The sequence below is a fragment of the Thunnus thynnus genome, chromosome 7 (assembly GCF_963924715.1).
Source record: "Thunnus thynnus chromosome 7, fThuThy2.1, whole genome shotgun sequence".
NCBI classification, from domain to species: Eukaryota; Metazoa; Chordata; class Actinopteri; order Scombriformes; family Scombridae; genus Thunnus; species Thunnus thynnus.
In genome coordinates, this window is record NC_089523.1 from 15501428 (window position 1) to 15562375 (window position 60948).

Here is a 60948-nt window from a genome sequence, read left to right on the forward strand (position 1 = left end):
TAATAGAGAGAGGAAATTAATTAAAATTAAAAGCTATTAGGCTACCCTGCTGAGCTTCAAAGGCATATGCACGAGGGGAGTGAATTTTTAAGTACACATAAAGATCGCTGGCAGGCACGGATGTATCATGCACCACGCATGCTTATGCACACACATGCGCAAATGCAAGCACACACAGATGTATCAATTATTGTCTTTTACCACATTGACATTGTAACCTGCCGAAATTGTTATAATAAGGACGTGAGAATTTCTGCACCTCAGCATGGAACAACCGTGTGCTCGTCATTGCAAACAGCAAATACTGTACTAATTCCAACTGTAAGGATGTTCAGTAATGCTTAAATATAGTGTCAGAGAATGGTAATTCAGTAAATTACAATATATGAGAATACAATCAGTTGCCATTTACTCAGAGCGCGCTGCAGTGTCAGTTGCAGATATACTCAATCTTTCTCTTACTTTATTGTTTACTCCTTCTCTCTTTCTCTGTGTGTGTGTCCACAGCACATGTCTGCTTGAATGATTTGGCATTTGTCTTGTCTTCCCTGAAGCAACATCACAGTACATGGACATATTGTAGAATAACTTTAATGTCAAATGTGTGTTTGTGTGTATGGGGGTGGCAGGATTGCCTCAATGCAGATACATCAACCATTAAATTAAAATGTGATGGTTTAATCCCCATCACTGATAGACCTGTTGTAATTGCTTAAGTTTCCCTGAGCAAAGCTCTGAACAGTCAGTCTGGTGCAAGGACACCTCAGAAATCTGAATATTCCAAATATGATTTTATATGAAGTGATCAATATTGCTTAAGAAATGCTGCTTGTTACTTAAAAGCTGTGTAACACAATAGAAAAATAAGAGTGACATACCTAGTTATACAATTATAAAGCAATACAGATTACTTTTCCTGCGTCCATGTCTCTCATTGGTTATTTTAAACTTATTTTCACCTTGAGAGATGCAACAGAAAATACATCTGGGACACAACTGCATTTTATTTTTAATTTATTAGAATGTTACAACTTAATGAAAAAGCTGTGTTTCTTTGTTGAGTATCATTGCATAGGTCTTAAGAAAAATGTCTGGCTGTGTGAAGAATACTGTTTAAAACCACTTTGAACCATAACCAACTGTGCAACAGGTTAGGGATGTGCAGAGATCCCAGTATTTGTATCTGTATTTGTATTTGAATGAAAGTGGAAAGAGGCTTAAAAATCCTGTTTTTGTTTTTATTACATTTTTAATTTTAGAAAATTAAAGTGTTACAATAAGTCTTCATGAATAAACTACTTTACGAAGGAGGTCCCCACACCAGGTCTCAAACTGGAGTCTCCCAGATCATAGACGACTGCACTGACTACTTAGCTAAAACTTTACTCATCACCTCATTGCAGACAGACTATCTATTTATACACCCATAACACATAGACAGCATACTGTGCAACATGTAGAGAGGAACTTCAAAGGCAATTATTGCTTTGCACTTTTCATTTATTGCCTATTTTTTACAACCTAACTTTGTGGAAAGCAGAAGGGGAACAACAGGTTATGGAGAGTCCTTTGGGAGCACTTCGCATGTGTCAGAATACCCCCAACAAATAATTTTTAAAATATTTGTATGAAACAAATATTCATATAAAACTCACTATTTGTGCTTTGCCGAATAATGTATTTATATTCGGGCACACCCCTACAACAGGTGTATGAACCATTTGTATATGTAGTCATTCTAGATCCACCAGTACTGACTGGTGCCAGAACCGTTGTCTCGATAAAAACAGCATTATCAGTCATTTCAGCAAATCGCTTTTCCTTTTTCCGTTGCCTACCAACAATTATTGTTTACCACAATCATTCCCTAATCCTAATCACATGGTTATTATTGTAATCAATGACAATGAAGGTGCCCTAACCTCAGCAAAGTAGTAATTTAACTCAAATCAAGATGTTTTAAGCATTTCAACCCAAACCATGCACTTTACCTAACCTTAAACAAGTTGTTTTTGTGCCTAAACCTAACCAAACCTCAACCAAAAAGTTGTCACATAAAACATATTTAGTTTTCAAGAGTGATCTGTAAAAGTTTCATACAGCACAAACAAAGCTAACACTTTATCATAAGGTGCACAAATGTTTGAGTAGTTACCAGGGAACAAATGAGGAATGAATGAGGAACTAACTGCTACTAAACCTTTAGTTTACGGGCAGTTCTTGAGTAACTCCTAATCAAATTTTATAGAATAGCTAATGATTAGTTAGTGATTAGTTAATAAACCCCTTTACAGTTTGTAAATAATGATGACGTAAGCATGCAAATGCGGTTTGACAATGGAAGTATGGCGGAGTGCAACAGCTTGTCAAGCTATGCAAAGGCATTAACCACCAAAGATCGCAAATGCTACCTAAACAAATTGACTGTGACAAATGGTGACCAACCTCCAGATTCCTGTGCTATTAGTGAGTGGATAGAAGACATTAGCAAGTGGCCCAATATTCAGTGGCCAGATATATACACGTCTTTGGTGGAGAAACCTAGCGTGTATACCAGCAAGAAATTACAAACATACAAGTCACTTATCTGTGGTCATGTACAGAATGTCAAATACTATGACAAAGACTCAGAGTTTTGTGTCTTTAAATCAGAAATCCTCCCTAGCCAAAGACAAGAACACAAGACCACTATGTATGAAGCTTGGGTTATACTTAACAAACCAGAAAACTATGTCCTAACAGCAAATTGTAAGTTACCTGCATGGCAGGGTAAGTATTATTTTGTGTTGTTGGCTTACTAGCAAGCATAGTTCAGAACTCGATGATATACAGTAGTTTTTATGCAAACATGAATTCTGCTTCTGTTTTACTGTAATTTCAAATTTCACTTATTACTTTCCTCACTATATCAAAAATCATATGTGTCTTGCCCCTCTAACGTAGTCATAACCAGGGCATGAAACTAACTTTTTCATGAACTACACACAGCAGGAAGTGTGTTCAGAATTTCAGCAGCCAATATTATTTATTTGCAGTCAAAACCTGATTGAGCTTAGGTTGGATACATGATAAAATGTCTAGTAGAATTTACAGAGCCAGCTCCATTGAGGGAAATCAGCTTCCATAAACCAAAGGGGCTAGGCAGGCAGCTTCCAGCAGCTTCAAAAACTGCTAGGGAAAACAGTGTCACACCCAGAGGCATGTTATAGTTGATGGAGCCTAGATAAATTTCCTTTTGCCATAGTGCATTTAATTCATTTTCAAGATTTCTCTTTAGTCTTTTAACACCATAATGTAACCAGAAAAAGAAGGAGTTTCTTGGCAATGCAGAGATGAAAATCATAAAGGCCTAGAGATACAGTTTGAGTAATGTCAATATCATATGATGTTTTGTTAGTTTGGCCGTGTTTTTGCATTTGCCTTCAGATGACTGATTCTGGAAATTAGATGTCTGTTATCTATTGTGCAACTGCCTGATTTAAACTCTGCTTAATTATTTTAGTAAAAATTCTTAAAATGTAAATATTATGCAGCACAATAATGGTGTCATTTTGTTGCACTGTCATCAGAGTTGACAGATGATAACAGGAACTGAAGTGTTGTGGACCCAGGTGCTGCAGTGCTGACAAGTCTGGAGAATAGTGACATGGAAACTGCATCATCTGACACTGATACAGAGGAACAACAAGACTTACCTGAGCCCTTGACTGCTTTATTTAACACAACACTCAAGGAACTCTCAACACAGGAAATGCAGGTGAAAATTGAGGATACATTTCACAGACTAAAAACTGAACTACATCCTCATCAATGTGAGAAGCTGGAATTTTTAACATGGTAACAAGGTCAAGGTCAAAGGACTGACACACACCGACTGTATAGGGCTGGTCAGATCACAGTACCAAATTTCACCATGCAACCACAACTGACAAGTTCAGCAAAACATACCTAATGGATATAATGCAGTACAACAAAACACAGTTAAATGTCCCATCTGTGCTCTGGGGTGAAAACATGGAGGAAATGGCAAGACAAGCCTACACTGCATTCACAGTATGGCCCAAAGCCATCAAAATTTCAGGGTCAGCTCCTGTAGCTTAGTGGTGCAGCCTTCCAAGCCACACCCTGGACCATCGCCAGATGGCATAGCAAGATTTACCTGCTGTGGCAAAGGGGTGGTAGAGATATAAAGTGTCCCTACAAGTACAGTGATAGCCTTCAGGGAAGTACAGAAGACAAGCAGTTTTGTCTGGACAAGACATTCATATTGAAGCATTCACACCCATACTACTATCAAATTCAACTCCACATTTGTGTGTGATGTTAGCTACTGTGACTTTGTGTTGTGGACAAAGGAGGAGTTCATTGTGCATGTATCCTAAGAAATCAAGAGATTCTGCAGGAGGCTTTGCCAAAAGCACAAGATTTCTTTATCTCGAGTGTGCTGCCTGAACTACTGACAAGAAGATATGACCCTGCCTTGGAGACACAGAGGGCCTGCAAATACAGTGAAAGGCCAGATTTTGGCAAATTCATCAACTGTGTCAAATGCAACAACCACTTTCACTACATCTGTGTACAGATAAAAAGGAATCCAACAACGTTGTTATGTGGGGAATGTCAGAGCTGAGGCCTGAATGCCTTCATTGACAATGTTGGAAACCTAATGAATTCATTAGTAACCTTTTCCTTCCATTTATTGTTGTGTTTCTTGTTATTGACTTCTCTCTATATGTAGATGCACTTTAGTGCAACAAGACATTTAAAGTTTCATTCCATAAGCTTTATATGTGTCCATAAGGGATGCTATCTAAAATGATCAAGGAATATTTCTATGACGGATTACTTCTGGGGGTAATATACCTTAAAAAATTCTTGGCAGAGGCTTAACATACAGTAGCTTTAAAAAAAGTTATATATATAAAGTTATATCTATAATATGATTTAGCACTTAAATAGCACTATATATTTTTTGTACAATAGTCACATTTCTCCAATGGTACATATCTCATTTTGGAATGTAACTCTTCGTTAATAACATCCCTACGAACAAAAGTGATATTGCACTCTAAATTTTGTAGTTTAAGATAATCTTGGGGGGAAAAGGACCATTATACACATCAGGGACAGCTAATGTTGGGAGGTTTATTTTATTTATTTATTTTATTTATTTATCACCCATGAAGTCTTAAGTAAGTACATGTTTTAAAAATGTAATTCACTATATTATAATTCATACACGGATACAATGAAATATTCCTTGCTAAGCAGGAAAATGCATTAGCTCATTTGAATCATTTAGGGGAGAAACAGAAACAATGGTACATGTTTTGATAATTCACAATGCAATGTTGTTTATCAAATGAATCAATAAATAATTAAAATAGATAATTAAATAGAATTCACTCATTTGGGAACTTTGACTTTGGGAACAACACTCTTACAGAGGTTTGTGAGGGCACCACACATGGTCACAACATCATCTAGTACTGTATGTTAACGTGTGACACTGGAATAACTGTTTGCAAAATTTTCAAGTTCTTCCACCGACCAATGACTCATTCCGCATGGATCCTAACACAGGAAAATTGTCTAGACGAGTCCACCTCCTGTGCAGAGAGTTACTTTTTTCCTTTTGTGAAATGAGGGATACGAAGGTTGGCACCATAAGCTGATTAGAAATCCCCTATCTGCTAAAATCTTAGGCTCCAAAAGTTCTAAGAAAGTTTTTATGAGTTCATAGAGTGATTTGTGTACACATGTAGTAATTGTTTTAACAGGGCTGCCAAGTTTTGACTTCAGCTTGGCATGAGATTTTTTTCTTCCTGAAAACAAATAGTTTTTAAGATATTTGTACGAAATAAATATTTGTAAAAATCCGCTATTTGTGATTTTCCAAATACCGCATTTGGATTCAACTCCACCCCTAGAAGTGACGCTGTGCCGCTGTCCGAAAAGCCGCTGACTGAGATTACTCTGAGCAGCATGCATGGGAATAAATTACAATATAATAGATTTGTGTACTCACTTACCCCCACTGCTGTTACACTGTGCTGCTCTGTATTATCTGTAAGTGCACTGTCAGTGTCTTCTTTTTGCGCCGCAACATTACCAGTTATGAATTTGTTTTTCACTGTGTGAGAAAATTGACGGATGGCGTGGAAGCATGTAAAAAGTGTCACTTGTGTGATTCTCACAGTCATTGAGTGAGAGTTGGCAGCTCTGGTTTTAAATTTAATAGTGTGATGCTAACTCTGCTAGCTTAGACATTTTTCTATGAGATTTCCCATTGTATTGATATGTTGTTTGCAAGGATTTGTGTCCTGTCAGCCAGTCCACCTGGAAACCTATTTAAAAATAGTAGTGCATTTATTAAAGCTCTAAGCAGCAGACCAAACAAGTTTGAAGACAAATGTATTTTCTTTAATTTGTACATGTCGAACCACAGCACACAGGACGGTTTGTAGTTTTGTTTGTGAAATCTGTATTAATATTGTTTTGATATGTAACCTGGTAATGACTCTGTGGAGAGAAATATGAAGTTTTGGATGCAGGACCTATTATGCTTATTTCCAGCTCTATATTTTTATTCTGGGTCTCCACTAGAGTAGCTTTGCATGATTCACAGTTCAAAAAACTCCTTATTTATCTTATACTGGCCCTTTATGCAGTCCCACAGTTCAGCCTTTGTCATTCAACAGGTAGTCTTAGCTCCTGTCTCTTTCAGAACCCCTTCTGATGAGCCTACTCCGATCTGATTTCCCAGCTTTCTGGAAGCCTGCCGCGGGGCAGCTGTATCAGAGTCGTGTTAAGTTACTGCCGATGAAAACCCATATTAAAAGCTTCTAAATATCTAAATAATGGGAGATTCTTATTGTGAAGAATTTACAGGAAATGAAACGTGTTTCTCACCAAATTAGCGGAGCTTCATTAGCAGCGCTAAAAACCAGTTGACACATCAAGATATGGACATATATTTAGAGATCTTTGTTCAGCAGATCAGTTAGAAATAATGCAGGGAGAAACAGTATAAGCAGAAACAGCCACAGTGATGATGATGTATGACGAAGAGCTGCAGACGACCAGCACACCTCCAACAAGTAAACAACTTATTTTACTTTGCTGTGCTGTGTAATGGAAAAAAACACAGTGTGCCAGCTCGATTTGAGTCATGGCTTGGCATGACTGCTCCCAAAACAATGGAAAAATACCATAATGTTAGTGGAGTGGAGCAGTGAACTTGCACGTTGTGCCTGGAACAGGTGGCCACAGAACGAAATCTGTCACAAGTTGACATCAGCTCAGGTTGAAAGTATAAAAAACGTTGGAAACCAAGCGTTCAGAGTAGTCTGAAGCCGGTGCTTTTTCCTAACAGGGATTACATCTATATATGTTTACCTCATTATTTGACACTTTGGCCACGTTTAATATGAACATCTGACATTGTAACATTTTATATGTATATATATATATATATATATATATATATATATATGACTGAAAATAAGGAAAAGCATAATAGGTCCCCTTTAAGTGCAATTAAAACAAATACATGTGTATAAATAAAGACTGGCAGAAGCGAGAGAAGGAAACTCTCTACCTTTTGCCCGTCTCATTATTTCCCTGTTCTTTACAGGACAAAATATAATCTGACTGGTAAAGGGAGATTTGGAGGGACCTGGAAGAGGAGAAAATGGGTCTGGTGCTTGGCTTAAAAGGCAGAAGAAGAGGACCCATTCTAAGGCTTGTATAAAAAGCGATCACAGTGTCACCTAATCCACTTGTCAGGCATCACATTCACCAAGGGACCACCATCATCACAGACCAGTGGAGGGTGTACATGACGGTAAGGGTAATGCACCTCTTATGGGCAAACACAAACTTGGTAACTAATGGACAGGTACTCATGAAGTAATTATTCAGTACTCAGTAACCACCCAGTATGATGCACCACTTTACTTGAGGGGGCACAAAATGGGTAACTAATGGACAGGTAATCATGAAATAATGGTTAATTACTCAGTAACAACTCAGTATAATGGACCAGTCTAGCAGACACAAACTTGGTAAGTAATGAACAGGTAATGATTCAGTGTGTAAACATCGTATGGTACACCACTTGACTTGAGGAGACACAAAAATAGAAACTAATAGGTTGGTAATAATGAAGTAATGACATGTTATTGGTTAAGTGCTCCTTAGTGCATTATTCCTAGGTAATCAAGAACTATGCATTAAGTAAAGAACCATTATATGGATTAACAGATACCCATGAACAATTAATTACATATTAGATCATTAACATAACATCTAACAGTCGTTTCTCAATTAACTAATCATTAGATACTCTATAAAGTTTGATTAGGAGTTACTAAATAACTGCTGTTAACTAATGGTTTACTAGCAGTTAGTTCCTCATTCGTTCCTCATTTGTTCCCTGGTAACTTCTCAGTTTTGTGTACCATATTGTAAAGTGTTACCACAATTTATTTAATTTGGACGACTTATTGAAACTGGGTGATTGTCTTATAGAAGTCACTTGTGAGAAGGACTCAAAGCCTGACTGACCAGTTGTTTGTTTCTCTACTGAAGTGCAAATTGCTGTGGAGAAGACATGAACATGCTTAATTACCATGTGATCATGATGCTATAAATGCCTCAATTCTTGCAATGAGGAGGGCGTCAATTCATAAAAATAAAAATAGAAATAAAAAAGAGCTAATAAAAAAGCTGGACCATAGCCAGGATTTAAGAAATACTGAAGTCATGAGTCCTGGCCCTGCCAGGGAGGTCGGGGATGGGGCATTTTGAGAGTAACAATAATCACTTAAGAAAGAATGCCAGTGCCAACACATGACTGAAAATTGGACTAGAATCCAGCACAAGGTAAGTCACAAATATGGCCAATTTTGAAATTACTCTTTTTCAGTTTGGTTTTTTATTGCATAATCCATTAAGTATTTAATGCACAGAATCATGCCTTACTGTGAAGTGTTACCAAAGTATTCAGACAAACAAGGCTTACTTGAGAGACATCGGTGTTATCCACTTCATACACACGCGCACACACACACACTCATTCACACAAATGTTGTTATAATAGAGTTTCTGGTTTCGGTCCAACCGGGCTGGTTTCCCAGAATTGGTGTAGTCCTGATAATATATCCATGAGTGTGTGTGTGTGTGTGGTCTGATAAAAGCCATATTTATTAGATAAAGAATAGACCTCCTCATCATGTGGTGTTTTTGGGGCCAGCATCTGATCCATCATGATATGGAAACTTTGGCAAAAAAAGAGGAGATGGAAAGGAGAGTAAAAAGGGAAAAGGAGAGAGGAGGAAAGAAAGGGAAGGAGGATGAAAGAGGAGGAGAATGACAGAGGATTGGGGTTACATTTGGGAATGAAATATAGATACTGGAATCAAAATGAGGGCAAACTGTTCTTTTTGGAGAAAGAGAGGACAGAGAAAGGAAGAAAGGCAAGATTAAGTGTTAGCAAGGAGAGACAGATGGTGTAATCAGCCAGTCAGTTATTATTTGATTCTTTTTATGCCACATATGTATTCATTTTTCTATCTCAGAGTCCTTCTCTGTACTATAATTTATCAGACACACAGGAAAGTGTGTGTGTGTGTTCACTCACTATGTGGACATGCATTCAGGGTGGGGGTGGGGGGTGTTATCCATATACTGGTGCCAAGTATCAATACATTTTTTTAAACATAGGACCACTTAGGATTGATTCAGCTTCTTTGGTCAGATGAACAACAATTTGTAGGTGACAATGAAAAAGAAATGCAAGCAAAATAACTAGCCATGATCAGCTGCTGTCAGACTCTCCATGTATGCGCTGAAAACACAGAGAGTCGGCTGGAGCTTTGACAGTAAGCACATTCATGGCCCTTTGTAAAAGTTTCTGTGTGGTACCTGTGTTGTAGCTGAGCTAGCAGCTCTATTACAAGAAGCTCTCTGGTGTGTCTGTGGGGGAGGGTCAGTACATAGCTGTAACCCTGCTGTTTATCATGTTAATGTTACCGTTGTTAGCCCTGAATATCTCTTAAAGCTCTAAATATAGCATAGTTAGTTATCAGCGGGTTGTGTGTGTCACAGAAAAAGAATAAATCTTTGGGTTATTAGCATGATATCACCTCTCTGTTGTCTCTTATCAGACTTGTCAGACTACCAGCAGCTCTGTGTGAGAGGCACAAACTGATGCTACAGTTATCAACGTTCTGATATTTATACTTGGGTGCATTTCTTTTCTGTGAAACTAATGTCCTGTTAATAAACATTGTACATTATCTGACTATTTGAAATGTTTTTCCTTTCTTCTTCAATTACAGATGCTGTGATATACATTATTTCTTCATCTCCATATATCATGTATCGCAGAATTGTCTTTGTCGTGATATATCATTATCGTGGTAAGAATATCGTGATGGTATCGTATCATGAGTTCATCTGTGATTCATCTGTTTATTATGTCGATCTCCATTGACTGTCTTTAGACACAAATGTATGCCTGTGTGGGCTTTCTTGAGCATGTAAGCTTGCATAAATTCTTCAATGTTGGTTTTGTTTTGCTGAGAAATGAGTCATGCGTGCAGTGTGGGTGTAAAAAAGGCCTTTATATGTGACTGAAACTAGTAATTGAAAATCTTTTCAAATGCAATTATGTGGATAAAAATGTGCAAGTCAAAAATCAAATCGTGCTTTCAAAAAGGTAGAAATGCCTGGCTTGAAATGCCAAGGTCTCTGCAGACACCAGATATCAGATGTGCTCAGCCTAGACATCACAAGTCAAAGGTGAAAAGGCCAAAGAGCATTGTTCTCTTTTTTCTCCTCTTCTTTTGTTGTCCCTGTCTCATCCCCTGCTTACCTCTTCATCCTTCCATCCTTTGGCTTAATGTCAGATGAAGGGGGATTAGTTCTGGTAGAGGGAGACGTGACCAGTGTTTTAGTTGGATGTGTGTATGTGTGTTGGCATGTGTGTAATGTGGCATGCGTCTAGTGACCCAAAGCCTGGGAGCCATGACAAAGAAAACTGTAGTAATCTTTACTCTTTGACCTACACAAGTATAAAAAAGCAATCAATAACATGTTAAAATGAGTTCTAAAATCAACAGGCATATCCATGTGAAGTCAGACAGAAGCAGTGCATATACGTATGTATCCATACCAAGCTGAAACTGAGTGTTTGGAACATAGTGTGCATAGAGATCGACAGAAGAAATGGATGTTGCACAAGGGTTTTGAGACATTTCTGTGTCTTTTTTTTGCTAATTTTCTGCAGTGAATATGTGGTACAATTACAAACCTCTGTAAGTGACACTTATTCGGTCAGACCGCAGAAGGTATTCTCTTTGAAGGAAGGAAGTAACAACTTTTAAAAGCCACTTTCAAGCCAGCAGGGGGTAACTCTTTGATATGATAAATATAAAATAATGATACATTTTGGGTGATGTACAGCTTTAAACTCTCTGTTTTTGCTCTCCACACAGATATGAGTTAATTTTTCTGAATTTGCTGAATTTTCCTACTTACTTTTGTTCACCTGACCATTACGTAGATGTTTTTATTTTTTATTTTATGTGTGCTTTAGATACTTTGGTCGATGTTAATACCTAATAGATAAGAGTTGGTGTTGGAAAGGTCAAAATCGAGAAAGATTGAGACTAAATGCAGGATTAGCTCTAATTGATCCTATCATTTGTATATATATATATATATATAGACAGAGAGAGAGAGAGAAAGATATAGTTAAGGGTTGTCATAGTAAAGCGATATATTGCCTTATTCTATTGTTTTATTTCCTGTACGTCTTCAGTGTGTCTGTTCAGGTCAAAGTGCTAGATTCTTCCAAGTTCCCACAGTAGCCTGCCTTTCTTGGCTACCCTCTGGGAATCTGTTAATGAGCTCAACATCTGTGTGTGTGTGTGTGAACACGCATGTATGTGCCTACCCACGTATGTGTAATATGAGCGATCAGGCATGCAGCTCTTGTAAGGTTGGTTTCTTGTGCTGTGCTTGCATTGTGTGAGTGTGAGGAGGCAGGGGGGCATGTGGGTGCGTATGTTTAGGTAAGTGCGTGTATGACAGTGCATGAATGCATGCATGCGTGTGTGTGTGTGTGTGTGTGTGTAGTGACATGCTCCATTCAGTCATGTTCCACTCCCAGTTTTCAGTCATTTAAAGTTCTGTAACTATAGGCTACCATACAGGATGCCATAACTCATTATGGCATCCTGTAGTCAGAGGGAAGTGACCCTGTGACCATCTGTGTGTGTATTTGTAAATAAAAAATGCATCAGGAAGTTTAGGCTTTTCTTGCACTTTTAATACAAGGACCTAAAGGAAAGTACTTCACATAACATGATTTAAACAGAATATAGCTGAAAAGCAAGCAGCTGCTGCCTGGTGACGTTGGTGTTCTGTATTTTGAATGGGAGACAGCAGGGACTCCACTGCCATGGCTACCAGCTACCTCCGTTCTATACCAACAACCTGTTCTTTGTGCTACCGGCTGGTGCTTTCCACCTACTCTAATATCATTATCACAGTGAAAAATTTCAGTCAGAGACACTTATGTCAAGGAATTGACCATTAATAGCGAACGGTTAAACAGTTAGATTTGGCAGAAAAAGCTGTTTGAGAGAGCTCTCAAAGAATCCAAGCAGCAATGAGGATTCTGCTAAGAGAGCTAAACAAAACATAACAAATATACAGTGCATGAACATTAATCTCAACCAATCAATCTCAATCTAAAATCAACAATATGAAATACCATATAAGGAGCAGGTAAGGGTGTTGAAAGGAGCTGCAGCAGCAAACTGAGTGAACTGTGATAGTGACAGGTTAAAATGTTGGTGGTATACACCTGTGTGAATGTGATTGGATGTTACCAGGCACAGCTGTGGATGAGTCAGTGATTGCGAAACATACAGAGGCCAATAAGCTGACACAAGCCCGACTTCAGTGCCTGAACTAACACAGTTTGTTCCATGTAGTGAGTTTTAGTTTAAAATGAAGGGAATGGTTAGATTGATATAAAAAGTTTTTTTTCTAACTAATATCAAGGCTGTTTTTGTTAATTGATGGATAAGTCAAGGAATTCAGATACTTGTGGAAGTGGTTTCTGTGGTTTCAGTTGTCAAAAGTTGAGAAAAAACCATAATCAATTCGTATGGCAGCAGCAAATAGCCATGCTTGTTTGTAAGAGTGGTTGCTGCCTCCCTCTCCTTGCCACTGCTGCCAACCTCAGCAGCAAGCCGTCATGTTTACACTGGAAACAATGGTGGCAACCGCTCGCTGTCTGAAGGCACTTCAGATCCTATCATTCAAAAAAAGTTGAGGAATTTGAATGTGGAGGTCAGTCAAAATAGCCCTCTGATATTATTTAATGGTGTCAGAATTTACCAGTCTTGTGTGTATAATTGCATGATTTCTTATTTTAGCCTTTGTGGCTGCAGTTATGTATGAATCCTGTTTTGCTTCGTGTGTATGTGTGTGCATACTGTATGTGCTTTTTTTGTTTGTCTGATATGTCTGTGGCAGATTATCAGTGGGTAGGTGTATTAAGCTGGCTGAGTACACAAGGCAAAGGGAAGATTATTGTGACAAGCTTATCTGTCGTCTGATTCTCTACACTCCACTGACACAGTTCTCTTGCCTATAACTGTCAAACACATGTGTAGTATATTTAGCTGCCAGCAAACTCCAAATTTTTCCAGTTGCCGAATATCTTAGTGTTGTGATCACTTTCATTTCTGGCGTTATAGTGTTATTACGTTCAGTGGGAGATGTGAGCGTATCTCTAATGAGATTGACCACAAACATTATGCCTGTACAATCTAATCTGTAGTGTTTCATTAACTGTCATTCGGCATTTGGAGAATATTTTTCCTACCTGTTTGTCCTTCAACCATTTTCTCCTCTTCTTAAGAAACTCTTAAGCCTCTTAAAAGTCCCCCTCCCTACGCCTAACAGTTTCTCACCTTAGGAGCTCTCTTAAGGGCTGAGATGCTTTGTGCATAACTTCTATCTTTACCAGGGTCTAGTCTTGCTGTAAGGGAAATTTTTTAGAAAATCTCATAATTCTTAGAATTTTCTGAAAAATTTTCTTCCTGCAGTCAGGGCTCCTAGACTTTGGAATGACCTGCCTGAGGATATCAGGGCTGCCAACTCTGTCTCGTCTTTTAAATCACTGTTAAAAACCCACTTGTTTAAAATTGCTTTTCAGTGATCTTATTATATTTTATGGAATTTTATTTCATTTTACTTTATTTATGTTTTTATAATATATTTAGTTTTATGGGTTTCAGTTTGTTTTTGGATTTTAACTGTGTACTGTTTTTATCGTAAAGCATTTTGTAACTGTATTTTGAAAAGTGCTATATAAATTAAGTCATTATTATTGTTATTACACACACACACACACACACACACACACACACACACACACACACACTGAGTACTAACACCGGCTATGTCAACATGAATGTAGACATCAACAGTAGGGTACATTACAGGCCTTAGACATTAATGAGCATTATAGTATGCACTAAATATACCCACTCGATATATGACAGACACACATAATAAGCACTTACAGAAACACATACACAGATGTCATACATGAAACAAATAGAAGCACATACAACCTACAACACAGCAGTGCACACACATGTTCGCATTCTCTCTCTCTCTCTCTCACACACACACACACAATACATGAACAAACAAAATACAAAGCATACACAATGCTCCCCGACAGAGCTGATAAGACATAATTGCCTTAGCTCCTTATTGTCAAGCACACAGCAGAGTCATAAAATGTGAAATTAAATCCTTTACAGTCATTACAAGAATGTAAAACACTTTATTTAGTGCTTAGGCGTTAAATACCAGTATAAAACAAAGGCACAGTTTGCCCACCAGGATTTAGATATAATTTATGTTGCATTAAAGAGTAATAATTCCAGTTATTCTTTTTAAAATTAGTCTTGGTTTTATGAGCTCATATCTGTTGTACTATGAAAAGACAATTTGTCAGTCACTTTGCGACTAAAAAAAAAGACATAAAATCTGGGAATCTACATTGATCATGACTGTCTTCATGTCAATGTTCTTTACCCTGTGTCTAATAAATTTCATTGTAGTTGCATTTTATCATAAACTTTTGTGGCCTCATGTTGGAACACTCACAGTCAACATTTTGGGCCAAGCCATGATACTCATGAATGAATGAATGCGACAATCTGCTGTTTTTGTGAGTGACGCTGGTTTTACTCTCATAGCATACAAGACTTAGATTTTGAATGTGTTACAGCATTGTAATCATGATCTATGTTGTCAGTCAAACCCATAAAATGGTGAGCAAATATGGTAGCTTCGTCCATTGAAAAGGCTGCTAATGAGTGGTGCAGTGGTTTTAATAAAACATGCATGCACCCAGGGCTGTTTTTGCCTATTTGCATTATAAGCGACTGCAATGGGCCCCCTGACCACCATGGGGGCCCCCGTTGGGTGGTGTTTGTTTTGTGTTTTTTTCACAGACAAGGGGCCCCCTTAAATGGCTATATTTCATATAGCACATTTATCCAAAGCGCTCTACAAGGTTTTTGCTGCTCATTCACGCACACACTCACACACTGATGGCAGCAAGCTACCGTACAGACACTTCAACATGTGGACAAGGTGGGGACCATGGACTGTAAAAAATAATGGACATATCCACTGTGATGTCACCCATTGGTTTGTAGACTCCTGTTTTGAAGCCTCGAGTTTGCATTTTGACTGTCGCCATCCTGGATTTTTGTAGCCAGAAGTGACCATATTTGGACGAGAGGGTGGAGCTAATCCTAACACTAGCTGCTAGCTTGGTTAGCATGGCGCATTTACAGCATGAATGTATTATAAGAGCTGGATACCGGACTTAAAATGGTGCCCATTCAGTCCTATAGGAATTGCTTGGCTGGTGCATACGCCAAAAAAAGTTTCTATCTTCCGGGTTTCCTTCCATGTTGTGCGGTCCACTGAATATGTGCAGTAGTGTTTCCCCTGCTGGCCCCACCCGCAAGTTCTTTCTTGGCCCATAGATTTAACATTGTGATGATCCATGATTTACAGTCTGTGATTAACAATGATAATGCTAATACTAACATTGGTGAATGGTAATGACATTCAGAGATTGAATTGTTTGTCATGTGGATGGCATTAGAATGGATTGAACAAGTTAGTTGCAGCAAAATACTGATATGCAGTGATTCCATGTCAGTCCTTGCAAGCATTAAGACAGGTACAGCCAGAAGTCATCAGGATCTGCTTTATGAAATCTTGTTTACCAACTCAAAAATAGTTAGACAAGGGAAAAATGTCACATTCATGTGGGTTGCAGCACATGCAGGAGCAGAGAAATTGGAAAAAGAAGCAACCTCAACAGTACAATTTTCATCATAGGAAAACATTCAACGGGTCTTTACAATCAATGCCATGAGGCTGAGACAGTTGAGCATATCCTTCTAACATGCAGAAAATTTACGCATGAAAGACAAGAAATGATAGCACAATTAAGAAAAATAGGACAAGGTTAAAAGTATATTAGAATGTTGAGACAGTGTTGAAGGGAGGAAATGATTATTTACTTTTTTGAGGATGACTAGACTGGAAAGATGGTTTTAAAATGAATGGACACTGAGGGAGATTAAAACCTGAAGGTGGCAGCAATGCAACATTGTGGACACCAACTGACGTAAAACCTCACAGACGAAGCATAAGACATATAGAGTCACTAACCTAACTGGAAGATGAAGCGCTCATATCACTCTGGAGCAGAAAAACAGAAAAAAGAAAGAGAAAAATGGGCCAAAAATACAGGTAAGAAATTATCTATCTACAACGATTTAGCCTTTTTTCCTTACAAGAGCTGTTGACATGCTGTTAGTTGAAATGAAAAAGATTTGTTATCAGCTAGCTAATGTTAGGAAGGCTAGCTACCATACATTACAATGCTGCTACATTGCTACCTAATGTTAATGTTAGCTCATGCAGTATTGGACTAAAACATTTAGACACATAATAAATGTGTAATGACAACTCAATTTTTGTATTACTACGGTTGGGTTAGACTGTAAGGCTGTTATCTATGAAGACTTTCAGTGTTGACAACTAGGGGACATTTAAGTAGTATTCATGCTTAATGTTATAGGCTAACGTAGACTGACAGTATTTCAGACATCACGGTGTTCCAGACACTTGACCTTTTGACATAAATTATTCAAATAAATACTTCCAGGTAACAAATCAAATATATATTTGTGTCATCATTTTTCACTCCTTTTTATCTTCTGACTGTCCAAGAAGCATCTACTCCAGATGCTTCTACCATCTATTCCCACTCTAGAAGCAGTTACACGAACAAGGTGAACGGGTATGATTTTGTGAGAGGACATCCAGGAGTGCGGAGGGGCCTGTGTTGGCAAAATACTCATTTCAAGGTGATTTTAATCATGAGAGGGCAAATTAAATACAAAAAAAACAACTTTCTTAAATTGTCAAAATATTTACTTTTATAGTTATTCGATCTTAAATTATAAACTTTACCAGTTTAACTATTTCACTGTAAATTATTCTGTCAGACATGAAAAATTGCTGCCACCACATGAAGGCAGAAATGACATTTGACCTCAGTGTGGCACCACAGATAAGAGAATAAAGAATTGATTTTGTGTTTTTCATTCCTTTCAAAAAATGAACAAATGCTAAATTGATAGTAAACCATTTAATAGCTCTATTTATGTTAGTGTGATTGACATTAAAATGATTTCTGTTCCATCACATTTTATAATGAAACATGATTCATTTGAGGACCCACTTTCACTCATGTTAATTTTAACACACACACACACACACACACACACACACACACACATACACACATTTTTCTGCTCCTTAAGTAGACTGGTGGACTAGGAGTTAAAATTCTGCATTTTTCTCCCTGCCTGGGTGTCTTTTCTCCACTGTAATAAAAAATAATACAAACAATATTGATGTCACACTACAATAATCAAAACAATAAATAATTTGTAACTCTGGGAACATGTTTTCTTTTGTTAGGGAAGAATGTCAAGAAAAAGAGAAAAGGCTTACAGCATGGAAACACTTCTTCTGGCAGTTGTCACAGCCCGGCTCATAGGCTGCGACAAAATATGGGAAACCAGATGAGTTTTGTAACTTAGGATAAGTGTTTATTTACAAAATGATAAATGAGAACGGAAAAAAATGTGGAAGTCAGTAATCAGTAATGTAGGCATGTGTGGATGTGTGGATGTGTGCGTGTCGGCAACCAAAAAAAAAAAAAACAAGCTTTAGAGTCATGACCACACCGGGCCCAGGTGTGGCTCATGATGGCGATGACGATCCTCCACCCTGCCCCGGATCCTGCAAGACAAAAAGGAAACCAGCAAAACTGAACGCAGGAGCACCTAGTGGAGCGGAGGGGTCGTCATACAGTGCAGAGAGTAAAATCAGGGGAAGTGAGGACAGTATTTGAGACCGATGGGATACCTAAATCCACCTTGGCAGACCACAAGGCAGGGAAACATGATTGTGGTCCTCATCCCAATAGGGCAATCATGCCTTGGTGAACTACATTGTGTGGATGGCAGACCATGGATTTCCTCTGACAAGGAGCGCCATAAAATGTCTGGCTTTGGAAATAATCAAAAGCTGTACCAGCAACATTGACACAATTGTGAATGTGGAGTAGGGCCTCAGAGGCAACTGGTGGGCTGGTCTCAAAGGTCACCACCCTGAGCTCACCAGCAGTACACCAGACTCCCTACATCGGGCCAGGATCCATGAGGCAACAGCAAAGCCTTTAGAGACCTTCTTCAACTCCTGGAAATATTGTTAAAATGCACAGCCTTCGTGACAAACCTCACTTTTTATGGAATTGTGGTAAAAGAGGGTTTAGTGATAAGCCCAAATCCAAGGAGAATGTTCTGTGTCAGAAGGTAAAGAGGCATGTTTACCGCCAGCAGACGACCACCAGGGAGCACATAACTGCGTCAGTACAACAGGGACCAGCATTCCGTCCATCATCATCTATCCCCGCTGCCTTCCCAGTGTGGCGTACGCTCTGCATGGTCCAAGAGACAGTCTGTATGGCTATTCAGAGAGGGAATACATGACCATAGAGCTCTTTCTAAAATGGCTGGACCATTTTGTGAAACATGCCCCTCAAGAAAGACCTCTCTTGTTAATCATGGACCGGCATGAGACAGGGTTTTCCACTAGTGCATACAATGTCCAGCTGGGTGAAAATAGCTGGGGACCTGGGGGAGTGGTGAGCGGCTGCTTTTTTAAGTAAATATAATAACAAACTTTTAAACTTTTACTACACTGCTCTTTGAGCAGCTTTCTCTAGAGCCCCTTTCACACATGCACTGCAACCCCGAGGAGAATTCACAGCAAGTGAGTGGGTGTGCTTCTATCATGCGGGTGGCACTAGATAAACACAGCAGGCCAGCTAAGCTGTATTGTTTTGACTGGGCCTGAGTGCTCCACTGTGGAGCTAGTGCTAATGGGAGAGAGTACTTCCTGTGATCTCATAAAATGAAAGCAGTTTTGTTCCTGGTGAAAAGCTTAAAAATACCAAATTACAACTGGGTCGAGACCTTTCCAATGATGTATTTGGTTTAGCTCTACAACAAATTTTTAATTTTCTCATTTCATGGGCACAAGCCAACCCAGGTCAGAGAGCACTATGAAGGCCCAATATATAAAATGAAGATTTTTGTTTGTTTGTTTTTTTCTTTTTTAGTGGAAGTGAGTCACCTTCAGAGATTACAGTACTGCTGAATATTTACACAACCAATGCACAATGTAAAGTCCAGTTTGATGAAATATATGAAAGTGACAAGTGGAGGGAAATGAGAGATGTGAAATGTAAAGTCCAATTTGGATAATGTCTTCATGCCATTTATATGGCCATTGTACAAGATTTGATGCACTCACACACACACATACACAATGTTGGAGTGCTTTATTGGATGACATGGCTCAATATTAAATGAGGAGGACTATGTTTTAAGAAAGATGATTTCATATTAAACATCCTCAGCCACATATTCTTGGAAATATAAAATTAAATGAGCAACTTCACATTTTACAATCACAGGGTATAAACAGAGATAGTTTGGATTGGGGTTGCGGCTGACTGGCGGCAATTTGAAATGGAATGAAGCACACTGACGGCAGACAACCCAAAACAGTAGTTAAACGCGCCACATCTGCCCACAACACAATGCCTTTCCGTTGCCTTCCACTATCAGAAACTGACAAAAAACTTTATTTTTCTGAATCAACGGAAAAATAATTAAAACTGATGGCCTTAACATCAACCTATTGTATTGTTGAGTCATGTTTCTGTGTTGAGAAATGTTAAAGATATCAGTACATGGTGCAGGCACGAAAGATATTCCAACTGAATTACATTAGTTTGAAAGTCGTGCTGAGTGTCATGAAAAAAAAGGAAAAATAGTGTCCATGTACCCGAATCTATAGATTAAATTCCCATGACTGTCTCACAAACTACCGTGAGACTGGGTTGGATGGTAAGAAACAGTCCCCCTCTGCCCTGAAACACGCCCATGAAAAGGTTGTCACTGCAGACAATATCATCTCTGGCTTCAAGAAAGCAGGAATATACCCCCTGTCCAGAGAGGCTATTGACATGACACAGGTAAGATTTTACTTATCATTATCATTATGATGTATTCTGTGAACCATTCTGTATTTGGATTGCAATAACACTTTTTTACCTGAACAGATTGTGAAACTAGTGCCAAGCGCACATGCTCCGGCGCCTCCACCTGCTGTGCCTCCTTCCTCCACTCCCAAAGATGAAGCATCTACATCTGCTGCAGTGCCCACCTCCTCCACTGCAGCTCTATCCCCAGGAACCTTGTCAAATTCTTCTATGACACCAGAAACTTGTCCTACATGTAGAAGGGACAACAGAAATTATTTGTTTGATAGTGGTCTCATCCCTCCTTTCCTCACCAAGATCTTTGTCACAGCCACCATTGGCAAGCAGTGGTTGTCACTAGTGACAAATACAATGCCATCCTGCAAAACTTGGATGCTGCAGAGAAGGAGAGATGAAGAAAAAGAGGAAAAAAGAACAGGAAAGAGAAAAAGAGAAGAGAAAGAGAAAGAGAGAGAAATCCTCTTGCTAAAAACAGCCGCCACTGTGCAGTGTGCAGGAACATTACACCACCAGGATCTGAGGCGGAGGTGGATGGCTGGGTGCACTGCGAATTTTGTGGTTTACACACATACTATTATAATTAATGTTAATGAATTTATTACCTTTTTTGATTTGTGAATTCATATTTTAAGTGGCAAATTCAGTGCAGTAAGTGTCCGAAATACAGTGAGTCTATGTTAGGGAGCCTTAATTACCCTTGGGTAATGTTACATTGCTGTACTGTATGTTAATAAGTAGCCAGAGCTGCAAATTAGCATAATTTTAACATAGGCAACAGTATTTACTGTTAGAAATCCCCACAACATGATTGGCTACACATAGCTAAAAGCATCAGCAGAATTTTGGCTCACATAGTTGTGATTCATGTTGAACCTTTGACATTCACTTATTCTTATTTGCTTAGTCTACCTTGTTTAATGTTAGCTAATTGTCTCCTGAAATCTAAAAATGGATGATATGATCTCAAATAATAGTATTAACTTGTATATCAATCTGTGTGGATTGAACGAATAGATTGTAGGGGTTAACACACTTGGAAATTAATATTAAGCACTTGTGAAATTATATGGGGCACCACCTCAATTAATTAATTAATTGGAAGAAAAATTAAGAACAACAAATGAAAGTATATATCTAAAAGTCAGGAACTCTGAATACAGGGATCCTCATTTCTGTTGTAAAGGAATACACAAATGCAATGACTTCACGATAAAGCAAGATATTTAGACATTGGGAAGAATAGGGAACACTAAGTATATATACAAACTGTAAATAAAACTAGATTGGATGAATAAATTAATGCATGAATGAATGGGTAAACTAAATTAACAAGTTATTGCAGACAGAATGAATTTATGAATGTATGTTATCAAAAACGAGTCAAAAGCGCAATGAGGGGACCAAGAATAAGTAAAGCAAAAAAAGAAAATAATTTTGAATAGCTCTTTGCATCAACTCTCAAACAGAATGCATGGAAGTTGGTTAGTTCCTACTGTCTTTTCATGAAGGGCTGATGATGAGACGAGCTCCCTAGACAGTGCAGCATGGTGATGCAGACTCTGTGATCTTCAAGATGGCTGAGGTGACAGCCAGATGAGAACTGGGTTGGTTGAGTGGAGCACTTTGGTGCAAGACTTCCAAGGAGTGTGAATCGAGTACTGGACAGTCTCAGATGAGCTGGCCACTCAGCAAACACACAGCAGGGGTGTGTGTTCCAAATCTTGGTGTGTTCAAAGGCTGGAGAGTTCAAACTGGAGCTCTAACTACCAAAAAGTCTTGAAAAGTCTAAAAAACATTGAACTACAAATATATACAAATATATACAAATAGGAGATTACAAAAATTAATACATAATTCAAATAGCGAACGGTGTACAATGGCCAATGGTACTTGGCTTGTGGCTTTTAGGTGTCTTTCTTCTTAGTGAGAGTTTCTTTTCTGGAGCTTTCAGTTCTCAGCCATATAAAAAAAGGGACAACGCCCAAAATGCCATACCATCCTGACTGGCAGGGCCGAGAAGAACACAGAAGAAGCAGCAGCGGTCAGCAAGCCAGTGAGCAAGCCAAAAAGCAAAAAAACAAAGAGTTGTAAACTTTTTATAGCCTAGGAGGTGTGTTTTGAAAGAAAAAGGAGGATCTTTGGTGCTCTTTTGAGGGACTGCACTGATTACTAATTAAATCCTTTGTGTGGAGAGAAACAACCACCCCCAGCAAAGGGGAATAATTTTATTTCTATAGAATATTTGAGGCTTTGCACTAGCAAGTTGGATACTCACTTGTTCTGCCGTTGGTGTGACATATCGTGAAAGCCAGTGGGAAACACTTAGCTTAACTTGCAATATTAATTCATCAAATAAACACAGAATAACATCAATACCTCCATGTCCTAGCCCAAACACCTTAAGTATCTGCGTGAGGATGTCTGCAGTGGGGGGTGGTGTGTATGCAAATGTTTGAACACGCAGATGCCTAAATTGTAAATAACGCCAAAACTTATATTGAGGTAGTGCAAAAGACTCCTTTAGATTGTTGAACGACCTAATAGTGCCCCCTTCATAAAGATCACCCAGTACCTTAATTCTTCTGTCAAACTGCGATTTCCAGATAACTAGCGAGTGTCCTGCATAACTTGTGGTTTAACCAAATAGAGGCTGAGATTTGATGGTGAGGGTCAAATTTGCATATAGCAGCAGAGCGGAGTCTGCTTGTGTGCTGTCAGCTTAGTTGTGACAAAGTGAATAGGGTGAAGTGCAAGGGTGAAGGAGCTGTCAATAGTATGCCGGGGAGGAGCTCATTTTGGGATTAAAGACCAGTCAACAATGTGCCGGAGACCAAAGGCGAAATGATATAACAAAAAGTTTGGGATTGCTGCTGCTGTTTAAACAACATGCCTGGTTTGCTTGCTCACTATAATGGGATAGTTTCTTTCAAGTCATGTTTGAATTATGTGAGCACTGTTGCTCATTATGATGTTGTTATGAGTAACAAGTTTGATGAAGAATTTTATTTTCTGAAAAACATTGTCTACATAGTTATTTATTGTTTTCTTATTGTGCTTTAATTGTTAATTAAAAACTTTATTGATAATAAAATACACATAGTCATTCATTTTCATTCAAATATATTAAAATGGCAGTGGTTTAGGTTTGAGGGGGCCCCACTGTAAGATGTTGCTCAGGGCCCCAAAATGTTCACATGTGGCCCTGCATGCACCAAAGTACAACAACAAATGTCAGCTCAGTCAGAAGATAAGGAACTGATGGTGAAAAGTATAGATTCAATGTTTGGTGCAGACGTAATCTGGGCATACAGCCAGTTTATTGTGATGAACCCTAGAATTGCTCAGCAACATACCCCTACAGCATGGCCATCATTACTCATCATCTGTGGGGATCAGGTGGTAGTGGGGGAGGTGTTGAGTGCTGGCATCAGCAGCACGTATGGCAGGCAGCACTCACAGGTGCACGTAATTGGGTTAATTAAAAGCTTGCTAATTAGTGAATGGTTTCAGTGTGGGCAGGAGAGGAGAATAGTAGTTTTAGGCTTGAACCAGCCATCCTCTATCATTTTAAGAGGACAGCAGAAAAAAAAATATTAAAGGATATATATATAATATATAATTAAAGGGGAACATATGACAAAATCTTTCTAAATGAATTTTTGTCAAATCATTTTAAAATGGGATAAATCCTGCAAAAAAAAAAAAATCAGTTTTTTTTTCTGTGGAGTTAATAGAGTTTTTTTTTCAGCTTTTACTTGAAGTCTTTTGATATGAAGTGATGAGAGAAACATGTACAGTATATTAGTAGACTTCCCAGCATGCAGCATGCATTGTTTGAAAGTTAAAACTGTCCAGAGACATAAACATACAGTACCAGTCCAGTACATGATGGAACCTTTGTTTGTACAAAAATATATATAGATCAGTGGAGGATGGTCCATAGAGGCAGAGGACGTTGCTCCTCCTCTATTTTTTAAGAGGCAAGAGGGAGATCAAAATATTAAAAAAGAATATTTGGTTGAAATAAACCATTACCAAATCTTGGTCTTATTTATAAAATATTTTTCTCTCTTCTTTGGAAAAAATCCATAATTGAAATTCTCATTAAAATGCTTCAACAGTGACACCTGCAGGGCAAGAGGAGAAAGGGCAGTCTGTGTGAAGTGGTGGTGGGGGGCAGTGGAAGGAGTGTTGGGGGACAGAGGAGGATGGACTCCTGCTGTCTTCCACGTCAATTTAATGTACCTCACTTTTTTTTCATGCTAATCTATGATTGGCCAAGACACGTAAAATGACGCTCCAAGGGAGGACGCCCTCCCTAACCAATCAACATCCAGAATACAATATTGACATCGTGTTGGTCCAATGATAGTTTCCGGATTTCATCTTCAATAACATAGGTGAGTGTGACAAACTGGTAAGAGGACCGGTAAGATATAGATAAATTATGTTTCACTTCTTTTACAGAGCAGTAGACAGCTGCTTCCGTTAGCCAACACAACAGTTAGCTTGTTGTAGCAGCTCTGAAGGACTCTTTATACATCCATGGAGGGACTGTTAAGGACTGTAGTTAAGCTAACTGGAGAATGGATCTGGACCAAGTGGCGACCTCTGGGGCTGAAAAATGAAGGCAATGCGAAAGTGCCAAAAACCTGTATTCTATCTAATAGCCATTAGGGGGCGACTCCACTGGCTGCAAAAAGAAGTCCGATTGTATGGAAGTCTATGAGAAAATGACCCTTCCTCTCACTTGATTTATTACCTCTGTAAACTGTTTCCTAATGAGTTTATGGTCTCAATTGCTAGTTTCAAGTCACCTTCAACACAGCATGGTGTTCATTTTGTAAATTGTGGTCCCATTTAAAGTAAAATAGAAGATTAAGCAGGGTATGCCTTAGGGCGTGGCTACGTTGTGGGCGACAACGTTGCTTACATAACGTAACCGTTGCTTAGGGGTGTAGCTGCTGCTATTTCACAGTGTGTTTTCAGTTCACTAAAGTTAATTGTAACATTGTGGTCGCCTAAAATAAGTCTTGTTCAGCGTTTGGTTGTAATAAAAGACCCATCAGTGAGTCGGATGATCAGTTTTTCCGATGAGTATATTTTGTTTTAACGGTTTTAAGCCTGTTTTTCTCTAGCGAAAATTAGCATTAGCATTGTCACTGTTAACCCTGGCTTGTAAATGCGTCGTGCTAACCAAGCTAACAGTTAGTGCTATGGTCAGCGCCACCCTCTCGTCCAAATATAGTCACTTCTGGCTCCAAAAATCAAACATGGCGATGGCCAAATCCAAGATGGCGAGCGTCAAATCGCTACACTCGAGGCTTCAAAACGGTTCGGAAATCAATGGGTAATGTCACGGTGACTACGTCCATATTTTTTACAGTCTTTGATCTGGATTGTGCAGCGCGGCAGCAGCAGGACGCCACCTGTGAACGGCTGGAGAGAGAAGCAACTGGAGAATCAACCAGGAGAGTTAGCTTGTTTGTCATTGTTGCTAATGATATCAGACTGGTTAACCAGCATCCACAAAGTTCTGTTTCCTAACAAACAAGATGACCAACAGCCACAAATGGACGTTATGACAAGGATACTTTGTCTTCATGAAAGAAAGAAGAAGACGTCAGATAACGTGAGTCAGATACAGCTTCTCTCTCTCTGTCTCTTTGGTTGCTAATTTCATCTCTGATGGTTAAATGTCTCTCTCTGTGGCTGTTGTGTGAATTTATCTCCTTAACAAGAATGCAGCAGAGATCATATAATGTGCAGTGGGTAGTTTACTTGTTGAAGTTACAGTGAGCTGTCTGGACTCATTCATTTGGAATTGATCCTGTTTTTAATTGAGTGGTTGCTCAGTCACCTTTTGATGTTGTGTGATTAGTTAATGAGTGTGCAGGAGGTCTGGCTGCTTGCTTGTGACTATTTCTTCATTGTTGGTTTTTAAGTTGAGTTGTATATTGAGTAATAAGCTTAAAGTAAGTAGAATAACAAATGTTAACATGTCAGTTTTGTAGACATTATTTTGTATGCGGTGCATATAGATAAGAGTGTGTAAGTCATGTATTTGATACATGCATTAATACTTTCTGATGTGAACCTACACTTTTAGATCTGTGAATGTTTTTAGTGTTCAGTCTTTCTAGTGTTCAACACTGATCTGAACCTTCATCAGACTGTAAGCTTTGTGCTACTTTATATATTCCATTATACTAAGAAAATAGATAGGAAACACGTGTAAAACATATGATATGTTGTCTGTTTTTGATGAGAACATAAATCTGTTGTTAAAATAGAACAATACTATAAATTTGAATTTCACTTTGTTGGTTAAATGACACATCCTGAACCACTGAACGCCTAAAATGAGCACTTCTTTGGTTAGAAACAATATGTATATGCTAAATGTCATTAAAGAAGCAGCCTTTTCATCACTCAAGGGGTTTTTGTTTTTGAAACAAAATTGTGTAATTGGCCTATAAAATTGCCCCCCACCCCTCTGATTTCATCAGGTGGTGGACAATGATATGGTTTGATGCGGTTTGTTGTAAGATTCCATGTTGGTTTTCCTCCTGTCCTCCCCAATTTTTTGAGTCACCAGCCACCACTTATATATATATATATAGATGAATGCAAACAATGATAAAAGGAGCACTAACCATGATGAAGATTAGTATCAAATTCAGTCCCCTGTACACTTTAACAAGATCACTGAGAGCAGCGTCACATGTTGTCTTCAGTGAATGTTACAGCAGCCACGGCTGTAAGTTTTTTGTGACAGACTTCATTATAAAAAAGACTTCAGAAAACATAAACAGAAATCAAATGTGACTGATGTTTCTCAGTATGACTGAACATTTGTAGGTTCAACTTAATACATTAAAGGAACAGTGTGTAAGATTTAGGGCATCTATTGGCAGAAATATTGGCGAAAATGGAGTAAAATATTCATAAGTATATTTTCATGAGTGTAAATAGTAGTAGTAGTGAAAATATGAATTGTTGTGTTTTCGTTAGCTTAGGATGAGCCCTTTATATCTTCATAGGTAGTGGGTCTGCTATGTTGCACCACCATGTTTCTACAGTAGCCCCGGAATGGACAAACCAAACACTGGCCCCTAGAGAGGGCCTTTTGCATTTTTCAGGAGTTCTCCTACACACTTGGAAGGGGAAGATGAGGGGATGTGCAACCTCAACGCTAGATGCCACTAAATCCTACACACTGGTCCTTTAAGTTATTTGAACTGATGTTTAGTTGAGTTAATTTGACACCATGGGTTTAACATTTTCAAAACTCATGAGATGACTTTAAACTAATTATTAAACTTCAGTTCAGTTAATTTACACTTTCAAGGCAGCAAGAATATCTTACATTTCACAGTTGAAACAGCTTAATATTTTACAGTGTAGGAGATTATGGAAAACACACAAAAGATGTTTCTATGACAGCTAAGATAATGCCAGCACATATTGAAAAGGGAGAATCTGCTTTTTCTTTCCAAATTTGAGTTTTATTGCATATATTTCCCCCTTGTATGTCGCCACTTGCACTGATTTATGGGGCACCAGAGGCTATAGCCAAAAATGATGAAAATGCAATGCAACCTTTGCTAAAAAGGGGTTCCACTTGCCTAGGATACAGCTCTGTTGAAGTGACCTCTCTTCCCTCTTTTGATAGATGCTCTGAAGCTGAAACTATCTTAGTCACAGGACCCATTATTTAGATTATATGTATTTTAAATGTTTAAAGGATCTTGAGGTTAAATTCTAGTCAGATTAAAGAGTCATGGCAAAGATAAATGGCCAGCCATTTTGCATGCCAGGAGAAGTTGAAGAATGAAGCTGAAGAATGTATGCGTATGAATGATCCTTTAGGTTTTGTTCCATTACAAGTTTAACTTGTCTGTTCTAACTCTGCCAGTGTATCATCATGATTTATAAAGTGCACACACTGTGCATAATTTAGCTGGATAGAAAGAGTGTCTAACTGATGTTGACATTATAACTGATAGACTGGCTCACTTCTACAGTTTATTAATAAATGGGACACTATGTGCAAGTGTGTGTGTGTGTGTGTGTGTGTGTGTGTGTCTATGCAACTATAAGAGTAAGTTGCTGGAAGGTTGAATAATTGGTCCACTGTCCACCATCCACCATCTTTATTTACACATGTTCCGTCTCTGCTCTATTATTGTATTTTCCTACAATGTGTATGGGTCGGGTGTGTGTGTGTGTGTGTGTGTGTGTGTGTGTGGAAGGGGGGGTGTGGGTGGGGAATTGACACAGTAGAATATGTATTGAGATTGCGAAAACATCTTGGGTTTGCAAAAATGTCTAAGATATTTTTATGTTTACACACCTGCAGCACATTATGCAAGCATATTTATGAGGATTTTTGTGCTGTTTGCCTGTTTGTGTGGTGTGGGTGTGTTTGGGTGTGTGTGTGTGTGTGTGTGGGCAGGTTTGTGTTTCTCATTCCCTGCAGAAGACATAGGCGTCAGAAATGTCAAGTAGTCTCAAATGGCCCATTAATCCCTGTGCTTCACTGGTGGCGGTCTGCAGAGATATTTAGCATGTTACGTGACAGGATAGCCTGATGCTCACATGCACACACACACACTGAGCTGGCTCAGACAAGGACATGCATTCATACAAGGACTCATTTTCCACTTCTCTCTTTTATATCTAGATCTATAGAGCTGTGTACAGTTTTGTTAACTGTAAATGCATCAGAGGAAGCTTGAAGTCAGGATTATATGGTGTCTAGGATTTCCTGATGTATAGATTCCCAAAATCCAGACAAAGCTGAATGGTTTTCTTCTGATCCAAAATAACCATATAGCTTTTCTCTTCATGGAAATGCACCACTGCTTGTGAAAAGTGATTCTATTCTTTTGTTTGTTTGCTTATTTTTTTATTCCCAAACCTTTCAGTCAGTCAGTCCTTTGAGTCACCTTCAGGCAGTGTCTTCAACCTGGTATCACTCTTCCTGTCACAATACAATTTATTCACACAGTGCAGACACAACACATACAGCAGGTCCTTCATTTCCAAGACTTTCCTAGAAAGGAAATGCAGTTTGGGACTTTTTGTCCACATATATGAACAATTTAGTTGTGAATAACAAAATGCATAATAATGAATATTTACCCAGGTTTAAATGGAGCTTTTCTGTCAAAGAAATGTCTACCGTCTCTATGATTAGTAGCCTATTAAATTACATTGTCCTTTTCAGGAAACCTCCTAAGAAATTACTGGGAAATCAAGGTCCTGTAAAATAATGGGTTATGAAGAGGGGGTTCTCTGGTGAGTTTAAATGAGCATCATTATGGAAGCAAATAATAGCATAATGATTTGAATATTATAAGCAACTGAATACCTGATTGTTGAATTTAATTACTGCAAAATGTTGAATTTCACAAAAGATTTTTGAGCTTAATAGATAGAAGAGTGATGAAACTCTAAATAAAATAACTCCTTTGAATCATTTTTTCCTCTTTTTGGGCTCTGTGGAAACAGCCAGTGACCTATTTTGCATTTAGTTTAAAATTTCTTCTAAACTTTATTCATCAAGGGAAAGTCTTTTCTGCCCTTCTTCACATTGATAAACTTGCATTTTGTATATTCAGCATCAACAGGGACTTAATATTGACCTCTGAGCTGTTCCATTGAGGCGGTTTGGGTTTAAGTGCCTTGTTTTGTCTGTGCTTGTTTTTGCCAATTCATGGGATCAAACGGATGATCCTCTTCTCAAAAAGCCTTCTTCTCTCACATTTAGGTCACCGCTACCCAAATTGATAGAGAACTTCCGGCCAGCGCTCATGGTTATATGCAGTAAATGGTTAGATAACCTCTTGTTATACATTAACAACTTCTAGTTGAAAACTGCAGGTGAAGGCTGACATTGAACTGTATTTGGGAATTAATATGGTAATTTCTGGAGTTCACAATCAAGAAAGTGTTTCAGCTTCTCTCAGAATGTGAAACTGTCTTGATTATAAAAGTTTCAGTCAGTGCTTACACACACAACACACACATAACCACCCTTAAAACGGATTAAATCTGGACAAATGCAACCATGCAAAAGTAAGTTGATAATGAACAGAGTGATATATTATGTCCTGCTTTTCCCTATGTCTTCAATGGTTTTAACTACATTACGCCCACCATTATTGCAAGTATACATTTGATGATTGTGAATGAGGTTTTTGAATTTGCACGTCCCTCTTTCTTGTTCAAAAAATGTCAGTTACACAGTGCACAATTAGAGCACCACACACTGAGCCATGGATGTTTAGTAATCATTTTTTTCCCCCCAACAAGTCCTCTGACTTACACAACAAGATATATCATTGACAACAGGATTACAATTCCCATCGCAATAATAAAAGCATTTTATGATCTGAAAACACTTTTATTTTTTGTTTGTTTAAAGTTTGGTTGTGTTTAGGCACAAAATCAACTTGGTTGGGGTCAGGGAAAGATCACAGTTTGCGTTAAATCACTATTTAGTTAAAGTTTGGGGAACATCATGATTTGGATTTAAAGTACTGCTTCATTAGAGTTAGGGGACCTTCGTCATCCTGGTTACAATAATAAACACTTGTTTAAGGTCAGTGAGTGGCTGCAGGCATGGTTAAAAGAAACCAGTGTTGACTGTTGATAGGAAACACAAAACAAACAGCGTTCTCCTTTGCAGTGTTACAAGATGACATTTTGTTGGCCCATCCATCCACCCCACCCTCCTTATTACGAGGACTTTGTCACTCACCAGAGGGCTTTGTGAACACAAACATACAGTGTGTCATTTTGGGGTATTTGCTGAAACAACAGATGCTCTCATTTTTTGGGGAAGGACAGTCTCACTTTGTCTCACATGATACTGTTGGGGAAACATCTTGGACAAGTTAGTAAGCACTTATAGTGTATACTCACACTGTAATTTATAGTCTCTTATCCACCCGACGTGTAACACATGGCTCTATACAATGAGGAAGCAGTGAGGGAGAAACTCCTCACGGACAGACAAAGGAATCAAACTAGGGTCTGTGTTTCTCTAAGGCAGCAGTGCCAAATGCTGAATTCACCCTAAAAAAATGTTGTATCTGGAGAATGATTTGCATTTATTTCAGAGATAATGAGTTACTAGTGAGTCAGACAATCTGATTTTTCTGCAGAGGAACACAAGAACTATCTTTTAATTGAGCCAGATTTTTGATGAAGCAAAACATACAGTCATCCTCTCAATTAGCACAGCAGCTGGTACTTTGGATGTCAAGTAGAATTTATGTAATACTTTTAGTGTTATTTAATAATGGATACTTTAATTGTTGCATTCCAGTTTTATGAAAGACAAATTTCTTGGGGGGGCATAAAAAGTTAATTTTTCCATTTTTCTCAAGACACATACTGTACACACAGGGTGTAAGAAATGGATGGATGTACTTTATGTAGAATACTGTCATTTCCTGGAAATTGAGAGTAATATCAATGACTTTTTTTTTTCCTCGGCCCATACCCGTGCTGTTGCTGAATAATGGGAAAGATTGATATTGTTTTGCTTTGTGCCACCCCCGAGACAAACTAACTGGGCAACAACTGCTAGTGTTCATATTCCAATTATTCAGCAACTAATTATTCATTCCCCTCCGGCTTGTAGAGCAATATGATTGACACAAAATAAATACATACTGTAAATAAAGATGGTGAAATCCTTCTTACAAGCAAGTCACATTCAGCTAAAAGAGATGTATTGCTCGCCAGTTTGAATGCTAGTGTCAGGCTGTTACCGCTATTTCACTCACTGCGCCTTCAGGCACTCTGAATAAAAGAACCCACTTACATTCACTTAGTGTGTATAACATTTTACAGTATATTTTCTTATTCTTACAGTCAAGGCCTCGAGGGTAAAGACTTTTTGGCACATTTTCATACTAAGGGGAGTAAGTAACCACATCTGGGTGGTTTTCATTGACAAAAGGGAGAAGATGGGCATGTGTTAGTAGCGGAGAGAGAGAGAGAGAGAGAAAGGCATTTACAGACAGAAGGAGAAGTGGAAAAAGACAAGTTGTGTCTGAGTGAGAGAGAAAAGGAGGGAGCGATACATATAAATGAAATGCAAAGTCAAGTCTATCTACATTCAGCCAAAGTATACCGCTGATTCAGCTGAGATGATCAAACACTCTTGTCTTGTCTTGCATGCACACTTTGTCTTTATCTATTCTGTCTTTTCATCTCTGTCTCTTTCCTCTTACTCTGTTTTCTTCCACCCCTGTCTTTCCACCCCCCACCCCTCTTTTTTTTTTTCTTATCCACTCTATCCCTGTTTTTCATGCCTGCAAAGCTTAGTGGGGCATAAGACAGCATCCTCCAGAATTTAGATTTATATGCTGCAGGGCAAAACTTCTCTGCAGTATTTGATCCAATCAAAAATTGGAATACTTCAATCATCTACTTATCAGTCTGTTTTAGTTGTGGAGGTAGTTATTAAAATGACAATAAGATTCTGCAACATTTTACCTTTTTTTGTCTTCTCTCTCTTCAAGAGTTCACATATCTGAAAAAGTCAAAAAACTTTTGCGTTTGTCTATATTATCACCAATGTCTCCTCCACTGACTGATGAAGCACTTGATATTTTTTAGCTAAGCTAGCGGTGTAATAACTAGAAATAGCACTTTGGATAAAAGTGCTATATAAATGCAGCCGTTTATTGGGATGGCAACGCCGGTGTTGATCCATCACTTTGGTTTAAACTCAACATATTTCAATATTGTAGATTGGATTGCCATGCTCATGCCTCACCATGAAGTTGCTGTGTGGTTCCCAGTGAAATATCTTGACAACTGTCCAATGGATTGTCATAAAATTTGCTAGCAGGCTAAACCAAGGTAATTGTTAATTCTTACCTGCTAAACATCAGCATGTTAGCGTTGTCATTCTGTGTTGGCATTTATCTTAAAGCTCTGCAGTACAGCCTCACAGAGCTGCAAGCGTGGCTGTAATCTTGTTGACTCACTGTCTGACTTTTCCACCTTTTCCTTGATTCGACTCTTCATTCTTCCTCTTTCCATATATTGATTTTTCCTTTATTCTGTTACCTAACCCCACAACTCTTTCAACATCATCCTTTTCGCTCTACCCTTCCCTCCTCTATTCATCTGTTTCCTCTTCCTTCTTTTGTCCCCTCATGCCTCTTCCTATCTGCTTCTACTCCCTCTCTCTCTCACACCTGCTACCTCTCATCATCGTTTACCTCCCTCTCCCTCCCCTCCCATTGTTACACTCCATCCTCAATGCCTTTCATCCTTCGTCCCTCCACTCCTCGGTGCTTCGCCACCTCCTTCTTTCCCCTGTCCTCTAATCATCTCTCGTTTTTTAATTTCCCCAGCAGACAGCACCAGTGCTGGTCCATTTAGTCACAGGCTTTTAATTAGGAGTAGGCAGATTAGGAAGGCCACTCTCTACCCTGCTAATGGTGTACATGCACAAAAGGAACCCCACGTACATACACACAGCCACCCATGCACACCCATGAGCACGTAAGGGCAATGCTATTTATTCAGAAATGCCATTTCATTGTTTTATGTGTGCCTTGTTTTATGTGAGCGAACTCTTTTGTGAACATATGCTGGCACCTAACAAATGTAAATCAGCGCATTGGAAATGTGATTGTATTGTTTTGAAATATTAATACACACATACACTTTGTCAAACACTGGCTCTGGGGAAGGAATTATGTTACTATTCTTATAGGAGAGCAAGAGTAATGTCAAGTAATTAATATTTGAGCTGCCCTTACCTCCTGTTGTTGTTGTTGTCGCGGTGTTGGTGGTGTGCTGCGGTTGTGAATATCAGAGGGTGTTGGTAATATTGGTTGGTGATATAATGTGTTCAGGTGTTTCATGTAAGTGTAAATCTATCCCTCGTCTTTATAAACATCATGCCATCTTAATCATTTATGCAAATACAAATATTTCAATCATTGTCAACCATGGTTTTTGATTCACAGCTATTTCTGTAACACACAGATCAAAGCCATTAGAACTCTCCTGACACAGCTGTTGGGTCATATTGGGGCTTTAGAGGATATATTACAAAGTCTAAATGATCTAGTTTAAGCTGAGTAAAGGCTTTTTGAGCATCAATATGGCAGATTGACAAGCACAATAACGACAACAGTTATTCTTGTTACAGTATCATCTTCAAGTAAAGGCTTAAAGTAATCCCAATTAATCGGGTAAAAAGCCAGTAGTAAAAAGAGGATATTATGACTCACGGAAAGTGGTCTTTAAGTGGTGCGTGGGAAGAACAAGGCCAATCACAACTGTGATAAACTCCTCATTTAAACTGATATCTAACCCAAAGCTTAAGTGTGAACAGCATGTGTTATTTATTTAGCTTGTGATTTTTGGTTTTATTTCTAAATTTGAAAAGAATATCAGATACCTACTGTACAGATGTTGAGTCATATTGCCAGTATTGTACAGTAAAAAACAACAAAGAAAAAAAACCTTATAATATAGTCAATTTCACATTCCCAATGTGCAGTTAGCCAAACTCAAAAATACATTTAATCCAACTTGTACCACACGAGATTATCACATCCGACAAGAAAGTTCACTCTCTATCCAATCTAATTCTGCATTTCGACTGCAGCTACTGCAGATTAGTGATAAAACCTTATTTAGATTAGATGAAATGTGTGCGGCTTCTACCCAGCATAGGACAGAATATAAACATAGCTCTCCTGGGAGGGATATGTTTGTGTGTGTTTGTGTATATGTGTGTGAGGGAGCGAGCATTATAACATCCTGCATTGGTCATCAAACTCTTGTTATCTTCCAGTTTTCCAGCAGAGTGCATGTATCTTAGCGTTCATATGGGCCAAATTTTATGCCTTAAGCATATTAAGCGCTTTCTGTGTGTATATGTATTCAGTGCACATGCAAACACATTAAATTCACGCACATTATTTGTGTGTGTTATTTCTCTTAATGGTGGCGTGAATAAACATGAATTTGTCCTTTCCTGTTTCTTGCCCAGCAGGCAGTTACTGTGGTATACAACCGCAACAGCTGTGCTTTCTGCTATAAACAACAAAGCCAGACCTGATCATGACATGCACTTTGCGGATACGTCATATTTTGAGCATAATCATGTTGTGACTTTCTGGTGTGTGAAACAACTGCAAACTTTGTTATACGAAGCCGAGCAGGGAAATGCGCCAGTAAAAATATGCGAATGTTCTCAGATTGAGTTTATCATTCGTGAACCCCTCCCCTCCTCACCTCTCCAACACTTACTTTTTCTCAAGTTTACTTGAGTTGCACTTCTCACTTTTCTCATTTCAATCAGTTTCTCATCTACAAACCTTTCCTGCTGTTCCCTGCAAACGCCTACGCACACCTTCAAATGCTAAATCTGTGCTTCTGTTTATCATTACACATACTGTGATTCACACTGAGTGAGCGGCTGGCATTTAGAAAAATAGAGAAGAAACATCAGTCTCATAGTTTTCTCATTAATTGATGGCCTGGTGATGCCAATAATAACACACTCTTTGTCTCATCTTCACTGGCCATGGTTCATTTTCTTCCACATGATTTATACTTAATAAGTATAACATGATTGTCTTCTCTGCTAAACTCTTTGAACCGAGCGTGTGAAGAAAAACTGTGGGATATTCTTGGACAGCAAGTTAACTTTTCCATGATTGTAGTGAGTGTATTTTCCTGTTCATGATTGTTGACTGGACAAATTATCCTTCATCCCCTGCAGCGCCATATTACACCTTTCTCCTTTCCCTCCTCTCTTTTCTCTCTGTCTGTTCATTTGCAGCTGATTAAGTGGTCCCGCAGATTAGGTTAGTGATGCGTTAATTTGAGTCGGAGAGAGAGAGAGAGAGCGTCTGTCTGGCCTCTGGTTTGTGTAATATGTGTAGGTGTGCATCTGCGTGCACTTGTGTGGTATATTATGTCTGTGTACGTGCACGCCCCAGTGTCTGCCTGCTGATATGCCCTCTGAAGCCAATAAAAGAGCAGCTATTACTAGAGCAGGGGGGGATAAATCCTGTTTACACACACACAAACACACACACAGAGACCCAGATATTAATTCCAGCTACACAGTGCTGTTCAAACTTAAGCAATTCTCTTCAGGGCTGTTCTTTCCTTGCATCTCTCATACAGCCTTGAAGCCTGGCACAGCGTATTATTGAGAAGCATGGCTACTTTGTGTATTTGTATGTTTGTGTACTTTTGTACTTATTCAAATTCAACGTCCCTTTGATGAGCACTGTTAGGTAGTGCACTGATATGTTTCTGCTGTCAAAACAGACTCAGTGAAATAGTGGAGTCTGTTTGGAGCTACAAAGTCTAACAATATGGTGAAAATGGCAGTGAAATGACTCTGTTCCTCTGCTAAATGACTCCAATCTCTCTGCTTCCGAGGTATGCCGTCCAATTTGCAGAAAAATTACTGTCAGGAAACACATGTAGACACACACATATATAAATGGACATATGTAGTCGGTAACAACACAAACAAATTGTCTTTCCCACAATCGAATAATCTCTTTTTCTTGGTAGAGCGGTGGTGCCAGACTCCACCTCGCAAGATTGGTTTATAAGATTTAAAGGGTCTGTTTCAATTGCCTCCAGAGCTATCTGTTCATGCAGATCGCGTTGGCTTCATTTGCTCAGGTGCTAAGATTACTGCCACCGTCCGGACACAATAGACACAAAGGGAATCTATTTCATGTATCAGTGTCTGTTATTCATTATATTAATATCTGTTTCCTGTATATGAAAATAGTTCCAATGAATACTGTTTCAGAGTAACAGGGAGTCTTTCCAGAGGAGCTTCCATGTTTGTGAAGTTTGAAAATCGCAAGCATTCATCCGGTCACTTAGAAAGGGTTCCTGTTGTGATGTCTCAGTGATGGAGACAGCTGTCAAACATCTATTGTGCAGCTTTTAAATGACATATGTCATAAATTCATCCATGACCTTGCCAGAGCACAATAAGAGGAGCAAAACTGGCTTTATCAAACTTGACACACACAGGTCTGCAACTCTACAGGGATCTCGTCATGAGAAGCTTAGAAGGCCGATCTCACTTTCCTTCTCCTCTACACCGCTTATTGGCTCATACTTTGTGTGTTGTAAACAATACACATCCTACCCATGTATGTGTGTTTGTCCCAAAAAGTCTTTTCAAACCCTCCTTCATGCAATTATTTAAAAAAATTCTGTTGAAATTGCCATCATCGTTTTCACGTGGTGGCAAATTTCTTTCCCATTTTGAGTGTATTGTGTGTGTGTGTGTGTGTGTGTGTGTGTGTATATAGTCAAGTAAAAGCAGGTTTTGGAGCAGCAGCAGAGGAAGATTAGCTGAAGAAGCTCATTAAGCTACAGTTCACAAAGACGAAACAAATGCTCTCTCTGTCTCTTCATCTCTATCTATCCATCAGCTACAACACCGCCTCTATCAACCACTTACCTTCAGCCTCAGTCAGTCTGTCTGTCTCTCTCAATACACACACACACACACACACCAAAACACACAAATATTTAAATTTTACACTTTCAAGTTGTCAACCTTGAAATCTGGCATGCATTTTTAAAAAAAAAAGTTTGCAAAGATGCACACAGAGTTCATAAATATTCAAATACAAATGTCACTAATGATACCAAAAATACTCTCACACATGTGCACACATACATATCTCTTTAGCAAATACTGCAGAGTTGCTTCTTATGAAGGAGACTAAGAATGTGAGGTGACACACTGTCTGTGAATGTCAATTTTTAGCCCTCCATTCTTCAAGAAGGTCACTGTTACTTTAGGAACAACAAAACAGTCAAGGCTTTCTTTTAAGCTTTATCAAACAAAGACATTAGTCATCATAGCATTCTCCTGCAGTTACAGAAGTGAAAAGACTCGTGGTTGAAATTCATGTCTATGGAAAGAGCCTGTGGACCGAATCTCTCTTTAATTCTCTTTAGTTTCATTTTGTCTTGTGAAGGTCTTTGTGCGTGTGTCTCTTTGTGAGAGACAGAGAATGTTCTGCTGTGTGTCGACAGGCTCTGCTTTTAGCTGCAGATGTGTCTACATGCATCTGTCTCTGAGCACACGTTCATCTATACTGCATGATGGTGTGCAGTGCACCAGTCATCATTCTGAGACACCTTAGTGGATCAATACTGTACCTGCCAATCAAACCCACACACACACACACACACATATACAGACTCGCTGATACACAGGTGTGTCTTTGCTTTGCTTCCTCACCACTTGTGTTGAATTGCTAGTGGCACAGCTCTCCACTGCTGATATGGCTAATGTTAATTAGCTGCTGCATTAGGAATAGCTTGAAGCATCCTGATAGGCCTGTTACTCATTATTCAAGACCAACAGGCTAAACTGTACTGAACTTTATTGCTCACAAAGCCTGTCCTGTGTGCAAGAGAATGAAACATGTGCATTAATAGCTGTGATGTAAAAGTGTGTTTTTAGATATATGTAAAATATATAGAGAGAAACCATGTGTGCATTTTTGTCTGTGCGTACACACCAATATACAGTATTGTGCAAGTGTTTTAGGCACTTTAGATGTTTAGATTCTTATCCATCACGCAATACCAGCAAGGAGGTATCTGATTGGTCAGGCCAAACATACAGCTAGTCGTCTTCGGTGACAAGAAGAACAAGGAGTCCTGCAACAGATGGTTTGGCCCCCACAGAGCCCTGATCTCAACATCATGGAGTCAGTCTGGGATTACATGAAGAGACAGAAGAAACTGAGACTTAATCCACAGAAGAACTGTGGCAAGCTGTCCATGATGCTTGGAAAACCTACCTACCATGTGTGTATGTATATATATATATATACAGTGCTGCTTGAAAGTTTGTGAACCCTAGAGATAGACAATATTTTTGGAAGAAAAACATTAAAATAACCATATAAAATGTTAATCTATACCCCAATTCATAATACTGATATTCCAAATAATGGACTCAAACAAAAAAAAGATATATTTCCATTGTTTATTTAACAAAAACTCAGATTTCATGCGTGCAAAAATATGTGAACCCCTTCAGTTAATAGGGTATTGCACCTCCTTTCGCAGCAATAACCTTAACCAAGCGGTTTCTGTAATGACTAATCAGTCTCACATCTACTTTGGGGGATTTTTGCCCACTCCTCCTTGCAGAACGCAGCCAGTTGGACTTTGACTGGGCCTATCCAAAACACAAATCTCCTTCTACCTCAGCCATTCCTTGGTCTTTTTGCTGGAATGCTTCAGATCATTATCATGTTGCATGATCCATTTTCGGCCAAGCTTTAACTTCACAACTGATGGCTTTAGGTTATTTTCCAGGATTTTACAATATTCCTCTGAATTCATGATTTTCTGGACTATGTGGAGTTGTTCAGGTCCCGAGGAAGAAAAGCAGGTCCAGATCTTAACGTTCCCACCACCATGCTTCACTGTTGGGAGAAGGTTCTTTTGGTGGTATGCGGTGTTGACTTTTTGCCAAACATGGCGGTTTTGGTTGTGACCAAACAGTTCAATTTTGGACTCATCTGTCCACAGAATGGACTTCCAGGAAGCTTCAGGTTTCTCCAGGTGCTCTCTGGCAAGATTGAGACGGGCAGATTTGTTCTGGCTTCTTCCTAACAACCCTCCCATGTAAGCCATGTTGATTGAGTTTTCTTCTTATTGTGGAAGCATGCACATGTGTCCCAGATGCAGCAAGAGAGGTCTGCAAATCCCTAGATGTTATGTTTTGGTTGGCTTTTACCTGAATTATCATATTTCTTGCAGATATTTTAGAAGGTCGTCCACTTCTAGGCAGAGCTTCAGTCATTTTCAGTGCTCTCCATTTGTAGATGATCTGCCTCACAGCGGACCTATGGAGCTCAAACTTTTTTGAAATGAAATTATAACTTTCCCCAGACAAATGTTCTGTCACTACCCTCTTCCTGAGGTCCCCTGAGATTTCTTTTACTCTAGGCATGATTGACCTGTATGGGTTCACTTTGGTAAGACTAAACTGACCTTGTTTGATCTCTGTTTTAAATCAGTGCTGCCCAATGTCTTCCCTAAAGATCTCTCATTTCATTGGTCCATTTCATTGGTGAATTTAGCCATCAATTTTGGCCCACCTGAATGTGTTTACCTGCTCGTTTTGAGCAATGAAGCTCAGGGTTTAAAAATACACCTGTTATTTCATATAAAAATACTGGTTCTGATTAAATAAAGAAATAATGGTAAAACAACAGAAAACTCCAAGATGCTCAAGAGGTTCACATACTTTCAAGCAGCACTGTGTGTGTGTGTGTGTGTGTGTGTGTGTGTGTGTGTGTATGTATGTGTGTATGTATGTGTGTATGTATGTGTGTATGTATGTGTGTGTGTGTGTGTGTGTGTGTATGCAGCTAATGCAGCCATGAGCTCACACTCTGACTTGTGGCCTTCTCTTGTTAAATGGGCAAGGATCGCTTAAAAACTTGAGAAGGGAATGTTTCTGTAATGCTGCCAGGCTGTTCAATGAGCTTGAGTCACAGAAGCTTTTAACAACACTTCTTGACATTAAGATATGTTTTTAATTCATGCTTTTAATTATACACTAATTTATTACTATGTGTGTGTGTGTGTGTGGTGGGGGGGTAAGATTACTAATATCAGGTGTTTCATTGTACTTTTTATTAATGAGAGTACCTTTATGAGCGAACTGTGTGTGTGTGTGTGTGTTAATTACTGTTTATAGCGTTGCTCCCCAGCCAGTAAAACTAGAGCAGCAGTAAAACAACCTAATTGCCCTCACAGCCCCTAGAGAAAGAGAGGGACAGAAGGTGAGAGGGGATGGAGTGAGTGAAAGAAAGAAGGAGGGATGAAGGAAAGAATAAATTAAACTAGGGCAATTAGAGATGCCTCTCTCAGAGTGGATGGAGCAGGACTGTAAACCTTCTGAATTACAAACATTTTTTTTCAAATGATTCATTAAAAACAACAAAAAGAAAGGAAGACGAGAATAAACAAAGCAAGATTTTGCTCAAGTTACATACATTTTTATTGTTTTTTAATGATGCTACATTAGAAACATTTCACTTCAAATATCCTGCACAACCTCACAAGTGTTTTAGCTTATTTTCACTAATTTGACTGATTAAAATTCTGTTTATGTTTGGTGCATCTACTGTTCACTAAGAATCGATGAGGTCACAAAATTCCATGTACTAAACATACTCATAAGAAAGACATTTTCCAACCCTAACAGGTGCAACAAAAGTAACAGTACAGTCAGGGAGTTATCAATCAATCACAGTCTATAAACACCAACACAGTTCTGAGAATGTAAACAGCTAATGTAACTGAAAACACCTGTGTGGGTGGGCTTTAATCAATATATTAAAGTTTTCCACAAAATAATTGTTTGGTAGACACAAATTTATGCTTTTGTACATGTCAGGGACCAAGCAGTGAGGCAATGGGGAAACAAGAGTTGTAGATCATTTTTTTAACCCATAAATGAAAAAAACAATACAAACCAAGAATATGATAGCAAGGCTTATAGAAATTTAACTATACTCCATATAATAACAACTAAATAAGATGTGAACTAAACAAACACATTCTTCTTCTTCTTCTTCCACTTCTTCTTCTTCTTCTTCTTTTTTTAATAGCGGGTGGTAACCAACGTTAAAGGTGCATTACCGCAGCCTGGTCGCCAGAATAAAACTTGGGCATTGTACGTTTCTGCAAACCACAGAAACATTGAATATCTACGTTTCAATACGTGTAATATATAGCATATTAACATTTCAACAAAACGTATCATATCAACATTTCTACAAAGTGTAGCATATTAACATTTCAACAAAACGTATCATATCAACATTTCCAAAATACGTATCATCTCAACATTTGTAAAGTGATGTAGTTCACATGCGATCTATATGAGCTGATTTTCCTATTATGAGGAGGAGGGGTTGGTGGATGGTTAGGAAGGTTCTTGGTAGAAAGTTGGAAATCAGCAGAGCACGGTTTGAGACAACCTTGAAACCAATGCCTGCTTCCCGTTTCAACCGACAAAAGCGGGTGGTTGTTTTTAGCGAGATGTCAGGACATTTGCATACGTTTTGCCGGCAAGAAAACTGGGTGTTTTTAGTCAGACATTGGGACATTTATTTTATTTTTTATTTTATTTTAACCCAAACCATGATCTTTCCCTACCCCTAACCAAGTGGTCTTTGTGCCTAAACCCAACCAGACCTTAACCACGGCTTTGTCACACCATAAAACATCATTATTCAGTGAATAGAAATGTTAATATGCTACGTTTTGTAGAAATGTTGAGATGATACATTTTGTTGAAATGTTAATATGCTATGTATTACAGCCATGAATTATTGAAACATAGATATTCAACGTTTCTGTGGTTTGCAGAAACGTTAAATGCCAATGTTTTGTTCTGGAGATTGGGTTGATTACCACCACCTACTATGCTGGAGTGCGGGACAGAGTCCCTTGTTTCCATTAGGACTAGGAGGGAAAAAACAAAACAAAAACAAATTCTCTTCATAACCCTAAAACTCAAACCAGGCTTTATATTTTCCTTTCTCAATGCTAAATACATTCTTAAGATTCAATACTCCCACCCCACATTCCTTTAGTTCCTTCTTTAGCTTTTCCCTATGTGTTTCTGGCAGTGACAGATAACATGTACAACCGTTTCTTCCTCTAATCCACGTTCACATAGACCTGATGGATGTTAAGTGCATTAACTCTGTGTGTCCTAACCTCAGCCTTGATATGATTGTTTGCTCTCTGGATTTTTTTCCTATTGTTTTTATTCCTCCCACTTTTTGCTTTATTTCACATAGATGACGCCCTTTGTTTCCTTCATCTCAATGCTTTTGCCAGGCAGTCACAATATTCCTCTGTATTACTGCTTTAGCCTCAGCTTTACTGAAAGCTACCTCCATAATTCTATCCTGTTTCAGAGCTTGTTTAGCCAGTAAGTCTGCCATGTCATTCCCCACGACACCCCTATGAGCTGGGATTCACATAAACCTGACTGCTATTTCTGTTGTCTGAATATTGTTTCATATATTTCATAGAGTATATCTGGTCTGTTTTGGGACTACATTGACTGCAATGATACCAGCATTGATAATGAATCTGAGCATAATATGACCTTGTTTAGCTTATTTTGCACTATTCACTGAAATGTCATTAAAATAGCTAACATCTCAACAGTATATACTATTAAGTGATCTGGTGTTCTTTCCTAATGTTTATATTTAAATCTGGGACAACAAAACCAAAGCCACTATTTCCATTATTAGGCTCCTTTGATCCATCTGTATATATTGAAATACATGTTTTATGTATTGTTCTTAGTCTTTCATTAACTATATCTGCCCAATTTCCTTTTCCTTTATCTATCTATTATTTATTTTCTCTTGAATATCCAGATCTAAGGACACAGGGGAGAATAACCATAGAGTCAGAGTCACTGGGTAAGATGCTGTGGAACTGTATCTTATCTTGTAATCCCATTTCTTTTGCCATTTTACTTGCCGCCCAAAGGAAACATTCTCCTTTTGCTTTCCCACTTTCCCAGCATGGTCTAAGGGCCTTTACAGTTGGATGGTCTTCTTCCTTGTGCCCCAGTAGACTTGTCCAGTAATTCACCATTATAGCTGCTTTTATCTTAGATTGCTATAGCTGGAGAAGTCTCAGTAGCCCCAGTGCATAATCTCAGTGCCTGAGTTTGTATCACTTCCAGCTTCTTTAGTAATGTTTTTGCTGCTGACCTGTACACCACACTTCCATAATCAATCACTGATCTTATTAAAGCAACATAAATAATCCTCAAAGTACTTCTACATGCTCCCCTTCAGACCCTGTCAGACGTCTCATTACATTTGGAACCATATTGCATTTTCTATCCATCTTATTTATATGATCACTTCAGGTCAACTTTGTATCAAATAAAACTCCCAGAAATCGAGTGCTTACTGCTCTATCTGTTTCCCATATATCTTTACACCAGCCTCTCTTATCTTCTTCCTACTAGTAAATACCACTACATTTGTCTTTTCTACTGAAAACATAAATCCCTATAAGTATGACCATTTCTCAACCACCCTAACTGCTTGTTGTATCTTCCCTTGAATTAGTGTTAAATTCTTCCCCCTTTTCCATAAGGTCCCGTCATCATCAAATAATGACTTTCCAGTACCACAACTTATGTCAGACATATCATTAATCATAATTTTTTAAAACAAGTATTGAGCTGATCACACTGCGCTGAGGAGTTGTATTATCTACCTTATATCTAGTAGATAATGCTGTTCCGATCTTAATCTGAGCAGATCTATCAAATAAAAAAATGTTTTAATCCAATTAAAAGTTCTTCTTGTTACTCCCATTTTATCTAATTTAATCATTAATCCCTCTTTCCATACCATATCATAAGCTTTCTCTACATCAAAGAACACTGCCATTATGGATTCTTTATTAATTTGGGCTTTTCTAATATCTGTCTCCAAACAAATTACGGGATCTATTGTTCCCCGCCCTTTCCTAAATCCACTCAGGCAAGGGGAAAATAATCCTCTTTCTATATAGCATGTCATGCTCTCTGTAATCATCCTTTCCATTATTTTCCCAACATGTAAAGCAAATGTAATTGGTGGACTTGTTGGACTTGTTGGACTCCTTTCCCGGTTTTATTATCGGTATAACAACTTAATCTTTCCGACTGGTAGGTAATCTTCTTTCTTCCCATACTTGATTATATATCCCTAAAATAATAATAATAATGATAATAATAATGATAAATTAGATTTATATACCGCCGGAAGAGAAAAAAGAAAACTAAGCCAAACTTAAATAATAAACAACTGAGAGGTCAACAGGTTAACTGTGGGCTAAAAGCCTGAGTAAACAGGTAGGTTTTGAGGGCTGATTGGAATGAGTCCAGGGTAGGAGCATTGCGTATTTCGGAAGGGAGAGAGCTCCAGAGGGTGGGGGCTGCCACACTGAAAGCTCTGTCTCCAGAAGTGCTTTGGCAGGTGTGGGGGACGGAGAGCAGTCCTGAGTCTGAGGACCGCAGGCTTCGTGGGTCAGTGGAGGAGGTCAGAAAGGTACTGGGGGGCCAGGGAGTGGAGGGATTTGTAGGTGAGGAGGAGGAGTTTGTAGGAGATGCGGTGTTTCACAGGGAGCCAGTGTAGGTGAATGAGAGTGGGGGTGATGTGCTGCCAGCGTTTGGTGTGGGTAAGAACCCTGGCAGCAGAGTTCTGGACATATTGGAGCCTGTCCAGGGTTTAACTGGGAACCCTGAACAAGAATCCATTGCAGTAGTCCAGACGATTTGAAATGAAGCTATGGATCAAAGTGTGAGCAACAGTGTTGCAGAGTGACAGCCGGAGTCGGGAGATGTTCTTGAGGTGGAAAAAGGCGGATTTTGTGACGGATTTGATGTGTGACTAGAAGGAGAGGGTAGAGTCCGGGATGACACCCAGGTTGCGGAACTCCTAAATATTTTAACATTATATAATAAATTTGGTCTTTTCCTTTTCTCCTCATTTCTTGTATTGTAAAACGTGCATCCATCGCACCACTTGTACACTTGTCTTTGTATGGATATGCTTCTCTAGTTTTAAGTCTATTTCCCTACCTTCCAGCTCACACAAATACTCAAATCGATCCCATTTTGCTTTACTAAATATCCACTTTGATTCTCTTTCCTCTACCCTTACTTCCCTGTCTACATGTGTTTTACTAAATATTGGGTAATGATCACTACAGACTGTTGAGTCTTCACATAATTCCCACTCACATAACCCTGCCACCTCTCTTGATACCAGTGTAAAATCTAGTGCTGAAGTGTTACCTGTGTGCACATCTATCCTTGTCCAAGTTACCAATTTCCAATAACATGCTATGTGAATTGAAATCCCCACACCAAAAGATACAACTTCTAGTCTGTCCTTGAATCTGCCTGAATTTGTTGATATCTAGCTTTCTGCATGGGTTATAATAATTTATGATGGTGAGCTGTCCTTCATTTGTCCCTATTTTTACAACTATATAGTCTTCCTCTTTACCCTTACAGATAACTCTGAATGGCATATTCTCCTTGGTAAATGTAGCACACTTACCCCCTCCCCCCTATCACATGTAACAGCAATATATTTAAAGATTCTAAAATCCAGATTTGGTTTCAATCATGTTTCTTGCACACAAACAACTACCATTGTAGTTACATTTTAAAGCTCTTGTCCATTTGCCACCAAGCTTCTTGCATTCCATTGTAACAGAAGAACCATAATATTGCTAACCAACCCATAATGACTCTTGGCTTGCCTGAGCACTGAGATCATTTCTCACCTCCTCCCATGTTATTTAATGTTCAGATGATTTGCTGCCGCTTTAACTATTATTTGTATTCTTTCTGTTTTTGATTTTATTTCCATTGCAGCATTTGTGACTCCTGCTATGAAAGTGACTAATCTCTTTAAATCAATCTACACTTTACTCTCTTTTGGCTGTTCCTGCTGTTTGTTAAAGTGCCTTTCATTTGTGCTTCCTGTATCTCCCCCATCTCCTCTGGTTCACCATCTTGACAGCTTTTGCATATGTGGTCTTTTGTACTTTGACCTGTTGAATCTCTACTTCCCTTTCCATTACTTCACATCCTCCATATGCGACACTATGGTTGCCTCCGTAATTACAACATTTTGGTTGCATCCCTTTCCCACAGTGTTCACACTCATGGTGTTCCCCACATCCAGCGCACCTTCTTCTTCCTTTACATGTCAGAGCAATATGTCCAAATCTTTGACAGTTAAAACATCTTATGGGTTTTTTTTTATGGTTATGGGTTTCCCTCACAGAGTAGGTCATGTATCCTAGTACAACTTTCTTTGGGAGAATTTCTTTCTCAAATTCTAACAATATACTTTCGCTGTCTTTCCTCATTGCTTCTCTGAAGACATGTCATCCTTGCATCCTTCAGTCTCCCACTTTTCAGATTTGTCTTCACTTCATCCATGGTGACCTCAACTGGTGTTCCCCAAATCACTTTTATTCCATCTGCTTCCTTTCTCCACACGGCTTGCACTTATCACTTTATGCTTTCCTGCATCACTCATCCTACATGCCCTTCCTCTCTGCTCTTCATTTCCACATATGTTTAACTGATTCCCATCTCTCAAAACTTTGGCCATTTTATCTCACCAGCTTGATTTTTTTTTAATATTGTAGTTAACTTCACTGAGCTCATAGTATGAACTCTCTTCGTTAAATCTGGGTATTACCTTAAATCCATTTTTGTCAACCCCCGTTTCACCACTTCTTCCTTCAGAGCTACTCATCACTTTCCTGATTTTTCTCGCTCCTGTTCCTACTTATTCGTTCATTCTCCTGATTAATTTCCATACTATCCTGACTCATGATTCCCTCTGAATCTCCCCACTGAAGACCATTTACGATATAGCTGTGCCTACCCGCCGTAGTTTTCACCGTTCTGTCAGGTTTCCCCATGCCAGCCAAAGAGACCCCTCACCTCAGATCTCCCGGTGTCATCCACAGTATCCTCTCAGGTTCATCAATCGATTCCCTATTCCCTACTACTTCCCTACTTCCCTACATAGCATACAAGGGGGTAGACAATATGGACACTAACTACAGCTAAATACAAAGCAAAACTAATTAAACCCCCCATGACATGGCAGCACATGGTTTGGCCTGGGGAGCTGTCTTTAGCATTTAAGATTTCACAAACTTCAGCCACACCCTTTTCTCCACCAGAAAGGACAAGCCCCAACAACCACTGTAATTCAAAAACAAAGAAACACATAATTAATCTAACAGAACATGTGTAATCCTATAGTGTTAAAATGTATGCTACAGAAATGTAAGGCTAAACGTGTGATTGAATATCTCAGATCAATCAAACTTGTTGTTCAGGTGCAAATGAAATAAACCTGTGTAGGAAAGCAAACAAATGAGGTGGGAGAGTGTAAATTGAGTGAATATTACCATGTGTGACTGTGGCCGTCACAGTACACCTCATGCATTTGACACAAAGAGTCTAGTAATAAGAACATGACGCTAAGGCTTACCTTGGCTTGCATTCATAAAAACTGTAGATCACTGCTTTGTGAGGGTGAGCCCATGATATTGGTTGCTTGCAATGTGCTTTTTTGTAATCAGTTTTAAATAAAATTAAAAAGAATTTAATTAAATAAAAACAAAAAAAACCCCATTTGCCTAAATCATTGCACAGTTCTCAAGGAGAATGCTGCTTAAATGCTAAGTGATCTCCTTCCATATGCTGTCTGTTCAAGATGCCTCTTTTGCCTATTCATGTACCACTGAATGATATTAATAGTCTGGGCAGGCAGTTTGACTGGCTTCATCTAGTCTCTCCGTAGCTCTGTTAGATAAAGGCAAGTTGCAAGAATCATGAACATGCATACATACACTTGTGTTAATGCATGTGTACATGCATGTGTGTGTATATGTGGTGGTACGAATCATATCTCATCTTGGATGTGTGTTTGTGTGTATGTGTGTGTGTGTGTGTCAGTGTATGTACCCAGGCCTCAGAGGTTCCCCTTGTCATGCATTCTGAAATTTGCCCTGCGGCTGTTCCACTGAACAGCTGCTCTCTCCTCAAAGGCTCTTTCTCGTCTTCTGCTCCCATTCCTCGCAAGACCTATCTCTCTTTCTGTCTGTTTCTCTTTTTTCTCTTCACATCTCATTTGGTGTCATTCACTGGTTCACGCACTTGCGTCTATTCCATAAAGGAATCCACATGGACTTGCACCTTACTTGCTCTCAGACCTCATTACACCATACAAACTTGCATCTACTTTCTCTAGATTCCAATGACTTATCTCTTTCCACAAAAGAATTCAGCCATTATCAGGATTTTTCCTTTCAAGTTCCTTTTCCGCCCACTGTCCATTACAGAGGTGTAGGTTCAAGTTACATGATTAAGATATGAGTCAGACTCATGTCCCAAGTCTGATGCCTTTTGACAAGACTTCAAAAATTAAAACACACCTGTGACTTCACTTTGACTTGAAATAACTTGACAGCCTCTCCAAGCCAATTAACATTCATATTTAAAATGTCTGTTGTAGCTACCTGTGATTGATAGATTGGCAACAACAGCCCAGTGTTACTGCTGCTCCTAAACCCAACTCCTCTGTTGTCTGCAAATGCACCAACAATGACCAAACCTTTTCATTTTGCTTAACGTAGTAATTATACCGTGTTCACATTCATCTTAGTTTAGTGTGTTAGCATGCCAACAGTTGCTAATTAGCACTAAACACAAAGCACAGCTGAAGCTGGTGGGAATGTCATTATTTTTTCAAGGTATTTGGCCATAAACCAAAACACTGGACAAATTCAAAATTTGACCTGATGATGACACAAGAAGAGAAGTTAAAGGATGACCAAAGTTATTATAATTCATCCTTAGGAGAACATTAATGTCTCCAAACATTTCACTCATAAACACAAAAGTAAACATCATAGTGATACTAGAATAAAAGTCAGAGGATCACCAGTCATTAGAATACATCGTCAGGGAACCATGACTGTCTGTACAAAAATTTTTGCCAAGTCATTAAGCATCTTTTGAGATATTTCGCTGGATCCTATACTACTTACGAATCATCCTGAATGAATTTAACATTTAAAAGCTTAATCAGGGATCGGAACTGCAAATTAGCTTCAGCTAAACGCCTTATTATATATACATTACATCTATTGCATTGCTTCTCCCTAACAGTGTCTATCTGTACTATCCCTGTTAAATAAACTAACAAATACCATTGATAAATACTCTGGGCACCAAGGATGTTATGGCAATCCATCAATAGTTCTGGAGATATTAAAATAAAAAAGGTCAACCTCATGGTGGCACTAGAGGAAAAGTCAGGGGTTAAAGTCAATACGATTCTGCCTCTGGGGACCATGAATGTCTGTACACAATTTCATGTTAATCCATACAATAGTTGTTGGGATATTTCAACCCGGACCAAAGTGGTGGACCAAAGAACGGACCAAGAGCTATTTCACTAGCGGGACTAAAAAAGCAAATCAGGAACGCAAATGTGATCAGGAGGTTAATGGCTTACCAGTTGAGAATAACCAGCATAGTCTTTGAGTGCATGTTAAATTTTCTACCTTGCTTTTTGTGTTTCTATTAGTTCTCAATAAAACACATCAAAAGGTATTCAGGTATGCATGAATTCTAAATGTATAGTTTTAAAATGATCAATCCTTTGATGAAACCCTCTTTTAGTTCTCAATCTCCGTCGTCTCTCTCTTTTTCTCTCGGTCTCTTTCATCAGCCACCTCTTACTCCTCCTCCTCACTTTTCAATTAGAGAAGGAATGGAAGTAAAATATGACAATGAGGCATTTTTCTATTTCTGCTGGCCGAATAGTAGCAGGCTATTGAATACTGGATGAGAGCAGAGAATACTGTAAAGAGGATAAGCGGGCAAGCTGGTGGCTGCTACGTGATGGAAGTGACACGCTATTCTCTCCTGTGAGGTACAAAACCAAAAATGCCCTATTCTCTATGAGTCCCTCCATTTTTCATTATTTCTAACACTACTTCCTGTCTCTCATCACCGCTACCCCCTCTTAAATCTCTCTTTCCTGTCCGTCTCTCCCTCTAATCTCACTTTCTCTGTGTTTCTGGCAAACTCTTTTCCCATCTACACCCCTGCCCCTCCCCCCCTCGATGGGCTCTTTAGATTTTTAATGAGCCTATATTTAGCCTTGCTGGATAGGAGGAATGTTTCTAAAGCATTTTACCCTGAACAGCATTTCTCCTGTCACCTTGGACATTTTTCCCCATCTGCCACATGCAGTTTATACTCAAGTGTCTCATCCTTATCTTGTACCACTCCCTCTATCCATCTACCCCTCCTTCCAAGAGATTCATTATGACATATCAGGTGTAATAGATGCATTAGAAGATGGAATGCGGGCCAAATACACTTGTTTCCAAATAATAACCTGTTTTTTCCATTAGGAACCTCTCATATTTCGTGTGTGTCTTTTTTGTGCACACATAGTGCTACCATCCATATTTTAAATGTCCAGCAGAGATTTTACCAACCGTCTCTGAAAAGAAGGGCAGAAAAGTGCATGGTGAAAGAAGACATCTTTCAAACTGAAGTGTCCTTTGAGCAAGACTTTTAGTAGGTGGTATGACTCAAAACATTTTTTGCAGAAAATGTAAGGACACTAGATTACCCACTGGTGGATGGTAGGGCAAAATGGCTACAAATTCACACTCTTCCCAGTTGGCTTTAGTGCAGCCCATGACACATTCACATTACTGTGTCTTTCTGGGCTTGTACCTTTTAACTTACTGTGTTGAGGTGTTCTTTCAGCCTTTTGATAATGTGTCTTTTATAATGACAGTCTGTGGGGAAAATGCTCTCTGAGTCACTGGCAATATTCTGTTGTAGTACCACAGTTAGCCACTGGGAAAATTAAATCGGCAACACAAATTAGCATTGGCTGACCTTGTCATGTTGTATCCAGTGAATACATCATCCATAACCAATCACAGAAGAGCTATGGGTCTGATATTTGCTATAATGAGCAAGGATTGTGTGTGACAGCTAAGACTGACCGATTTACAAACTTAACTCCAGTTCTTTAATTTCCTTCCTGCTCATTTCTCTGATCTCATTCAGACTTTCAGACTTTGTTTACATCATCCAAGTGGTCTATAATTATTGTATCCAGTTGCTGATATCTTCTATGGTATTGGAATTAAAAGGTCAAAGGGTTTAAAAAAATCAGTCAAGATGGTGGTTAGCTGCACAGGATCTCTCAATTCACAGAAGGATGCCATTCAGTTCAATGCCATTCCTCACATTCATCTTAAAAAAAAAAAAAAAAAAAAACCAATACAAATCCATTACTTTTACAAATCCACACAACTGGCAGAGACATGCTCATTTCACTCACTAATGAAATCCACCATTACAGATTTTCTTAACAAGACCTAATCATTTATCACCTCTAACTGGGCTAATTTTCCCTTATCCATTACTGCACTCTGTGAAGAGCTTGTGGTGGCAGTGAAAAGGCTAAATGAAATTGGAAGGCAACACTCACTGCAGCACCAACCGGATTTTTTTCCCCCTTCAGGCTTGCTGGAACTGACCTTCAGTTTTGCTGATACAACTGCATTCTTTACGAGCTTATAAAGTGATATTAAGAAAGCAATAGAATGCCATTATTTGAGATAATGTGCTGTAATAGTAAAAAAAAGAGATACTTACAGATCAGCCAAACCTGCAGAAGAAAAGGTAGTAATACAATTTATACAATTTTTAGTAATATTGTGTTATACAGCACAGTATCATGTAGATGCTAGTATTACATTTAAGGCAATGTATCCAGCCATTTGTCACTTGCATGTTTTTCCCACTTGGCGCCTTTTGTATTCACAACTAGAAAATGTTTTCATGATAATTATACTCATAAATGCTGAAATCAAAGGACAATATGCTTTAAAAACAAGACCCCCTGGGCATTTAACACATAGCCTGCATTGACCCATGGCAAAGAGTCATGACCCCATCATGGAAAGTGTTGGCACCTAAGATACAAAGGTTCATCTGGCGCACACACACACAGACACATTTGTGTGAGCACTCAGTGGAAGCTGAAATGAGTTACAATTGCAGGAAACACACACACACACACACACACACACACACACAGAAACACTCACTGAGGCTGTGGAAAAGAATAGCAGATGCATAAAGACTCAAGAGAGAACAAACATGCTGAGGTAGGAAAAGACACAAATGACACGCACAGGGCTTTTCTCAGCTGTTAAAACCGTTATCCAGCATTGGTAGGGGATCAGTGCTGTGCCATTAAACTTTAAGGAGAGCTCGCTGTCAGGCAACAGTTCTTTTATCACCTTTGGATACTACATGAACACATCTGCTTCACGTCTGACCATCTTCTCTTTTCCTCCACAGCCCCTCTTTTTCATCCTTCACTTCCACTCAGCTCTTCTAACTCTCTTTTCACCTTAAGTTCACCTCTCCCTTCCTCACCTCCTTTACTGTAGATGCCTGCTTCTGACAACATGAGAGCTGACCTGTGAATTCCTTTTGTTTCAGCATTTCTGAAAAGGTTTCATAGTCTAGTTATCCATTCTTCTTCATTCCTCCTCTTGTATCACACTCAAGCTTTTTCTTTTGTTATCTATAGCCTCTAGCACAAGTACCTTTTCGTGCTTTGTCTTTGATAACGTTTTTTTTTTTCTCTACTTCTCACCTTTCCTATCATGTGTTTCATGTATTCTCTCATCATCAAATTTGTTTTTTAATATCTTCAGCAACCGCTAAACAATTCCTAAGCAAGGGAATGCAGATGAGAAAAAGGATCATGTGCATAGATGCGGGATGTGAACATCACAACTAGAATCAAGCATAACGGATTATCGCTCAGGCGGGCTTACACAGTGCAATTGCAAATTGGAAAATGAACATTTTTATTAAATATACAATGTGTGAGGAAGATCAGTCTGGTACGCTACTGACTAATAACCATTTTGCCACTATTCAGCTCACTGTGGTGGCCTGAATCTAATTTCCCATATAATTTAATTACATTCAATAGCATTCATTATGATGCAGCCTTAACCTACTTTTCTTTCCATTGCTTAACTCTCTGTACTCACTTTTTTTTCTGTCTCTTTATTTCATAGTTTCCTTTCCTGTTGGCTGAAAGGTGTTCAGGAGTCATCAAGGACAGACTCTGACCTCCTGGTTGGAGCATGGACATTCATGTACGTACATACAGTGCACATAAACACACACACACCTTTAATCAGGAAAGGGATGGGTTCCTTTAATAGATCATCATGCTGCCTGACCGAACATGTATGTGTATGTGTGTGTGGGCATATTATTGGGGATGATAACAGGTGATCAGGAAACAGGGAACTCCAGGAAATTCCTCAGGGCATGGGAGAGAGCAGCAGCAGGAATGTGCACATATATCAAATACATTCAAATGAACACACACACACAAAAACACACACACTCTCAAATCAAGGTATTTATGTAGAGTCCCAGCTGGTTGGTTTTCAGCAGGAACTCTATAAAGTTACATTTTTAATGTTCTTTTTCCAGAATGTTTCACATCATAGGGACGTCAAAAAAAAAAAAAATTATAAAAGTAGAACAACAATTGTAACTTTCAAGCAAGATGCAACTGTATTTGTCAATTTTAGACTTATGGAAGTTATAACTTTACTTAGTGTGATTAAGTAAAGTGCAAGCAGTGTGTTCAGTTTAAACATATTTTTTCATATATTTTCTTAAAGACCTTCTTTCAAAGAGCAAAAAACCTCTCTTAACTTAAAAGGGGAAAAACGTAGAATTGTAACTAATGAGTAAAAATCGCCTACCAAAATGTCCTCATGTGCATGAACTAATGTAAACTTGAATGGATATTAATAGCTAAAAACAAGAATTTCCAAAACTAAGGTGGTTAAAGATTCTAGTCAGTCGCATTTTCAATGCAAGCTATATTTAGAGGCAGATTTAGTTCTTTGATTTTCTAATAAGTTTGGAAATCAGTCTGCTTGAGTTGTAACACACAGAGTTGCTTCCTGTTTTCACAGTAGTTGGAAGCTAGTCTGTTAGCTGTTTTTGGCCAAAGACAAACAGCTATCAGTGTGTGCTCAAAATTAACTTTGTATTTAAATGCTGCTTGCTTGTTATCTTGGCAAGAGAAAGAACACAATCCTTGGATTCTGAAAAAAGCCACAAGGTGCACCTCTCCTACTCCGTTGCTCATATAAGATTTTGTTGATACTGCAATCAATTTTTTAGCTTCACAATTTATATTGTTGTTTTTGTATCACAATAGTGCATTACACCCCTACCTATAACAGAATTTAAAAGACGAGAGAAGAAGAGAAGAGAAGAGAGATGATCCCTCACTGGCTTGCCATATGCAAATACTTAGAGAGTTGGATTCCTGACAAAGCTAGAGGCACTGCTGCCAGGAATTAAAACTCAAGACTCTGTGCTTGAGTATTTTTGTTCATTTCCTTAAGTCAAGTCATTTTTTTATATAGACTAAAATCCCAAATCCCAAATTTACCTCAAAGAGCTTTACAATTTGAACAGCATACGTCACCCTTCACGTTAAGGCAATTTCATCCATTTCATCCCTGTTTGTTTTTTTTTTTTTGTAAAAAGGGAGGATGTGATACCAGTTTCATGTTATTCTACTAATTGACAGTTGGCAGCAGTTAATGTACAAAGAAATGTACTAACGCACCAACAAAGGCAAGGATACAGTGGAAATATAAAAATGATGGCTCCAAAAGCGTTTTATTAAGGAATGTATTCATCACGTTTGTCAGGCCTGAGGGAAACACATAAAGCAGTTTAATGAATAACTCTAAATTTAACCCTCTCGACCCTGGTAGATTTCTAGAATGATGCTGCAGTTCACTGAGGTGCCTCATTTAAATTAGCATTTTCCTACTCAATCCAAACAAACAGCTCTATCTCAAAAACAGAAAGAAATTGACAATCAAAAGTTGTTGTCATTTAAAAAAAAACACAACTTCCTCTTTAATTTGGTACCAATATGTGGCATGTGTAGCAGAAAAATCAAGTAATTATCACTATAAACCTACACTCTCTTAGGCACTGACCAGTTTCTACCGTATGAAACATAACAATCTTCCTCACACATACACAGCGTTTTTTTTTCTTTGGAAAAACTTTACACTCTATACAAACTGTACACAGTTACAAGAAGTAAAATCTCAAAGTCAGCAAGTAACTGCCCTTAGTAACATCCTATTATTACATAGGTGTACATAATATGAAATTAATAGCCTAAATGTAATGGTGCCAAACAACCAAAACATACAATGAGAGATCCAATAGATTCTAAAAGAAGTTATAAAATGGATAGCTCTGGTCCTTAATTTTGATTGGCTGAGCTGCGTTTGAAGCCTTTATAAGATACTTTATAAACACACATCTGTGAACACATTACAACACTATTATTGCACCAAACAAAATGTCAGATTTTGTTGATTTACTGAGTGGGCTTTGCCTGGATGAGTGGTGGAAAGAGATGGACAGGATGGAGGAGGAAGATAAAAAAGAGAGGAGAAATGCTGAAATTAATGAGAGAGACATTGAAAAGCTGGAAAAGTCAAGATATGAAGGTAGGACCATTAAATAGACGATGTGGTCTGTTCGCTATTTTCAGACCTGGTGTACCAAGAGAGTACCTGGCTATTGATTTTAAATCAATCACCAAAATGGAGCTAAACCAGGCTTTCCATCAGTTTTATGCCACTGTGAAAAATAGAAAAGGTGAACCCGATGGTTTCAGCAGTTATCTTGGCCTACGTGCAGGGCTTTACCAGTACATCAATGATCCACTGATCAGCCGATCCTGGTTGTTGAAAGATCCTGAGTTTATCACTAGCAACTTCATTTTCCTTGGAGTAGTGAAAAAACTTTGCCGAGAAGCATGCGACAAAACATCCCACCACCCGGCATTAATGGAAGCAGACTTTCAGAAAATCAAGCACTCTCAGGCACTGAATCCAAACACACCTGAGGGTCTTGTCAACAAAGTCTGGTTTGATTTGCAGCACTATATGGGACACTGAGCTAAAGAGGGCAACTGCCAACTGAAGCCTGAATCATTTATCATCCTCCAGGACGAGAACGGTCAGAAATATGCAATGCTGTCATTCAACGAATGCACAAAAAACCACAAAGATGCCGGTGAAAGAAACAAAGAGAGCCTACAGGGATTTATGTTTGCGAAGCCAGTCGCTTCGTTGGAGAAATACCTCTCGTTGCTTTCCAGCGGCCTTTTATCTCCATCCAAAGCAGATAAACTACACCGTTGATCTATGGTAAGTTAATGATGTAACTTTTTTTTGTTACAGTGTAGCTTGTTTAATCTACACTGTAACAAAAATTATATGGCTGGAAAGTGACACATATGTGGTTATAATGTAACTGCAACATGATGGCAACACTTTATTTTTCTTTCTCCAAACGTTAGGTATACTAGAGAGCCCATGGGGGTGAACTTCCTTGGCTCCATGTTGCCACGCATTTGAAAAGCAGCCGGCACTGAGACAGTCTACACCAACAACTGCTTGCAAAGCACCACTGTACAGAAACTCTCTGATGCTGGCATAGAGGCAAGAGAAAGAGAGTCAAACATCCTTGTACCAGCAAAGTGTTCATAATTGAACACTTCAACAATTGCACAATTAATGTCGATATCCAGATAAATGTTAATAATCAGCCCATCTTTAAGCATGTTTTCCACTGTGTCTGTGTGTTGCTTGGTAACTATTCTGCTAAATGTCACTGAAGATATTGCTTGGTGGAAGAATGATTATTTTTTATCAATAAATTATTGCATTTTTTGTTGCTGTGTGTTTATTTTATGAAACCTTGCCAGGTATATGTAGTAACTGTTTTATAAATGCAATAAGCCCTGTGAGGCTGTGGTTTACAGTGATTTTAGAACAGCTAAGGGGAGTTGTTGGGCCTAAAACCCTGTTTAGCTGTTCTAAAATCATTGTAAACCACAGCCTCGCGGGGCTTATAGCTATAATAAAATAACTCCAGGTCAATTTTACAATGAGAATGTGATCTACAACATTTCTCTCTATCTGCTTCCTAGTGTCAACAAATCATAGCCTATAATTGCACCCTATTTTTACTTAGATGTACATGAAATCAATATATAATTATGCCAAACAATCAAAACATTCAATGAGAAATGTATCTGAGTCTATCTAAAAGAAGAGAACAGTAACCTCAGGTCACTTTTATAACAAATACATTTCTCTCCGTCTGCTTCCTGAGTCAACGTTCAGAGTCTGATAACAAAACAGATCCTTCATTGGATAGAAAACGTCCCACAATTCAACCCACACAGTAATGTTATAAGAGCAGACAACAATAGTTGTCACACTAACATGGAAAAAAATTGCCGAACTTATACGGGGAAAAGTCGCTGCAAGCCGGTCAGTCCTCCCTACTGACCGGCTGACTCTTCGGCACACTGCCTCGTGGAAAACAGCATCCGGTTCCAGCAGTGAAAGCCAGGTAGGTCCTGCTGTTTAGTGATGGTGATTATGTGATTTCAGGCAGAAAACTCAACCTTACAATGTCATTGTTGCTTTCCATGATGCATTGGGGGTCAGGATCGCTCTCACAATACAATTGTATAGCTTCCATAACATTATAAAGACGGGGATGCTTAGATGGCGGAGCCATTTTGTAGATCATTTTCACCCATTTTCATGGGTTTCAAAAAAAATCACAGATCTCAACATTTCGATATATATTTCCAGTTCCGGTTCATCAATGACAACTTAAAGTATCTACAAAGCTCATGACTTTACTTTCCCTTTTTGATACACTGGAAAAAAAATTAAAATGATGGGTGCTCTTGGGCACCATAGTGAAATATAGAACAGGTGCTCTGGGGCACTGTGGTTTTTTTTTTGTTGTTGTTTTTTTACAAGAGAAGTAGAGTAAGTAAGAAGCAACACTAAATAAATGCTATAAAAAACTCTTAAACATCTCCCTCTAACAATTTATGAGAAAAGAATCAAAGGATCAAACTCATGGGGAGAATGTTAATGAAATCAGAATTGATCAAATCCTTTCCATCTGACAGACATTGCGAGGGACTAAAATACCAGTGCACCTGATATGCCATTCCACAGGCTAAATTTGATTTTGATGATAATGCCTTTATGTTCTGTGGTCAAACGCTTTTTCCGGCTGCACTGTGATCTCGAGCGGATCAAATGACCACACTGACAACGATGACAGGGACAGTGCTGCACTTACAATCAGGAGATAGAATGATGTATTGGGATAGTGAGGTATGAAGGTGGGGTCTGCAAGATAGGGAGAATACTGATGAGACTGAAACAAATGGCGTGTGAAAAGGGAGATAAATGGTATGAGAAAGTTAATAACAAGCATTGTCGTTCCCCAGCTCTGAGTGGAGGGAAGAGAGGAGGAAAGGAGAATTGAGAGGAAGAGAGAAGGGGAAAATGGCTGAAATGTGCATTCCCTCTGAAGTCTTCCTCATTGATAGAGGAAAGAAAAATGAGACAGGCAGAGAATGAGAGAGCGAAACAAGTAGGCTAGAGTCACAGATACCTCATCGTATTTGACATAAAATGAAAAAAGCAAGAAAAAGGCCAAAATAATAATGTTCACGAAAACTGTAATCACAAGATCACATGGGGAAAAACAAATACAGCCAGTATCAGAGAACAGACAAGACAAACAAAATAAAACCAACAACTGTTAGGACAAAGAAATAATATTGTACTGAACAAATGTGTCTGCACTTTGTCATACCCTACATGTGTTTATTTGTGTCTGCGCGGGATGATGTCATAAATAGATGCTTACATTCAGTCTATTTGTCAATAGCTGATGATCTGTCAATAGCAGGGATGTTCATCTTTGCCCCTTCCTATTTGATGTGAACCTTGGTGCATAGTTAAGAAATTAACACAGTAAAATGCTGTTGCTAAATGTTTGGAGCTATCTGATCTCACAATTATTACCATGACACATTTAAAGGGAACATCATGCGCATTTCCAGGTGTATGTTTTAAATCAGGGGCTCTATGGAATATCATGATTACAGTTCAAAAACTCCTCATTTATTTTATATTGGCTCTTTATGTAGCCCCTCAAGTCAGCCTCTGTCTGAAACAGGCCGTTTTAGCCCCCTTCCAATGAGCGCGGTCTGTTCTGATTGGCCAGCACTCTGAGGCTGCCCCTTGGCAGACTTCCACCAGCACCAGAGGCTATGTAGACAAACCATGAAATGATTTCACTTCTTTTTCTTGTTCTTTACTCGAAATGTCAACTTCTCAAATACATTCATACATCTTTGAGCCAGAATCGGATCTGAAATATGAGTGGACAACACAAACAACCTGTGGAAAAACCTTAGCAACAACCTTAGCAACCAAGGCTATGGAATAGATGGCCATTTATAGGCATGCACGATGAGCTGACATCATCTTGTCGACAAAGTAGAAAAAAT

At 38.7% G+C, this 60948-nt stretch overlaps 1 long non-coding RNA gene across 1 annotated transcript; it reads left to right on the forward strand.

Moving 5' to 3' along the window:
- The first annotated feature begins 25215 nt into the window (after positions 1-25215).
- Positions 25216-58285, forward strand: LOC137185984 (uncharacterized). The gene is made up of 3 exons (XR_010928947.1): positions 25216-26402; positions 54563-54643; positions 57560-58285. It is a non-coding gene; the product is annotated as an uncharacterized lncRNA (long non-coding RNA).
- Positions 58286-60948: the final 2663 nt, after the last annotated feature.